Source organism: Oncorhynchus nerka, linkage group LG19 (genome assembly GCF_034236695.1).
Source record: "Oncorhynchus nerka isolate Pitt River linkage group LG19, Oner_Uvic_2.0, whole genome shotgun sequence".
Classification (NCBI taxonomy): domain Eukaryota; kingdom Metazoa; phylum Chordata; class Actinopteri; order Salmoniformes; family Salmonidae; genus Oncorhynchus; species Oncorhynchus nerka.
In genome coordinates this window covers 18470748-18542836 of record NC_088414.1, presented here as the reverse complement: position 1 = coordinate 18542836, position 72089 = coordinate 18470748, and the positions used below count along the sequence as shown (strand labels likewise).

The 72089-nt window shown below is 44.0% G+C and overlaps 1 protein-coding gene across 2 annotated transcripts; it reads left to right on the top strand.

Annotated features, from left to right (window-relative positions):
• The first annotated feature begins 15983 nt into the window (after window positions 1-15983).
• Window positions 15984-67362, top strand: LOC115101135 (ephrin-A5-like). 2 transcript variants are annotated; one of them, XM_029620374.2, is made up of 5 exons: window positions 15984-17081; window positions 57413-57705; window positions 62581-62646; window positions 62782-62862; window positions 63164-67362. In XM_029620374.2, exons 1-5 carry the CDS (start codon window positions 16957-16959, stop codon window positions 63286-63288), a joined length of 690 nt encoding a protein of 229 aa, XP_029476234.1. In that variant the 5' UTR covers window positions 15984-16956; the 3' UTR covers window positions 63289-67362. The 2 variants fall into 2 exon arrangements, with proteins under 2 accessions (XP_029476234.1, XP_029476233.1); XM_029620373.2 differs by having other exon boundaries at window positions 62581-62652.
• Window positions 67363-72089: the final 4727 nt, after the last annotated feature.

Here is a 72089-nt window from a genome sequence, read left to right as displayed (position 1 = left end):
CAGCAAGGGCGGTTTGTTGCTCCAGAGCCTTTCCGTTCACCTTCCCACTCCTGGGCCAGACTACACTCAATCATATGACCCACTGAAGAGATGAGTCTTCAGTAAAGACTTAAAGGTTGAGACCGAGTTTGCGTCTCTGACATGGGTAGGCAGACCATTCCAGACAAATGGAGCTCTATAGGAGAAAGCCCTGCCTCCAACTGTTTGCTTAGAAATTCTAGGGACAATTAGGAGGCCTGCATCTTGTGACCGTAGCGTACGTGTAGGTATGTACGGCAGGACCAAATCAGAGAGATAGGTAGGAGCAACCCTATGTAATGCTTTGTAGGTTAGCAGTAAAACCTTGAAATCCGCCCTTGCCTTAACAGGAAGCCAGTGTAGGGAGGCTAGCACTGGAGTAATATGATCAAATATTTTGGTTCTAGTCAGGATTCTAGCAGCCGTATTTAGCACTAACTGAAGTTTATTTAGTGCTTTATCTGGGAAGCCTGAAAGTAAAGCATTGCAGTAGTCTAACCTAGAAGTAACAAAAGCATGGTTTCTTTTTTCTGCATCATTTTTGGACAGAAAGTTTCTGATTTTTGCAATATTTACGTAGATGGAAAAAAGCTGTCTTTGAAACAGTCTTGATATGTTCGTCAAAAGAGAGATCAGAGTCCAGAGTAACGCAGAGATCCTTCAAAGTTTTATTTGAGACGACTGTACAACCATCAAGATTAATTGTCAGATTCAACAGAAGATCTCTTTGTTTCTTGGGACCTAGAACAAGCATCTCTGTTTTGTCCGAGTTTAAAAGTAGAACGTTTGCAGCCATCCACTTCCTCATGTCTGAAACACAGGTTTCTTGGGGCTTCACCATGTTTCATTGAAATGTACAGCTGTGTGTCATCCTCTGAACTCACCTCTGCTCTGAACACACCCCTTTCACCTCCTCCTACCCGCCGACAGTATAACTCAGAGGCCGACTGTGTGGTCTGAGTCAATGTAGCAGAATTAAATACCTACAACATGAATTATGTGGGTGCTAGATTGACTGAGTTCACACAGTCTGCTCTACTGGCCGCTGGGGTTGATGTTTAGAAGGAGTAAGCCAGTGAGTGTTGCAGATGGTGTGAGTGTTCAGCCCATGTGAGCTAGTTGACAGGTGAGCGCTAGGTTCTCAATTCACCCCTCCTCAAATCTTCTCCTCACCTCCTTCTCAAACCCACTGGAGAAGAAGGTCAGAGGGGAGGGTCCTTGTACCTTCTCCAATACAGCTGCGAGACAATAGAGGTGAGGAGATGGGATTCGAAGAATCACGTAAAGAAAAAGTGCGACAAAGCTCTAGTAGCCATCGTGTGGTGATTTCACCTGCCCCAACACCTGAAGTACTGTTATCCTAGCCGAACCAAGATCATTGGTTTTTGTAGGATAATGGACGCTGCTCTGTGGGTATAAAGTGATGTTGTGGACAGGAGCTGCATCCCAGGTCCGCCACACAGGGATTGTTACACCCACACCAATGATCAAGGACACCAGCTGCAGCTACAAATCGGTGCAATATCATCAGACAAAATGTGTGTGACATCCAAATAAAACAGACAGACAGGGAATGACTAAAATACACAATACTTGATTCAAATGATCAACACTTCATTTCATATCATACAAAGAACGCATATGTAAATGGTTAGAGGGTTACTAAAACATCCATACTCCAAAACAAGATTTGAATAGTTGAATGAATAGTGTCTTATACAAATAATAAGCAGAATGTCAGGTGTTGTGGCTGGGCTGGAACAGAAACCTGCACACCCAGCAGCTAGATCTCTAGGAGCAAATTTGGCAATGCATGTTCTATGCCTATGCTTTGTTACTTTAACAGTATTTGTCTAGTCCTAAAACCAACTCTAACAGTAAACCCAGAGCATATAACCCATTGGAGATACAGTGCCTTCGGAAAGTACTCAGTCCCCTCGACTTTTCCACATTTTGTTACATTGCATCCTTATTCTCAAATTTATGAGAAAAAAAAAATCCTCAGCAATCTACACATAATACCCCATAATGACAATGCGAAAAAAAAATGTTTTAACATTTTTGCAAATGTATTAACACTAAAAAATAATAGTATGAGATTTAAGTATTCATACCCTTTGCTATGAGACTCAAAATTGAGCTCAGGTGCATCCTGGTTCCATTGATCATCCTTGAGATGTTTCTACAACTTAATTGAAATCAAATCAAATCAAATTTTATTTGTCACATACACATGGTTAGCAGATGTTAATGCGAGTGTAGCGAAATGCTTGTGCTTCTAGTTCCGACAATGCAGTGATAACCAACAAGTAATCTAACTAACAATTCCAAAACTACTGTCTTATACACAGTGTAAGGGGATAAGGAATATGTACATTGGAGTCCACTTGTGGGAAATTCAATTGATTGTATATGATTTGAAAAGGCACACACCTGTCTATATAAGGTCCCACTGTTGACAGTGCATGTCAGAGAAAAAAACAAGCCATGAGGTAGAAGAAATTGTCCGTAGAGCTTAGAGACAGGATTGTGTCGAGGCACAGATTTGGAGAAGGGTACCAAAAAATGTATGAAGCCTGAATGGCAAATGTCGCGTCTGGAGAAAACCTGGCACCATCCCTATGGTGAAGCATGGTGGTGGTCATGCTGTGATGATGTTTGTCAGTGGCTGGGACTGGGAGACTAGTCAGGATCAAAGCAAAGATGAACAGAGCAAAGTATAGAGTGATCCTTGATGAAAACCTGCTCCAGAGGGCTCAGGACCTCAGACTGGGGCGAAGGTTCACCTTCAAACAGGACAACGACCCTAAGCACACAGTCAAGACAAGGAAGGAGTGGCTTTGGGACAAGACTCTGAATGTCCTTGAGTGGCTCATTCAGAGCCCTTACTTGAACCCAATCGAACATCTCTGGAGAAACCTGAAAATAGCTGTGCAGCAACGCTCCCCATTCAACCCGACATAGCTTGAGAGGATATGAAGAGGAGAATGGGAGAAACTTCCCAAATACAGGTGTGCTAAGGTTGTAGCGTCAAGGCTGTAATCTCTGCCAAATGTGCTTCAACAAAGTACTGAGTAAAGGGTCTGAATACTTACACTACCGTTCAAAAGTTTGGGATCACTTAGAAATGTCCTTGTTTTTGAAAGAGAGAGTACACCCAAATGTAATTGTTCTCTTGCACAGTTGTGCACCGTGGCCTCCCACTCCTCTTTCTATTCTGGTTAGAGCCAGTTTGAGCTGTTCTGTGAAGGGAGTAGTACACAGTGTTGTACGATATCTTCAGTTTCTTGGAAATTTCTCGCATGGAATAGCCTTCATTTCTCAGAACAAGAATAGACTGACAAGTTTCAGAAGAAAGTTCTTTGTTTCTGGCCATTTTGAGCCTGTAATCAAACCCACAAATTCTGATGATCCAGATACTCAACTAGTCTAAAGAAGGCCAATTGTATTGCTTATTTAATCAGAACAACAGTTTTCAGCTGTGCTAACATAATTGCAAAAGGGTTTTCTAATGATCAATTAGCCTTTTAAAATGATAAACTTGGATTAGCTAACACAACATGCCATTGGAACACAGGAGTGATGGTTGCTGATAATGGGCCTCTGTACGCCTGTGTAGATATTCCATTAAAACATCTGCCGTTTCCAGCTACAATAGTCATTTACAACATTAACAATGTCTACACTATATTTCTGATCAATTTGATGTTATTTTAATGGACAAAAAATGTGCTTTTCTTTAAAAAATAAGGACATTTCTAAGTGACCCCAAACTTTTGAATGGTAGTGTATGTAAATGTGATATTTCAGTTTACATTTTTTTTTATACATTTGCAAACATTTCTAAAAACCTGTTTTTACTTTGTCATTATGGGATATTGTGTGTAGATTGATGAGAGGAAAAAACAATTGAATACATTTTAGAATAAGGCTGTAACCTAACAAAATGTGGAAAAAGTCAAGGGGTCTGAATACTTTCCAAAGGCACTGTATGTATATATAGTGTATAATGTATAATGTGTATATTTAAGTTGTATCATACAGGGCGCATTTGAAAACGAGACCTAGGTCTCAAATCATCTGTACCCATTCAACATAGCCTAGATTGAAGTTTTTATTACTTCTAAACAAAATAACTTTTTGGGTTCTCATACGCTTACAATTTTTTTTTTTTTTTTTGCTTGAACAGTAGCTAAGATTATATTTGGTTGTGATCTTTGGAAAATAACTATTTTGGATGCAGCATTTGTTAGCTATAATGCTAACACTCACTGATGTAGGCTGTAGCAAAAGCTTGCCAAAGAGCCATTTTACTAGTTGAAGTTGAAGTGTTTTTTTAAAGTATAATGTAGTCAATTTTCGTTGATGACAAACATTATATTAAACAGGACATTCATACGGGCCTAGTAGTAGTGTAAAATGCACTCATAAGCAAATGTACTTAGTGGCTTTTTTTGCTGGTGTTCTATAAGAACTCCCACTTGTTCTGCCACCTACTTGCACTCGACCTCCTGTGGCAATGTTTGCTAAAACAGAAAGGGGTCTATACGTCTTCCCTGTTAAAATACATTTTAAAAACTACGAATTGGTTCAGGCAGCCAAAACAGCGAAATACTCCATCTAAACTTATATCGGTTCTCAATTTCAGTATGGCTCTAGAAACATATAGTTTCACATAGCCTTATAGTGCAAATGCAAAATATACATGTATAGTGTTTTAACCGGTTTTAACACAGTTGCAGCCGACAATATTTTCCAGTGACAACACATTTGAGGCATCCATTTTCCGTTTAAACACAGGTGTTCGGAGATGCACATAGCTAATGAGCACAGGTTTGCCTCTGTCTCCCGTCTGTTTTTCATGAACAAGCACTTTAACATGCAAATATGGCTGTGTGGAAACCCTAACCCTTACTCTTTACCTTTTTGGTAAAGCACACCACCTCTATGTTTACAGAAGAAAGAAAAAAACTCTTTAAAAGAAAAGAACACCTTCCCTGAAGTCAAACATGGAGGAGGTTCAGTGATGTTTTGGGGTTGCTTTGCTGCCTCTGGCACTGGGTTCTTTGAATGTGTGCATGGCATCATGAAATCAGGAGAACATTTTGGAGCACAATGTTGGACCCAGTGTCAGAAAGCTGGGTCTCTGTTCGAAAGTCATGGGTCTTCCAGCAAGACAATGACTCCAAACACACTTCAAAAAGCACCAAGGAATGGTTCTTGACAAAACGCTGGACTGTTCTGAAGTGGCCAGCAATGAGTCCAGATCTAAATCCCATTAAACTTGTGGAGAGATCTGAAAACAGCAGTGGGGAGAAGGCTCCCTTCAAATCTGGGAGAACTGGAGCAGTTTACACCAGAGGTTTGGGACCAACTGCCAGTACAGAGGTGCAGGAAGCTCATCGATGGCTATACAAAGCGTTTGATTGCAGTTATTTTGGCCAAAGGATGTGTTCCAACATATCAAGTCTAGGGTGTCCCTAATTTTGTCAATGCCATTTCTGTTTATTTTCTGATTTAAATGTATTTATTACAGAACAAAGATTTTGTAATATTAACAGTGAAATAAAGAATTGTGGAGATCATAAACTTTGGTCAATTTCAACTTATTTTTAGGGAAAATTGCAAGGGTGATAATATTTTTGACCACGACTGTAATTGAATAATCATTAGCATATCTATATTTCTATTTACAGATGTACATATGATGAACTGTGACCTCCAGGGTTAGAGCATTGTCAAATGTAGACCAGAAAATAACACTGTATGGTTTCAGAGTTGTTATATTTATTTAATGGTGATGAAGGCTGCCACGGAAACGCGACAGTTTGTTCAGACCTCTGCTGCTGAAAAAATACATTCCAACTTATATTTCAGTGAGTGCAGGTTTTTCCTTTCTTCAAGTATATGCCTTTTGAACCCAGCACCCAAAGACTTTTTGTTACTACAAATATTAGGCTGAGCACTCCAATTTTCTATGATTATTCTCAGTTCTCCCACCACAGAACTGAGATGGTTGTTGAGGAGGGATCGGGCCGGGCCAGAGTGACTAGTAACTGTGACCTGGCTCTCACCCTACCTTCATTAAAGTCTCTCTCTAACCCAGGGGAGCAGGTTTCACAGTATCCTGTAAAAGGAAAACATAGCCCTGTAAAAGCACCTTCTCCTGTGTGTGTGTGTGTGTGTGTGTGTGTGTGTGTGTGTGTGTGTGTGTGTGTGTGTGTGTGAGGCCAGTGGGGAGCACAGCTGGAGGAGGAGAGGTGAACCAACCTATTCAGACTGTTGCCGACCCACAGTTTATGAAATGTGTTTACAGTAACGGTCATGTGTGTGTGGTGTGTCACTCTCTCACACTCTCTCACTGCATCATACAGTCATGGGGTGAGTTTCCCCCTACTATGTAAAGCGCTTTGAGTACCTCAGTTGGTAGAAAAGAGCTATATAAATCAATTATTATTAATTTTGTGGGACACAAACCAGGGGTGAAATGGAATTTATTCACTGTGTGTACATTTAGGAGTTCTCCTCCCCAAAACTCTGCCCCATGTGTATATTTTAAGCAGCTCCTCTTGGATTGCCCCTTAATCCCCATTGACTGTTCACCATAGTGAGCGGCTTTAGGATACCCTGGGAGATTAACTAAACAAATACACCACCTTTGAGGGACATAAGCTGTGTTTAAAGAGAGTTAAAGACGTATAAAGGATTTGCCTTTAAAGACATCAAATTCCAAACAACCAATCCCATTTATTGGATGTGCAAAACCAACTAAAACAAGCATGTGGTTGTACCTCGTTAGTGAATGGGAAAGTATGTCAGTTTTGTACCGTCAAAAAAATGAGCTGGCGTACACCCAGAAGAATTTGTTGTGTGGAGGTTCTGACTAACGGCGAAAAAGATTTGTTCATCAGAACATTCTTTTATAAACAAGTCTTAGAAATGATTCATTCTTATGAACAAATCTTTCATGAACAAGTCTTAGAAATTGATATATTTTTGCTACATGTCACAGATGACTAGGAGTGGAAGGTAGGAATCAGGCGCAGAGAGTTCAAGGAAAAATGGCTATTTATTCAGCACAAAATTGTCATGCCCAAACAGGGCGGAAAACACTGACCAACCCAAAACACAGGGCGGAAAACACTGACCAACCCAAAACACAGGGCGGAAAACACTGACCAACCCAAAACACAGGGCGGAAAACACTGACCAACCCAAAACACAGGGCGGAAAACACTGACCAACCCAAAACACAGGGCGGAAAACACTGACCAACCCAAAACACAGGGCGGAAAACACTGACCAACCCAAAACACAGGGCGGAAAACACTGACCAACCCAAAACACAGGGCGGAAAACACTGACCAACCCAAAACACAGGGCGGAAAACACTGACCAACCCAAAACACAGGGCGGAAAACACTGACCAACCCAAAACACAGGGTAACACGGTCCGGAGCACAACACCTCCAACTCAAACCGTGAACACAAAATAGAACAAGTAACAAAAGAACAACCGAATCAGCTACGTCAGGTGCAAAACACACTAAACAGACAATAACTACCCACACCACACAGGTGGGAAAAGGCTACCTAAGTATGGTTCTCAACCAGAGACAATGATAGACAGCTGCCTCTGATTCAGGCCAAACACAGAAATCCAAAACATAGAAAATGAACTTAGAATGTCCACCCTGTAGTGCGTGACACTACAGCTTATTAGCGTGCACCTAATATGTTCCCCCTGTTGATGATGCTCATTATATATTGAGGTTGAACCAACAGATTACATGTAACAAATATGAAATGAAATAGGAAACAATTATGCGAAATTGAATTAACAATAATGTATGTTGATGCTAATATTATGTACAATATTCAATTATGTTTCTATATGATAACAATAGCGTAATATATTTAATATGCCATAAACTATTGTTTTTTAAAAACAGTTTGACTAATTAATTTGAATTAACTTAACTATTATGACACACTCTTCACTATTGTCATTGGTTACACTAATTTCACTGTTGGTCTATATAACCTGGTTCAAGTATTCATGACATCTCCCTGAGGAAGGCACAGTGATGCCGAAACGTTCGTAATACCCATTAAATTGCTGGGAGTTCATACCTGGAGTGTGCGACTTTCTTTATTTTGATAGTTTATAGTTTTGTACCTTACAACATCAAAGAAGCTCATGAATAAGATAAGATAAGTATCGACTTCCAAAGGGCTAGTCTGACCTTTCCATATGGATTATTCAGTGTTTCACTTGGCAGGCTGCTCCATCTCAAGGCTTTAATGAAACTATCCTAAGGCCATACCAGAAGACTCGATCCACAGTCCTATGAGGTCTTCCTCAGTACTGCTGGGACTGCCTAGCCTTAGACTAAAGCACAGGATCCTACACGACCCAGTGCAGTTGCATCAACCATATGCCTCTACATGCAGCTTGTGTAGTTATAAGAACTCTTACACCAAACCATGTAACACATGTGCAGCAACGCTGTATCATTTCCTAACATCAACATATCTTATGCTTTGCAGTGTGCCCTTATATAGGCATTCTCATGACATGTTTCAATACCAATTTCAGGCTCCTTACACATGTTTGACAAGGCGTTTGTTTTCCGATCGTGTTTTAAAGGCCACCCTTTGGCTTCTCATCTTTATTGAAAAGTGCCTGTTTCATTCACACACAAGCGATCGCCCATCCCCACAGGGGATCAGGTGTCCGTTGGAAGTGAAGCCAGACATTCATTTTCCTCCATGTTTTCCCTCCTGTTCTCCCCTAGACCCTGTCAGGCCTGGATCACGACCCCCATGCCGCACACTCCTTTCATTGGACGGGAGACGTGAACGTATGTCCCTTCAACACTAGTGGCCTCAGATCAATTTTACACCGCTTTGAGCTTTCTCATTTTACACATCCAATTCATGACAACTCCCTTTAGTCCTGCTATGAACCCGTACCTACTTCAACTTGAAACTCTTCAGATCAAAGGCCAATGAATAAAAGGAGGCAAAACTCATTTCCAGACCTTTTCATTTAGGGGGTTTAGATGTGTGTTTGAGTATATGATGCATAATTAATGAGTTATTAAAAAGATTAGCAAACACAAAAGCTGCTTCTAAGGCTGGACCATTTTGTGCTTTGTTTGGTTACTGGATCAATCTCTATTCAGTCGTAAGAAGCAGACACAAAAACAACCAAAAGGCCAGACATACTGTACCAAACCAGACGGCTATGGATGAGTAGTGCTTAAGGTGGCCATGTAATACCACTCAATAGAGCACAATTTTAGATTATTTCTTTATCTTAGAACAAAGATTATCTTATCTTGTGTCCTTGAACAAAGCTTATTTCACATAACAAACTATGTGACTGATGAGAGAACAATGTTATCAGTGGACTGAGAGGGCAATATGAACAGATGGATGAGCTGATTGGACATTTTCACATTTTAAGCATTTGGCAGACGCTCTTATCCAAAGCGACTTATAGGAGCAATTAGGCCTAAGTGCCTTGCTCAAGGGCACATCTAGAGATTTTTCACTAAGTCGGTTCTGGGATTTGAACCAATAACCTTTTGGTTAACACTCTTAACCACTAGACTACCTGCCACCCCATTGATTTTGCTATGTGACTGCCTGAGGCTGATTGGCTCTGACCCACTCTGATTCTCCAACAGCGGACACCCACAGATGTGAGTCTTTTCTCCCCATGTAACGACCGCGACTCTGATCCTTGTGTGTGCGTGTGCGCTTCTGTGTGTATGTTTGTATTCCAATGGTCATGTATGCTGTTTCTACAGCGTTGGTATTTGGTATTTATTAGGATCTACATTAGCTATTATAAGAGCAGAAGATACTCTTCCGGGGGCCCACACAAAACATGACATAATACAGAACATTAATAGACAAGAACAGATCAAGGACGGAACTTCAGCTTGCGGAATCAAAATCACCTTGTCTCCTTGCATCTCCTATACTCTCTCGGTCTCTCTTATCTCTCTCTCTCTATTTCTCTCTCGCTATCTCTATCTTGAGGGATAATGGCGCTGGTTGGCTCCTAACCAACTGTGCTATTTTGTGTGTTTTTTCGCATTGTTTGTAACTTATTTTGTACATAATGTTTTGCTACCGTCTCTTATGACCGAAAAGAGCTTCTGGATATCAGGACAGCGATTACTCACCTCAAACTAGATAAATATATATTTTTTAATGAGTCTGACGCAAAGGATATACTGCTTCTCCGAGACCAGGCCCAAATCCCTGTCCTTCGCTTGAAGAAAATACAAAAATACAGGGGGCAGAGATCGGGGTGCCTTGTGAGAATTCATCGGCAAGTGGACAACCCACCTCTATCGTCTGTTCTATTGGCCAACAAACAATCACTGGATAACAAACTGGATGATCTTCGTTGGAGACCATCCCACCAACGGGACATTAAAAATGGTAATATCTTATGTTTCACCGAGTCGTGGCTAAACGACGACACCGATAATATACAGTTGGCTGGGTTTTCCGTGCATCGGCAGGACAAAACAGCTGTCTGGTAAGACGAGGGGTGGGGGTGTGTGTCTATTTGTCAATAACAGCTGGTGCGTGATGTCTAATATTGAGGAAGTCTCTAGGTATTGCTTGCTTGAGATAGAGTACCTCATGTTAAGCTGTAGACCATACTATCCACCGAGGGAGTTTTCATCTATATTTTTCGTAGCTGTCTATTTGCCACCACAAGCTGATGCTGGCACTAAGACCGCTCTCAACGAGATGTATAAGGCCATAAGCAAACAAGTTAATGATCATCTAGAAGCGGCGCTCCTTGTGGCCAGGGACTTTAATGCAGGCAAACTTAAATCAGTTTTACCTAATTTCTACCAGCATGTCACATGTGCAACCAGAGGGAAAAAAACTCTAGACCACCTTCCCTCCACAACAGAGACACATACAAAGCTCTCCCTCCATTTGGAAAATCCAGCCATAATTATATCCTTTTGATTCCTGCTTATAAGCTAAAACTAAAGCAGGAAGTACCAGTGACTCGCGCAATACAGAAGTGGTCAGATGACGTGGATGCTACGCTACAGGACTGTTTTGCTAGCACAGACTGGAATATGTTCCGAGATTCATCCAATGCCACTGTGCGTGATTAGCCCCTTCCTGTACCACCTGTTCACCCACGACTGCTTGGCTACGCACGACTCCAACACCATCATTAAGTTTGCTGATGACACAACAGTGGTCGGCCTGATCACCGACAACAATGAGACGGCCTATAGGGAGGCCTGGCAGTGTGATGTCAGGACACCAACCTCTCCCTCAACGTGAGCAAGACAAAAGAGATGATCGTGGACTACAGGAAAAGGAGGGCCGATTACACCCCCATTCACATCGACAGGGCTGTAGTGGAGCGGGCCGAGAGTTTGAAGTTCCTTGATGTCCACATCACCAACAAACTATCATGGTCCAAACACACCAAGACAGTCGTGAAGAGGGCACGTCAACACATTTTCCCCCTCAGGAGACTGAAAAGATTTGGCATGGGTCCCCAGACCTTCAAAAAGTTATACAGCTGCACCATCGACTGGTTGCATCACAGGCTGGTATGGCAACTCCTCGGCATCCGACCGCAAGGCGCTACAGATGGTAGTGCGTATGGCCCAGTATATCACTGGGGCCAAACTTCCCGCCATCAGGGACCTACATACTAAGCAGTGTCAGAGGAAGGCCCAAACATTTTTCAAGGCTCCAGTCACCCAAGTAATAGACTGTTCTCTCTGCTACCTCACGGCAAGAGGTACCGGAGCGCCAAGTCTAGGTCTAAAAGGCTGCTTAACATCTACTACCCTCAAGCCATAAGACTGCTGAACAATTAATCAAATGGCCAGCCGGACTATTTACACTTTGTTTTCACCCTGCTGCTACTCGCTGTATATTATCTACGCATAGTCACTTTACCCTACCTACAGGTACAAATGACCTTGACTAACCTGTACCCCCGCACCTTGACTCAGTACCGGTACCCCCTGTATAAAGCCTCATTGTTGTTATTTGATTGTGTTACTTTTTATTTCATTTTTTATTTGATTTTATTTAGTAAATATTTTCTTAACTCTATTTCTTGAACTGCATTGTTGGTTAAGGGCTTGTAAGTAAGCATTTCATAGTAAGTTCTACACCTGTTGTATTCGGCGCATGTGACAAAGATCATTTGATTTGATTTGATCTCTCTATCCATCTCTTTCTCTCTCTCTTGTTCTGAACTTATGTTACTCTACCACTTTTCGGCATCTCTCTTTTATTAGGAGCTATCCTTCACCTTAGCTCTGCTATAGTCTTGTATTAGCAAAGTGGCCAGCTGGAATGGGTCACAGTAGACTTTTGGACAGAGGAGTGATGGGGAGAGACAGAGAAATAAACCGCTCCACCGGGTGAGAGATAAACATTTACTTTTCTATGAGTAGTTAGCATTAGCATGACATGCGGTCAAAGAGGATGGAGGGGGGAGAGAAAGAAAGGAAGAGAAAGACATTTCCATTCATCATTCAGTTTCTAGCATAGATCGGCGTCCTTTCTAATGACTCTCCAGGTGTTAGCCAGGCCAGAACAACCAGCAGTAAACCAAACTCAGGATAAAGTACCGCTATGCTGTGTCTTACACCTTTCAAACCCACTAAACTGTGAACAGGTAGTTGACCCTCAGTGAATCCATAACCATTACAGTGGAGGTTATCAGATGTGTAGGGGGAATCGGGTTTCACACACAGCTACAATGTGATTACGGCCGTATTATCCCTTGCTAACGGAATAGGACTCTAGGGGCATTTTGAGTGTGTTATAACACAAACACAGTGCCGGTTTGATGCCAATGGGTCATGAGAAATATCAATAACCCATATAGGAAGAAAAGGTAAAAACAAGCCATTTTCCCATCACTGCCTTTTTCGTGCAATTTCTTGTTCATTTGTGCACGGCAGATCCAATCTAATCCTTCTCCTTCTGTATGTGTGTGTGGTATGTAGCTCATGTGTGGAGGCAGGTAGAGATGATATTTCTTTACGTGTGTGACAGAGGCAGCCGCGCAAGGCCATGAGAAAGAGGGCACATTAGAATGCGGCGCTGTGTATCGCGCCGGCACACACTGCGGCTCCACTGACCCTAATTCATAATGACTCCATTGTCTCTCGTGACATGGATGTATATGGTGCATGAATGAAGTAGGACAGGCGCTTTAGCTGGGGAGATGGTGAGGTAATTAAGGCTCATGGATTTGTCTGCTTGGGTGAGAGACTGGGCCTGTTGGTGACTAGCTCACACACATCACACATAGCCAGACTGGCCACCCAAACAAACACAGTGTGAGACTGAGTTAAACACAACCAAAGGAACATATTACACTAATTGTCCTGTGTGATTATGCTAATGGTTTCTTTTCTACATACAAAACTAGGTTCTCAGATTTCATCAATATAATTGCCTTTTCTATGTGTATTTGTATGCAACGCAGGCTATTTGTTCTGCAAAAATATAGTGTTTACTGTATTACTATAAGCAACAGATGTCTTCGGGATCTCAGCCTTGGAAAGTGTGTCGCTATGTGTAGAGCCAAGTTCAATTCCAAACCACTGGATGGTTGAACTTAATAAGGTACTCAGGAGTTGGCGACTGTTTTTAGCAAATGTTAGGGTTAGGAATGTTGAGATGTTCTGGATCTTGAATGATTCATGTTCTGGTTGAATATCCAGGGTTTAAGGTGAGGTTCCTCCATGGTACTGTTATACTAGGGATTATCTTTGACGCACCAGACCCTCCTGTGTCTAGTACTGCCATTCTGTCTGCTGGATGGTATGTTAGCCTATACTTAAGTAATAATGCCCAAAAAGCCAGTGTTTGGAGGATATATCCTCCAAAAACCATCTTCGAGGGCATTATCACTTAAGTATAGGCTAACAAATCTAGGGTTGCTACCCAAGCCGGCTGGTCGTTCGTTCTATCGGTTCGGTTGCCGGAGATGCTACCCAGTTGTTCAGTCTTTTTGTTCTGTATCTGTGGAAGCGACTCAGTCGTTCGTTCTAAATGTTCCATTAACATACTGGCTGGCAACGTTCTCACCCCTTGCTAGCTAGCTAGCCAACGACGGCTAATTTACAGGCAGGTCAAACCGTGCAGCCAGCATAACAACAGTAGCTGCATTTGCTTAAGCTGTTTTCTAGTGACATTTATTTGTATACATCCATAACAATGAGCTAATTAGGCGCGATTTCGCCTGCCATTGAAAGTGTGCTCTCTCGTCAGGACACTGTTGTTCAAAGGAGCTAGCCAACAACATAACTAACACAATCACTTCAAACTGAATCTAGAAAAACTGCAAACTAGCTGCACTTTATTTCGTTTTACCTTTTTTAAATTGACATTTACTTGTCAATCCATAAAAATGATGCCAGCTGATTCACGATTTCGACTGGCTGAGAAACGCTGCCTGTCTGTCTCGGTCCGATTCCCGGCACGCTCATTACTATGGGACAGCTGGAGATCTAATTTGAATATTGAAACAATGTTGCAAATGTCAGAGAGACAGACAGCAAGGTTCATACAAATCTCTGCTGTTGAAAACTAAATGTAAGTCAAAAAGAAATCTGAGATAATGTCTAGATGCTTTTCTAGTGGACATCAAGTTTATAATTTACTGTGCTGTGCTGATTAGACAGTGGATTGCGCAGTCAGATGGAACAGAGTAAAACAGTCATTTTAACGTCATAGATTTAGCCGGTGGTAATTTGTAGATTATAAATTGGGTGGGTCGAGCCCTGAATGCTGATTGGTTGACAGCAGTGGTATATCAGACCGTATACCACGGGTATAACAAAGCATTCATTTTTACTGCTCTAATTACGTTGGTAACCAGTTTATAATAGCAATAATGCATCTCAGGGGTTTGTGGTATATGGCCAATATACCACGGCTAAGGGCTGTGTCCAGGCACTCTGCGAAGCGTATACCACACCCCATCATGCCTTATTGCTTAAATTGACACTGGCAGGAATGTGATTTTACCCAATCAGCATTCAGGATTAGATCTACCCATTGTAAAATACACAATAAATACCTTAACAATTGGCCCTACTACATGCCTATGATGTTAATCCTAAAATAATCACATTGATTACAAATATAGAAAACATAACACAATACCTGATATTGAATCGAATTACTTTATTTTAAAGATCCTACCTTCCAATAAGCGATTATCCTGTTCTCCACTGTGGGGCGCCAAGAAACATTGGAAGGCTACTGCGTTAAGCATGGTATGAGCAAAAACCGATACGGCGCATCAGTCTGTAGCCAAGCCTACAAATCAGCAAACCCTGCAAGACAGGGTAGAACAGTAAGCAATTGCCTTTGCCCGATGTTTGAATGTTGAATACATTGACAAAAAGTAGGAAGCAATGCAGAGTGCCACACACATGTCACTTTATTCACATGTTTAACTGAACTGTTCATTCTACACACTGGTATATCGAAATGGAATTGAACACAGGAGCTAAATGTGTAGTAAATGAACTATTTGATCTCAAGGGATGATAGAAATTACAGTAGCGGGCAATACGACTCAGTGGTTAGTTGCAAGCATAGGTTTCCACAATGCTGTATAATGAAAAACATGGTTCGTTTCAAAATACGTTATGTGTGCGTAAAGACAGCATCAACCTGGGTGAAAGGTGTAAACCTGTGACCGACCTGCGGAGATGGTATCAGATCTTTATCATCTCGTTTAGGGTCCATGGCCCTCGTGCCCAGTATGTCTACTTTGTGAAATAAATTATCTGTCGCTTGAGGAAGCACTGAAGCAGATACACCTCCTCAGGAGGAGGGATGTTGTTTTTGTAAGCGAAACGCCCATCATTCAAAATGCAAACCAATGAGACTGTGCGAGAGACTGAAACTGTACCCGCGCTGGCACAGTGGGGAACATGCATGGCCGAGCGAGAGCTGCTCTGACATGGGTTGATTTCTTCATGCTGAACTACACGACTTTCCACCGCTCCTGCTTATATTTGCCTCATTTCAAGCGACACTTAGAAATATTTGTGTCCATGCTAAGGATTTTATGAACTCGTTTTTTTTGCCACGGCACATTTGAACGACTCCGGTTCAAGGAAAGAGCTGCTCCTAGTTCTTCAGCGGTTGTTCAGCCGTGACAATACAGCGACAGCGCCGACGACACGGACACACAGCCGCGCGAGTAAAGGAAGATTTGGCACTGTCTGTAGCCGGCTGGTTCCGTGGAGTTAATTATTATTCAAATGTTCTATAAACATTTCAGAGCATATTTATGCATGGACCACGCTGTTATTAACTTGAAAATCAACAATTCAACGCTGCGTAGGCCTATGGTTACAGAAACTATTGGTGCCCAAAGAAGAGTTGATCCGAGAGAATAATTATTCATTTGTGTAGGCTGTGGTAGACCGACTACAGGAAAAAACTATTATAAAGCTAAAAATTCATGTTTATAATATATGTGACATCCCACATCTTCTGCGGTCGAAGAGGATGCTCTTGTTGCCATGAATACACGACAAAAACAATGACTGAAATAGTGTCTTTTAAACGGATCCTCAACTAATTAATAATCAAGACATTTACCCACCAATTGCAATCATTTTTATTCCACAAACTGGCATTGCTTTTTTTTACTGAATGAAAAAACAACTTTTTTTACAAATGTCAATTCAAGCCTCAGCACAATAACTGCCTCGTGAAATAATCCAATCAATGCGTTATACTCGAGCAGTCAACTAAGACATAAGGCAATTATAATTTAAAAGCCTTCAGATGTGAATCTAATTTCACTCGGTTCATTTGAAGAATTCTACCGCGCCAGACGCTGCATCGAGAGGGACCTTGACGTGTCCAAGTTCGGGAGCCATGCCGCAGATGGAAATGATCCTATGCGTTTCGCTGGTGTTATGGACGTGTGTCTACGGCCAAGAGCCGGTCTCCAAGGTGGTGTCCGACCGCTATGCGGTCTACTGGAACCGGACCAACCCCAGGTGAGTCTCGTGCGTAACCGCAATGTGTGTCAGGGATGGGCCACGGTCACAAACTTCATGCGGGATCAACTTAATTGATGACATTGGTTGGAGGTGGATGGCCCGTAGACCATATGACATTTGTTACAATGTGAATTTTAAATATTCTGCCCTACTATACTGACCATGATTCACTTGTGTATTAGCCTAAATATACATTTTATTGATGCACATTGGCAATCATTTACAAAGACGAACGTGTATGTTGCGTGACATATATCTTATCTCATCAATAAGTTTGTTATATCCTATACTGTAAATACACCAGAATGATTATTAATATTATCCTGGTTCTGCTGGATGCTTCCACAGATCTGTTGCCGCGAAAGGCTTTCATTTTAGGCTTATAATTTAACTAATGGAAAATGATGTGGCTTATCTCTCGAATGAGGGAAATCGGGTGTTAGTTTGATCATTTAAAATATTCTGTGTGTGAGTCGGATTCTTAACGCGTTCACTTTGACTGATTCGACAGTAGGACAATTATTCTGTAGCAGCAATAGCTATTGATTTCTGTTCGAATTGGCTACGAATGTATCCAAGTGTCTGTTCAACACATCTAAAATGTTGCCTTGAATAAGATTCAATATTATCAGCCAGTTTTCTTTGGAAAAATGATAAGGCGTTTGCATATGACGCACAACAAAAACCCACAACACTTGTGCCTTCTTATAACATGTTAAAAGGCTTTCCTCATGGTTGTACAATAAAATACAAGAAATATTCAGTTAGGTTTCCACCTGCCATTTGTATTTTATTGTAATTGCTCAAAGTTGCCAATTAGTGTGGTCACAAGGGTAAAGCAATGGCTGTAATTACCCACTGTAATGGAATGGTCAGATGTGACTGCTATTTGACAGAGATGCTAATTGTGCAATACTATTCTCAGGTAGCCTACAGCTTTTAGTTGACTCCCCAGGTGACTAACTGTTATTCACACTGGATGGCCTGATTCTCAGAAAATAGTTTGTAGTTTGAGTGTACCACTTCGTGTCATGCATAACATATCACCTTTGTACCTTATCAGGTTTTTCCTGACATTGACAGTTTCGGGATGACTCCTCAACATTTATGCTTAGGGAGAAGAAACTGGTCCGTTGGGGTGATTTTGCTTTGCACGGAATCAACAGATGATGCTGTACTTGTTTGTCTTTTTGTGGTAACCCTGAGGCAAAGTGTGTGCAATGAGCTAGTTAGGAGAAGAAAGAGAACGGGTGAGATATTAACGCAAATGGCATCAAAGGCAAGGCTCTCTGCCTCTCTACCTCTTTTCCTGGAACAGATAACATCTTTGATGCACTCCCATAGTGGCATCAGCTCATTCCAACAGCTCCTGCCAAACCAAAAAAAACAAAAAGCTTTCCAGCTTCCCAAGTCCTGCTCCTCCAAAGCCATGCCCCCCGTCCCGGCTACCCTGCCACCCAACCACATGCTGGGGCAGACAACGAGGTGAACACAGAGGGGTATTTCAGCAGTGCCCAGGCCCAGTGTGGTGCATGCTCCTGTGAGAGACACACACATGCTGAGGTCACACACTCTGTGGTAATCAAGCAGGCACTGGGTTAACCATCACATGGCAGCACAGAGGGGACTGTAGTCAGGGTTAAGCCCAGGGCAGAGCCTGCCTCTCCTCTGAGGCTCTGTGACGGCCATGCAACGGCACCCTGCCTGGGTTTTGTCTGAGGAGAATAGGGCTCCTCAAGTCAATAAATGACTAACTCTAAATTGACTCTCCTTTTCTCATTCAGGGGCCTAATCCAAACCCAACCCACTGTATAATGTAACCATGCACCACGCTAAGACTCAGGGGCCCCTGACCCTGCCGTTTAATATAACCATGCTCTGTGTTAGACCTTGGGCCCGTGGCCCCTGTTGGGTAATGTAACTATACTCAGCCATCAGAGCCCGAAGCCTGCTGGGGTATAGTCACAACTTCCAGATGAGGCTTTTTTTCTGACCACAGTAGAAAAACGGCACCCAACGCGGCAGCCCTGCAGTCCTGCAGTCCATACTCAGCCATTCATGAAATCCCCTACAGGGACTCTGAAATTGAAATGGGAAGTGACTCGTGAAAAATGTAAATGGTGAAGACATTTTCTATTGTTTAAAACTCATGTAGGTTGATGGTGTCATGTTTGTTGCGCGCTTAATAAACGTTGCTCCTATTTCCCTCCCAATATCTCTCAAGAAAAACCTCTCAACATTCTGATGCACTTTGTTGATACACTCCAACAGTGGGAATCAAAAGCAGTGGAACAGTAGTGTAACCATGATAAGGATTCAGTCATGCTGGGAGGTGCAAATGACTCAATCAGTGACAGTGAGGCGCTCAAGTCATTATAATCACCTTCATTAAAAAAATAATGAAGTGCTTGTTGAGGAGACATAACATTTCTGAGCTACAATGGATATAGGGTCATTCCATTTGATTTCAATCCACTTTTGACCGCATCCCCTTTGATTTGAATGAAACGTTCAGTGCTTGCCCATGGTGAAAGTGTTATGAAAGTGACTTTTTGGAGATACAGATTCTCAAAGTTGACAGATTTTGCATACCCCACCATGCCACAAGACATCACTGGAAAAGATTGAAGGTTCAGTTTAATACCATTTAACAGTTTACAAACAGGGTTGTCAAACAATGTAATAAATTATTGAATTAAAAATAATCTGAAGTGCATGCATTGTGCCCGCCATCAGTTGAGACTCAGCATACTCTTGAATACAGGGCGGGTGTCATTTCATTCATAGAAATAGAATTCATAGAATGGACCTGTCCCTTCAGACCACTGATGGCGGGCACAACACAATTACCTCAGATTATGTCAAATAGGGTCTAAACTACATGTGCGAAAATGAAAAAAAAAATCATTGTTGACCGCGTTTTCAGATAACTGACGTTAAAGGATAAAAAAAAGTTGTAAATATATATATATATAATCACAAAATTATGGAATAGTTTGACAACTGTTTTTGTAAGCATTTAAATGCTATCAAACTCAACCATTTATCTTTTCCAGTGATTAAGACATGGATGTCTCATGGTATGGTGGGGTATGCAAAATGGGTCAACTTTGGGCACCTATATCTCCTGAATGTTTTGGCATTCAGGTTCAAAAAGTCACTTGATGGCCACTTCTACTATGGGAAAATATGTATGGAAAGTTTCATTCAAATCAAAAGGGGTGCAGTCAAAAAGGGATTGAAATAAAATGGAATAACCCTCCCTATATTATAATAAGTCCGAGTGTTTTGTTTGACTTGTTAGTGACACATTTTAAGAGAGCATAATTTTTAAGTGCCCGTCTTATAGGAATGTGCTATATTGGTAGTAATTAGCTATAGAAATTGCTCGGCCACAAAATAAAATGTCTTGTAAAGATTGGAGGAGAAGGGCTATCTTTGGATGGCTGTTGGTTAACATACATGCGTGAATGTTGTGTAAACACGGTGGAGGGGCTAGTCATGCATTTTCTTCACTAATACTGTGTTAATACATGTGTAATTAAAAACACAATTTGTAAGTAAAGTTAACGATTAGATTATTGCCCATTGATGAGTTAGCATTAGAGAAATCCCCACCGGCCTGTATTTAGTTTGATAGTTGCTTAATTAAAACCGCCAGGCTCCATATGGGACACATGCAACCATTGCTGTGGCAAGGTGTTTATTTGTTGCTAATAGGTGGGATCAGTGGAGAATCATTCCTGAGTCCCTAATCTTCCTGCTGTTTGTGTCTCCGATGCCATGGAAACTGATACTCTTCCTCATCAAAGAGGCTCATTGGGTGGGACTAACGACCTGACAGCTGGGGAGAGGGATTTCAGCATTCTACAAGAGCACTGTCACCCTAGGGACTGCAGTTTAAGCTTCGTTAATGCCCCTCAAATCTTTCTACAACAGATGTGACATATTTATCAAAGACAATCAAACTACTTTTTCATCTGTCTTCCAGTTCCACTACTTTGGTATACTTTGATTTGGTTCTGCAGTCCTTGTGAGGACACCTAAGAAATGTGAAAATGACTCAGTGGCTTCTCTTTCCACCTCATAACATCCTTGCCCTTACAGACACAGATAGTTCTCCTCTCAGCGAAATGACCTTGGCTGTTTGCTTTCTCTATTCTGGTAACATTTTTAATCTCCACTTAAGAAACAATACACCACTTTCCAGTTTGTGACAAGTTGATGTTGTGATAGTTTCCCAGTGGCATTGTGAGTTTGCTCCGTTTGCATTTTTCAGCGTGTTTACCTTTGTTTTCCCCATCAGCCTTTTCCCGGCTCCCTGCTGCTGGGTTCCGCTTGGATACAAAACGGAAACAAAAAGCAGCCACGTCCAAAGATTGACTGGGTCTCAGGACCGCAACCCTCTCCCAGCCCCAGCCCAGACCGCGTGAAAGGACACTATTGTTCCTATCGTACTCAGCGGCCCCATAGCCGTCTTCTAACTATGCATGCTCTTAAAGCGAGACAGGCATATAGGGAGAGTTGGAGGAGAGGGGAGTGGGAGAGAGAAAGGTAGTTGTGGCAAGGCTCTTGTGAGGGAGAGTACGTAAGGAGGCGAAGGGGAAGGGGCACACAACGGGAGCAAGACACAGTCCACAGGGGTAACAGAAGCTTCCGGAGATGGGACACAGGGTTACCCGGGAAATAGTGGCCATGCCATGGGCCCCGTGCATGAGGTCAAAACCGGTATTTCCACACCTGCCCTTACTTAGCCTGTGGATGGAGCCGCATGTTGCAGCCATCTTCTCAGGGAACTCTTGGCGTCAGAGAGTGAGGTTATTTGTCCTGGCCCTCAAAGAAGGGGAAAATAGTCCTGTGGAGAAAGCAGTCTGTCCCACTGCTCTGTGACCCTGCACACAGAGAAAGGTGCCTTGGCCCTGTCAGTCTCTTCAAACTAACAAGGCTGCCACTGCTTGACTAACGGGGACTAAAAAGAGGAGGGTGTTTTAAGTGGGTGTCTTGTTGGTGAACATTTATTGTGTTAACTGTGTGTAAGTAGGGATTTCTCTGTTACCTTACAGGAATATTCAATATTCAGAGCACCACACAATTAATCCCTTTTTGGATAGAAAGTCTTTGCCATGCTCTTTCTGTTAAACTTTGTGCAGATCACATTCTCAGCAACTTCCGTAAACTTGTTTTCAGTCAATTTTCCGATCGGTGGTATAGCTCGGCAAGTCGGCATCCGCCATTTAATATGCGTGGGCCAGTCAGTGGATTAGAGCCAACCCTCCAGCCCCTAATCTCCAAGTCTCACTTCAGCGCTCCCAAGGTTCATTTTTCTGCTGTTTCTTAAGGTTTAAGTCTCGGCGGGGCTTTTTGTGTGCTGTTTAAATGTGAGTGGTGAAATGGCGTCCACTGTGTCTTTGTAGGCACCAGTGAGGGTATTTGCAGAGAGGCTCTAAGGGGCTTAAGAGGTCAGCCTCCCTTTGTGTGGAGACACAAAACACTTCCTGTGGGACCCTTCACCCCGCTCTGTTCTTCCCCCAGAAAGCCAGGGCCTGCCTGACCATTCACATTAATCAGGCACAGCCCCTAATGACTGCAGTAAAGCCTCTGGAACTGCCGCTTGAAGGCCCTAAAGAGTCCCTAAAGTCTCCTGACAGACAGTGTAGTGGTGTGCGGGGAAGGCTTCTGTATTGACGGCCTCTGTGCAGTAGAGTGGTGAGTGGCTATCCGAGCTTCCTTTTACAGTACGCTTTAGCAGAACAAGCCCACAATGAAAGAGGACTATGTACAGTAGGCCAAGGCCAAGGTAATGAAAATGGATGCCACAAACAGAATCCACCAAGAAAGTGTAGGGTCTGAACAGTTTCTCCTGCGGTGAGCTGCAGTAGCGTTGCGTTATCTACTGCACGCCTCCTATTGCAGAACGTTCTCCCCGAGGAAAGGAAGTCAAGGACGCATTTTGCACTGCAGACTTTAAATGGATCAAGTAAATGGAGAGAACAAATTGTCTCAGTGCAAATCAGGGGAGAGATGGGGAGAGAGAGAGAGAGTCAGAACGAGAACCGGAAGGATCTCTTTTCCCTCTGTCGACCATAGCTGAGCTCTCTGCAGCTGGAGGGCTAGAGCAAGGGTGTCAAACTCATTTCGCCCAGGGCTGCGTTCGGTCTTCAATGTGTTATACTTTACCACCGTCAAAAATATATGTCAAAAATAGTCCTCTATTCATCGTTTTTGGAACTTTTGATGCTCCCTGACTGTCGTTCATTTGAGTGATTATTAGCGATCTGGCAATAACTGTATGGAACTGTATGTATGTAGGTCCATTATCACTTCTAATGGGCCTACATTTTCTACTACCTCGTGGGCTCGATCTGGCCCGCGGGCCGAATGTTTGACACCCCTGGCCTAAAGCCTGGTTATTTACAGAGGATTGGCTCGTCCTCTGTCTTTAGTAATTAGTCATGATTGCTGTTCGCAGTGCTCAGTCTGAGATAGCTCCAGAACAGAAGGGTGTGGTCGTGACAGTTTGGCTGTTTTAGTGTTGCTAACTGGAATTCCACCAGTGCTACTCTCTGGTCTATGGCACACAGACCTGGCATGCTTGTGGCTCCCACCAGGCACATTGGCACAGGGTGCTGTGTTTTACAGACCTTAGTATATACTATTCCAAATGAATCCAAATTGTCCGGAAAGTATGCACGATATAAAACAAATGTGATTACAGCCAAGCATCCGTGTAATGCTTCGGGAACTTTATTTGGGTCAATGTGGCTTTTGAAATGAAAGAAAAAGCAAATATCCCTCTCCAAGAGGCAAAGTTTCCTAATTTCATTGGTGACTAACTTTCAAGGTCTTGTTTTTTTGGGGGGGAGGGGATTAAGACATTTTGCTTCTACAGAATTTCTTCTGTGATTGCATCAGACTTACAGACAAACAGGGTAGATGAAGTGTGTAGTATTATTTTTTCACCCCATTGTATTTGCTGATTAGATCAGATTGAATTACTGATACACTCTGAAAACATTTTTTAATGGTTGAATGTACTGTGCTCCTCCTCTTTAATTAATTTGGTTCAAGTGAAGTAAATATTACCTTTGTCTGATGAAACTTTGTTTTATCTGATGAAAGCTCATTATTTTTCATAGCATGTTAAGAGAAGTCTTATATATTGGGTTAGCTTAGTGTACGCAATGATCTTTGGCATAGTTGTGGCGTTTCAGGCACCCGTGGACAGATGAGGTAAAGGGCATCGATAATGTGATTTCTGAGTAAATTTAAAAAAAAGTGACATTTAGATATCTGGGAAGAACAATGTTCTTTTCGTTAACTTGATGTGACTTTGCAGGACCTTTAGTGTGGCTTTCTGGCCCATGGAGACAGAGAGTATGTCCTCCTATTGTCTTTGAGCATGCTCAGTGCTTTGGAACCCATGAAATATTAAAAAGCTGTTTGCGATCTCACAGTAGAGCCTGGACAGCAAACCTTCACACGCAACCAGAAGAAATCCAGGTCAGGACCGCCATGACTTTAATGCAGGGGTCGACATTTTGTCTCACTCCATAATACATACATGTTTTCTCACTCACCCCATGTTTCTTTGATGTTAAGAGACTTCGATGAAATCATATGAGTTTGTCATCACCCCAAGTTTAGCACTGTTGATTGAAATCTCAGACTGCTAGGATTTGTTCTGTCTTCATAGGTGTCTCTCTCTCCTCTTTGCCTGACTCCCAGCTGTGTCTTGTGACGGGGAGGGAAGCAGAGACCGCCATTTTCCTCCAAATTCGACTCCATTTTGTTTTCAAGAAATAAAGTCGGGTTGAGAATCCTGGGAGCCTTACTGAACAGGCTCCGCCCCTTGTTTAATTCAACATGAAGATCCTTAGGAGACAACGAACAGCTTTAGATATGATTAACCAAAGTTTTTTTGATTGTGATTTTAATGCATTTCTCCAAAAGCATGTACAACGTTAGTTTAGACTGAAAACAATGGTAGAAGCAACATAGTCATGGCTTGGCTGTGTTTGTGTCATAGCCATGTTGCGTTTGTGCCCTAGTCTAGCTTAGCATAGCTGTATCTGTGCCTTGGTGTCCGGTACCCTAGCTGAGCCGGCGGCCTGGCACCCGTATCACTCCTCACGGCAACACAGTGGGAACAAGCAGGCAGATGCTCGCAGGGCCCGGGCTGATGATCTCCCTTTATGTCTTGGCTCCGCCAGGTCCCTCAGTTATTCTAGTGCATAATTGATGGCGGAGTTAGAATAGCAGAAGTAATGCGATGAGAGGGTGCAGCCAGGCGGAGCGAGGGATCGCGTGCGTGCGACTGCAAACATTGGAGGGGACGACGAGAGGACATCTGGAGTAACAGGTCCCCGTCCTCTGGTGCGTGGAGCTCGACACAGAATGTCACCCTCCCAGCCAATCACAGCTCAACATCTTCCCACCAATAAGAAGTCTTCGCCGAAGCAGAATACTACGTTCCCCGTGAATCAGACAACCGACCGCAGTTAGCAGTCTGTAGTCTGCAGATGATGTGCTAAGTTTGTCATAGGTTTTATTAGCCTTTTCTCATATTAAATGAAACTGAAATAGAGAATGTGTAGCATTATGCTTTTACATTACATTGATTATAATTGAAGTCATTTGGCATTTTACTGGTCATGTGAATGAGCCTGGATTGTGGTGTTTATGGGTACATTGCGTCAGTCACAAGGCATTGTCTCCACCATCTTTGTTCCTTTATCATGCATTAGATGTAGCAGAGATTGGCTGTGCTGGATATCACACCTAGACAAGTCACTACAAAGAGACACTAATGGCCAAATAACCCTCCGTTGTCTACTAAACAAAGAGGCCTGGTCACAGATAACCTGTCCTGTCCCACTTTGAAGCAGTCGACTACCTTTCTCAACAAAAAACTGCAATAAAAGCTGCAGGACTTCCCCTGAAACCCATCTGAAATACCTGTGTTCCTGGTTACGATGCTGCGATCAGAGCTTGAAACCACTCAGTATCATTCCCAATAGTATTATAGTACTATGGGACAGACAAGAGGGACCAGATGTACTGGATAGATGTGAGACAATAACAACTATATTAGATCATTTTTTTTAATAACGTAGAATTTTTTCAATGGACTAAAATATATCAACGAAAATGCCTTCATTTTCAATTGATAAATGAACGTCTTTTACATTTTTTAAAGAAAACCTTTAGTTGTTAGAAATAGATAACAATTTATTTTCCATCGTTATATCATTTGAATACGACCAACAGTCATCTAATAAAGTGATGATATTTTAGTTGTACTAATTAAAACCTAACATCTATTCCATGGAATCAATCTATCCGACCAAGCAATGTACTGTATATTTATTACTATATATTTGTAAGAATCAAGATTCTCAAGGGATTGTATATTATAGCAGCTTATTAGAGGAGAAAATATTTTTTAGATTTCAGTTATAAACTCTGAGCCATGCTATGATTTGGCCAGTTACAGTATTCCATAATAACTCAATGGGCAGGTCTGTCTGGAGAAAGAAATATTACCGCTCTGCTATAAAGACTTCCTAAGCAGTGAGCACACTCAAGGAACAAGTAAAACATATTTATGAGCAGGACTTTATGATCTTAATGACCAAAGCCCAGGCCCTTTAAGTGCACTTCTGGGCAGAGATGTTTTAGGGCCAGACAAGGAACCAGCCAGGTAGTGATCATACAGAGAGGCACTACTGGTAATATTTACTGGAATTTATTGTTTTGATATGTTCATCCTCACATGGTGGCGAAAACAGTTGTAAATTGTCACATATAATATGCTACTGCAGTATCGGTGTTTTCACTCGCTAGGGCATTTATTTGTAGCCTATGTTTAAGAGCAAAAAATAAATAAAAAATCAAGGCATTCACTAAAGTGAAGCAAAAAATATATATTGGACTGTGCTAGCTATATTTCAACAATTACATTACTCCAAAATTGAAGTACAATATTTTGTTAGAAGACAACGGATTTAGAAAGATATAAAGACAACTTTTAAGCAAATAAATTAAATATCGCCAACTATTTTTTAGATAGATAGATGAGAAAGATTATTTTTTTTAACTAAAAAAATAAACATTTTCATAAGAGTCTTGTGGTGGGTATAAATCAAGTCAAATGTACAATGAACTTCTGACAAAATTGATCAACAACTGGAAAATACAAAATAATTACATTTGAATTGTTTGAAATACAATCAAGTATTTTCATTCTGATCCTCGTGCTGAGTTAGTTATTTGATAAGTTAATAACTTATGTAAAGGAGGCCCTAACCATATTTTATGGAATGAGTAAATAACACAGTCAGGTGAATGGTGCTTTCTAGATATAATGGTTATTTATCTCTCAGTCTAAGAGAAAAGTGCAGTTTTATTTAGGAAGCTGGCATTTCAGTGCTTGGATGGACCTTTGATCCAACCATGGGTGTTTCGTGACGGCTTCCAAATCTGTCACTACTCCTCTGTTTCGCCTATTGGAGCATATCGAATGATTAAAGACTGGGGAAAAAGAGAATTGATTGAAAAAAAGCCTCTGGTCTGTTAGGTTCTGAAGTCTTGTGACTGCTACTTTGGGCAATGCAGAAGTTCTGTTAGTGAGGTCAGTCACACGATACACAGGGGGCCAAGGAAGTACACCGGCTAACACATCACATACGTTTAACAACCACCAACCAAGCTACCATAGTATGACGGAGGCAGGCTCATTGGAAATTTTGCCCAGCAACATGATAGGAAATTAGGTGGGCTGAGCTAATATTGCTGGTTACAATTCTCCTTTTCTATTGGTTAAAAATGTACCATGTGCAACTGGATTTTGCCCCAATTGTTTCTGGAAAACATTGAAATAACTGATAATTCTGATAAAACTTTTAGGTAAACTCAAGGCTTCATTTAATAGATCTATATCATTGTGTTAATCATTTTGTCGTTCAGTTTCAGCTGGCAGTGTGGCTCACAGTGCTTGCCTGTGCTGGTCTAATGATCTCCTGCATTTGGTAGCTTTGTTCCTGTTATTTAAATCCCAGAGTATTTCGAATTACAAATCCTCTAGGCTAGTGTAAGGGATAGGAATTATGCAAATCGAAGCCCAAAGACAATGGAAGCGAGGTGTGATCAGTCAGAAACTCACCAATAAGGATTAAGCCAGAACCTGTGGCAACCAATGAGGCATAGAGCAGCTGCGTTTTCATTGGAGATTGATAACTGATAACCAAAAGTGTGGCAGATACACCATGTGGAAATCGTATTCCATCTGTACCCATGCCTAAAGGGAGGCCATTAATGCACTGTTGGATTTATGCTGTGTGGCAGTGCTAGTTTATTTTGGGGCATATAGCCACTGAAAAGCACAGAGCAATCATTTTAAAACAGTATCCACAACATAGTGTCCATGCCACATAGTAACCACACACGCACGCACGCACGCACGCACACACACACACACACACACACACGGGTGCCTTCCTTTTAGCCCAAGACATCTGAAGTAAATGTGAGAAGGTTATAACCACCCGTCTCTCTGTCTCTCTCTCTCTCTCTCTCTCTCTCTGTTCCTCACTTTCTTTCTCTCTTACCCTTTTTCTTGAGAATGATTTATCTGTATCCCTGTCTCTCCACATCTCTCTCTCTGCTTTCCTTTTTCTGTCTCTCCCTCTCTAACCCCTCACCCTCCTCTCCCTCCCTCCCTGCCCTGGTGTCCAGACGTCTGTCACATATGCTGACTCCCAGTCCTGGGCTGATATCAGATATGAGGAGAGGGACTTCACAGCCTTTCACTCCTCTCCTTCCCCCACCCCTCAACCCTCCACCTCCGACCCAGCTGACTCCCCCATACTGGAACGGCTAAAGTTGACCTCTGATGTCATTTCCTCCCCTCTTGGCGTGACTCCACAGGACTGATACTATGCATCGTATCGTATGGATCTTTAGTAGGCGTTTTCCCAAGTTGTATACTGTACTCTTTCCTCTGCGTCTGTTAATGGATGTGAATGTGTGATTGGATATGACTGCATATAGCAGATGCTTGTTTTTTTTTTTATCAGTATCCGGGCTGTGTGTACAGCTTGATGTGTGGTACCACAGTAAGCAGCAGGGTGTGATGTTCACTGTTTGTGGGCCTCGTATTGTGCTCAGTGCTCATGGCTGTTACAGATGCTCTTCAGATGATTGTGTGGCACGGCATGATTTTAATTTGAAACCACACTCTGGCCCAGACAGACACTCTCATCTAATCTGGTGTGGAAATGAGTCTGCAGGCTGTGTGGAGACAGAGGTCTTAAAACACACACACACACAACTGACAAGCACATCATGCCATGCATTACTTTATCCCCCTGTAAATAAGCGTTTTGACCAGAGTTTGTGATTAATGAATGTCGATAGCCGTGAATAAAGTGCAGTTTAAATGTTAACAGTGTCCTCATCTGTTTGTATTGCCCCACATGTAACACAATTCTCAGATCTGCAGTAGCCACATTATCTCCCCACATCCCTCACATCTTAGATGGAGAAATGCGCTTCAGCGTACCCCGACTCGCGGTCTCTCCCCACCAATGTCTTCCTGCAGCCTTTTGTTACGGTTCAGAATGGAGTTGACGCGTGTGAAAGCGAACGTGTTATCCCCAGCCCAAAGGTTCATTATCCGCTGCTGTTCTCACGGGGAGACAGAAAAATCACTTCTTTGTGAAGAGGAGGAAAGAGCTTCCCTCTGACCTCATGGCTGTGGTGTAATGTCAGGGGGTTGAGGTTGGCTGCTGGGGTGTAGCCACACCCACTGGGCTGATGAACTGTGGAACCCTCCCTGAGCTTGTCTTTCCCACTAGGGGAGAATCTCTGTTGCATACTCCTCAAGTCCTCTCTCCTCACCTCCTTCTCAAAACCAATTGGATGAGAAAGACAGAGGTCCCGCCCCTCTAACCTCCTCCAATGGGTTTTGAGAAGGAGGTGAGGAGAGAGGACGCGAGAAGTATGCAATTGAGATTCTCCCAGGATTACAGACGATAGCCAGGGCCCCTGCTGGAGAGACTTGGCTATGGAAACTTAGAGAACTGACTATGTGCAAGTGCTGCTTTTCACACTGTATCATTTATCATCCCTCTGCGAATTACGTGTCACAAACTGAGACTCTGAATACATCCCGTTCCTCTACAAACTGATCTCAGATTAACCCAGCTCATTATGAGAACTGCTCGTACCCCCTGTACAGCAGAGGACTGTACTGCAGCAGCATGGCTAGCCTTCCTTCCACAGTTCTCCAATTAGAGAGCTCACAAACAGATGACATAATGGCCCAGAAGAGCCTGCTGTCTTTCAGGTGCAAATTGAAACATTGTGTGTTTGCCAGCGAGCTCATCCCAGCTAGCGAACGCTAACACTCTCTCTCTGGCCACATTCCATCCTCCCGCCAAGCCCAGGGACGTCACTCACATCCCAACGCACTGTGATGGTGTTTTAAGAGTAAATATGCAAACTGTGTGATATCCAATAGGCTATCAGATGTAATTATGACACCAGTCTGCTGAAGCATCACACCCCTGGGGCTGGTCAGAGCACTGAGCAGTAGTCCCCCCTTCCCCCATGACAGCTATGTCTTGTTAGCAAGAAATGTGAAAATAGCAGCACTTTTACAGAACTAAACCTCCATGGGAAAAGCTGGTTCTGTGGGGAGAGAACTGTTAATGGATTAAGTGGCTGCTCCTTTTCCCAGTGAGGGGCTGTTTTCCCAGTGTAGGCCCTTACTGTTCATTCACATATGGCCCTCCGTACTGGGGACGCTAATAGGCATGGCTAGCATAGCCACTCAGCTTTTGACCCAGTTCCCTGGCCCTAACTTCCAGCTTTCCCCCTTGCTCTATTCATCTCCGCGGCCCGGCATTCTTGTAAAAAAAAGAAAAGTGTGTTCACTTTGGCGGCCAATGAAAGGAACCGGGGAACACGGGACTTAAATCACTTAATGAGGGGAGACAAGCAGTGCTTTTGTCCAAGTTGTACTTGAGCTGCGTCCAGCCAAAGGCCTCTAACGGGGTCTGACACCTTTTCTCAGTGGCACGGCCTGTATGTTTCAGCACATCACCAAGGGGCTACAATCCCCACTCCAATGTATGTACGTTTACACTGTAAAACATCACAGCATTTATTTGGATTTCTAAGCCATATCACTCTGTTTATTTAGCTGGGACATTCCTTCGTTTTAGGAGCGGCAGCAGGAGTGCATTTCTCGGCAGGAAGGAACCCACAGGAAGTCTGAACCACTGTAAGGGCAGGGCAGGGTCGCTCCCTGTGGGCTTGTGGCCTTGCTGGGGAGTATGAATGATTGGGATCGGAGGCCAGAAAGGCACGTAGCAGAGCCACAACCGCTCCACCCCAGCCCCGTGTGACTTCCAGCCAGTCCCAACTGTTTCACACACGGAAGGAAAACCACTCTCACTCTCCTTTTTCCTCACTTTCTCCTTTTATCACTACTGCCCTCCCCTATCTTCCTCTCACCCTCATTCCGTAGATTCTTCTTCCTCGCCTCTCTCTCTCTCTCTCTCTCTCTCTCTCTCTCTCGTTCAGTCCTGCTTTCTCTCTTTCTTAATCCTCCTTATTCCTCCTTTCATCTTTCTAGTTCAATATTTCACTCCTTCTCTCCATCTCAACCCAATCCCCATCACTCACCCCTTTCTTCTCTCTGAAATCCCGCCATCCTGCTCTGTTAGTTTGTCCATCTCAGAACTAGGACCGATGCTCACAGATGACATTTGTGCAGAGCTTCAGTAACACACACACACAGGCAGATGAGGTGTAAATATCTTCAGCGGGGGGGTGTGTAATTGGAAAGGTTCACTTTAATTATGGAATGTCATTCAAGTTTTTAGCTGCTTGCCAAATCTGGGCCCAACGTGTAAATTAGTTTCCTGATGAGCAAGGGATTTTAAAAGGCCAGTTCTTGCACTGGGGGATGGAAGAGCCGGAATGGCATTACACAAACCATTAACATATCAGCTGTAAACAGTTGTCACTGAAAAGCCGCTGTGTGTGTTTGTTGGTGTGTGTCTGCGTGTGTGTGTGGGTTCTCAACATAAGCTCATCCTAGTCATGGTGCTCAGTAAATGCCACATGATGCTGTTTTTACTAGCCCAGTTTCTTTTGCTTCCCTTTGAAATAACAGCCACCCATTGACAACCAAAACAGGTCAAAAACCCTATTAGGATGCAGAACACCTCCTTAGGCAAATATGGATTTGTCTTTGTGCAAATGTATAAAGAATGAACAGTGTGTAGTTTGCTTTGCGACCCTGCTTTGTATGGGTTTGAATGGCCTGCGACATGGCCCAGTAAACCCTGAGAAACCCGCAACATGAAAGGCTTCGTCTTTACACCAAGGAAATTATCGTGACACCTAATCACAAAAAGAGAGAGGGAAAAAAATCCCACAGGAGCCCACAGCAATCTCCCCGGGTTATCTTGAGGGAGCGTGACCTTTGTGACATTGATAGGATTTCACACACACACACACACACACACACACACACTTTCATTAGCCCTCTGTGGTGTGTATCTCTTGTGCTTGGCTTTGTAGAGGTGGGGGAGATGGATGCCTTTTCTCAGCTTTCTCTCTCTGTTGTCCTCAGTCTTCCTTAATGGTCCTTTAAGAGAGTGAAACTGATGGAAAACTGACCTTAGATCAGTAGCTAACATAAAGCCATCTCCTTGAGCCAAACTTCTCTTTATTATCACCCAGTATTTTATACACCCAATAAAAAACGTATAAAATGTGTTTTGCGTTTACCTTGAAATATTTGCAGACTGGTCAAATTCAGCGAAGCAGCCATTTGAAAAGAGGCATGCCTGTCGGCAGTTGGCTGGATTGGGACCAGTGAAACCAGCCTCCACTCTCTCGCTCTGTGTCTCTTTCTCTCCCCCAGTCAGTCTCTCCATTCCTCTTGACAGGCCTTTCTCATGTCAGGCCAAACATGTGCTTTTCCTTAATGCTGGCGGACTGATAACCCAGGGTACCTAGAGCTGGAGGCTCACAGACAGCTATTTTCCATGAGCAGTAAATAAAATAAACAGTTGGCTATTTTTTTTGGGGGGGGTGTAAGGCCAGATGGATGAGGTGTTTTAAATCAGCGGAGCTCCGAGGCTGAGCAGGGCCCCGCTGAATGTTCTCTGCACCCCTAGTGGACTGACGTTACCTCAGGAGGGAGATGAGAAGAGGAGAGTAGAGGAGAGGAGGATAGGAACTCACCCCATATTTCTATCTACGTGTATATGTCTCTTTCTTGTTCCCAAGATCTTTTCATCTCGATTTTGTCTGCGGAAACAAACACATTCATTATTAGCTGCCCGAATCATCCACAGTGAAAAGAGTCTGAGCTTTCCAAATCCAGACTCCATCCTTTATCAACGTGTCTCTCCATCCAAGCTGTTCACTGTGTGAGTTTCTGATCTAAGATGATCTAAGTCTGATGTGTAATCCCAGCCACCTGGGTGTGTGATGGAACAGTATGAGCTTATCACAACCATCAGCCTCGTCTGGTTAACAGATACAGAAATACAGCTGGGAGGGTGTCACTCAACACACACAGTCTTGTATACACAGATGAGCATGAGTATCTGTGTGTGTGTATATGTGTGCGTGTGTGTGTGTTGGTGAGTGTATGTTTGCCATACTAGTAGAGCATAATTTGGAAATGTTTGTCAGAGTGTATCAGTGTCAGATTTGTAGGTCAGCAGTGATGTCATCAGGCCGTGATCTGCTGACCACTCCCCTTTGGCAGTGGGCCAGGTCCTGAACGTCATTCACGTCATTGGACATGGACAACAAAGGCCCCTCTGGCCCCTCTCTTTGAGAGAATGTCACTCGCCAAACAAAACCAGCAACGCTTGTTCATAACACGCCTGTCAACCCCCAAACAAAACCCAGCATCAGCCTTTCACACTGTGACAGTCATCTCCTCAAACAAGTCCAGCCACCTCTCTCTTCCCCCCTCTCTATGTAGTGTAGTATTTAGGGGGCAGAGTACCACTCACATTAGATCAAAGGGGGTATCAGATACATGGCAGCGGTCCCGACCCTGATACCAGCATCTCCTGTGTAGTGTACGAAGTGGTTATGAAAAGCCCATTGTGCCCCTGCAAGCATGGTGTGGAGATAATTAGTGTGTACACCACCATGTCGGTCCTGGTGTGATCTCCCTGTTGGTCTCTTTACGCCCGGCCTTTTGTGAGTCGTGCGAGAACTGGGAAGAGTCGGGGGCTCTGTGTAGATGTGTAACGGTTTTCTTTAGGTGAAGTAGGGGCGGACCAAAATGCAGCGTGGTTGTTATTCATTGTACTTTAATAAAGAAACTGTACACGAATAAACTAACAAAACAACAAACGTGCGAAAACCTAAAACAGTCCTATCTGGTGCAAAACACAGAGACAGGAACAATCACCCACAAACACACAGTGAAACCCAGGCTACCCAAGTATGATTCTCAATCAGAGACAACTAATGACACCTGCCTCTGATTGAGAACCATACTAGGCCGAAACATAGAAATACCCAAAACCTAGAAAAACAAACATAGACTGCCCACCCAACTCACGCCCTGACCATACTAAATAAATACAAAACAAAGGAAATAAAGGTCAGAACGTGACAAGTTGTGCTATCAGAGACCGAGATCAGCGTTCCTGTCTGTCTCGTCTTCTTCTCACGGCCAGATCAGCGTCTCACAGCCCTCCTGCTTTACAGTCTGGTGGGCCGGTGGCTCCAGGATCGGGTGGCACTGCCCCTGTGTGTGCCAGGGAATCCTTAGGTGTTAGGTTCACTAATGTTGTTGCTTTATGCCCTTAAGAACTGGCCTGGTGCCAGGTTTATTGTTGAATCTCAGAATGAAGGAGGTTGGGGTGTCACGTTCTGACCTTAGTTCCTTTGTTTTGTCTTTGTTTTAGTATGGTCAGGGCGTGAGTTGGGGTGGGCAGTCTATGTTCTTTTTTCTATAATTTGGGATTTCTGTGTTTGGCCTGGTATGGTTCTCAATCAGAGGCAGCTATCAATCGTTGTCCCTGATTGAGAACCATACTTAGGTAACCTGGTTTCACCTTTGAGTTGTGGGTGATTATTTTCTGTTTTGTGTCTGCAGCAGACAGAACTGTTTCGGTTTCATTTCGTTCTCTTTGTTGTTTTATTCTTTAGTGTTCTGAGTTATAATAAATATCATGAACACTTACCACGCTGCGCATTGGTCCTCCGATCCTTCCTACTACTCCTCCTCGTCAGAGGTACTGTAAAACCATTTATACAGAGTCTTCAGAAAGTATTCACACCCTTTGACTTTTTCCACATTTTGTTGTGTTACAGGCGGATTAAAAATGGATTAAATTGAGATGTTTTGTCACTGGCCTACACACAAGACTCCATAATGTTGAAGTGGAATTATGTTTCTATATTTTTTTACAAATTAATTCAAATGAAAAGCTGAAATGTCTTGAGTCAATAAGTATTCAACCTCTTTGTTATGGCAAGCCTAAATAAGTTCAGGAGTAAAAATGTGCATAACAAGTCACATAATAAGTTGCATGGACTCACTCTGTGTGCAATAATAGTGTTTAACATGATTTCGGAATGACTACCTCATCTCTGTACCCCCACACATACAATTATCTGTAAGGTCCCTCAGTCAAGCAGTGAATTTCAAACACAGATTCAACCATAAAGACCAGAGAGGTTTTCCAATGCCTCGCATAGATTGGTAAGCAGACATTGAATATTCCTTTGAGCATGGTGAAGTTATTAATAAAACGTTGGATGGTGTATCAATACACCCAATCAAAGATACAGGCGTTCTTCCTAACTCAGTTGCTGGAGAGGAAGGGAACCTTTCAAGGATTTCACCATGAGGCCAATGGTGACTTTAAAACAGTTACATAGTTTAATGGCTGTGATATGAGAACTGAGGGATCAACATTGTAGTCCACAATACTAACCTAATTGACAGAGTGAAAAGAAGTAAGCCTGTACAGAATACAAATATTCCAAAACATGCATCCTGTTTGCAACAAGGCACTAAAGTAATACTGCAAAGAATGTGGCAGAGCTATTCACTTTTTTTCCTGAACACACAGTGTTATGTTTGAGGCAAATCCAATACAGCACATTACTGAGTATCACTCTCCATATTTTCAAGCATAGTGGTGGCTGCATCATGTTATGGGTGTGCTTGTAATCGTTAAAGACTGGGGAGTTTTTCAGGATAAAAAATTAACTAAATAGAGCAAAGCACATGCAAAATCCTAAAGTAAAACCTGGTTCAGTCTGGGGAGATGAATTCACCTTCAACAGGACAATATAAAAACAAGGCCAAATCTACACTGGAGTTGCTTACCAAGAAGACATAGAATGTTCCTGAGTGGCCGAGTTACAGTTTGGCTTAAATATACTTTGAAATCTATGGTTGTCTAGCAATGATCAACAACCAATTTGACAGAGCTTGAATTCTTTTGAAAATAATAGGAAAATGTTACACAATCCAAAGGTACTCAAGGATATATATATATATATATATATATATATATATATATATATATATATATATATATATATATATATATATAGGCCTTAGTTAGTACAAGCCCAGACCAGGGTCCCATTCCTGCAGTCAAAATACCAAATCCCCCTCTAGTGGCCTCATGGGTGGAACGTTATTAATAGTTTTCATAATTCCATAAACGATAAACATCTTTTTATTTTAAACACTGAAAAATCTGGTGTTTCTATGTTTAACGGTTTTGTTATATTTCAGTCTTCTGTGATGTATATAAAGTGTAATATTGGAATGCAAACTCAAAATGTAATACATTTCAACTCTATATCTGACATGGTACAGGCGTCTTCTTTTTTTTTTAAGCCCATAACCATGTGTGTGAGGTGTATACTTTAGTTTCAAAGTAGATTTGTTTAAGACTACCAAGAAACACTCTGTGTGACCCTGATTTAGCCCACTGCAGTAAAAGGTTAACAGATCAACTTTGACAGATACCGTACTTTGTTCCTTCAGAATTGTGTTTACCTCCGTTTGGGCTGGATAACACCAGATTGTCTCCTCATGTAATGAGCTGATTTGAAATGCCTTTCCCGTTTCAAGACACAATTTATTTTATTGTGGTCTTGGACAAAACAATATGAGGTGTCTTATCATTGCTTTGATGCCTGGTATGGCTGTGTAGACAGTGTGTGTGGAGGTGTGTGTGTTCCCTTTATCAGCACACAGAGATGAGAGGGCCTGACCTTATCATAGGGAGTAACTTTGCCTCCTCCACACACACACACACGCGCGCACGCGGACACACGCACACACACAAGCTGGGCGGCTCATGTGCGTCTTTTGTTACCTTAGATCAGAGGCAACACTCCCAAACAGCTCAATACATCATAGGGTGACGCTCTTTGAGAACACACGATACCTGGCAGTGTGTGGGAAGCCAGCCAGACAGCTGATATTGATAACAGCTGGGCTTCAATACAATGTGGCCAGAGCAGTGGCTTGATTGGTACCGGCATTGACCTGTGGGTTCTAAGATAGTTCTGGTGGTGGGTCGTGTTGTGAGGCAGTTAGACCACTGAATATTAGACTTCTGTCTTTGGTATTCTAGTGCTCTGACCGAGAGTTCTAGGGCACTGAGTTTTTCTCATTCAGTTCCTGTGGTCAGGAAAAACTTAGGACCATATTCCTGGTCAGGGCACTGGCTTATCAAACAGAGGTGTGTGCTATTCTGTGCATGTAAGTTCCCCACCAGTCTCTAACATGTGAGGGCATGTTTTAACATGTGACCCTTTAGCAACATTTTCTCCACTGTCAAACCTAACTACCTTATATGAATGAATAAATAAAGGTGAAATAAATACAGTGCCCAGCAGTCCACTGTCTTCAATCGACCCCGAGAACAATGGCCCATGTGAGTCATTGACCACTCTACTCTACTAATCACATTTTGTCACCAGAAGTCCTTGGAATGCCTCACAGTGTGTGACATCATGTCATTGCTAGCACATTCCTCGGTGTCACCTCAGTTTAATCACCCTGAGATTTACTGTGGCCTGACCTTCTGGGGTTATTATGGGATGTGTGGAATCGATTGTTCAGAGTGCTGCGGGGTCAGGGTCTGGGTTAGGGCTACTGGTCATTTAGGGCTACTGCTATGTGCATATTCTCCATTTAGCTAATGGACCTCTTGCCATAACTACACTCAAACAGTCAGAGAAGAGTTATAGCTCCCATTGTCTTCATGTCTTTTTAAGTGGTGCTATTCCGGTCCTTAAGAGCTGCAGTGTATGCAGGCTTTTGTTTTATCCCAGCACTAAATCACCTGATTCAGCTAATTGTGATTAGACATGGTCTTCAATCTTGAAAACAATTAGTGTTACTATAAATCTGGGCTGGTGTAAAAGTGTGCACACAGTGTGGCCCTTCACAACTGAAATTGCATTTCTTTTTAGCATGCATGTGACTCTTCTACCATTTTGCCCATCTAATACAGGCCAACTGTACATCGCCAGTTTCACAGGTTTAGGGCTCCATGGCTAAGTACAGTAGGCTATGCATAAGGCTAACATCTGTGATGCATTCCGCTCCCATTCACACATGTGGAGGATCCTGTTGTTAGTACAGCAGCAGCTCCATAGCCGATAGCTGACCCTTAACGGTATGGATTAGCAACGCCACGCTGGCTCATACATGAATACGATGTGTTGAGAGGAGCTAACAGGCTGGGCACTGGTGTGTGTGTGTGTGGCAGGTGTGGTGTGAAGCCTCCTGACATACACTCCCATTCACACACATGGTTTATATACTCTGAAATACACACGCACGCAGGCATACACGCACACACTGCACACACACACACATGCGCGCGTGCACCCACACACACACACATGCGCGCGTGCACCCACACACACACACGCAAACACATGATGGTTTCAATCGGACAGATTGTTGGTTATGGATGGGCCGGGGTCCGTGTGCCGGCAAGCGGCCCAGTTATTAGAGGAATGGACAAAGGAGAGGGAGAGAGAGAGAAAGATAGAGATACAGAGAAAGAGAGAGAGAGAGACAGTGAAGAAAAAGTAGCCCTCTCGGGAGCCATCCATTGGGCCTGTTTATTCCATTGGAACGGAATCCTTAAGGAGAAATATGGCCAAGCCTGTACAATAGCATACAGTCCTGCTGCTTTCTAAGCTATGAGAGATAGTATCTTTAGGATTGCTTTGAGCACACCTGTGTGTGTGTGTATGGGAGTAAGTTTCCCATCTGTGTGTGTTCACATGTGAATGTGTGAGTGCGTGAGTGTTTGCAAACTGCAAGTGTGGGTGTGTGGGAAGTGTGTGTCGGGCTAGTCCGTCCCTTCTATCTCTGGGCCATTGTTTAGGAAGTGAATCCACGGCAGACAGGGCAGAGACAGACGATGTGGCTGTGTGTCAATACTTACACTTCACTGTTTGGATAACGGATTACGAGGGATGAGAGGCAGAGATCGACTGAAATGGAATGAGAGCGGAGAGAGGGGGAGAGAGAGAGAGGGAAGGGAGTGTTCACTGCTCACACACACGTAAACCAGTATAGAGGCTCGCTCCCTCTTTCCCCCCCTCCGCTCTCTCTGTTAATAGTTGGTTTTCCAAGCTGAGGGTTATGATAGCATTTGTTCTTCTTGAAACAGCTGCCCTCTGTCTCGGGCACATGAAGAGGTGGAGGCAGGGCTGTGTGTAGGGAGAGTGGGGGGTGAGGGCTCTGGCCTGGCTCTTAACCAGGCCTCTAATCCACCCGGGCATTCCCGCTCAGGGGAAGGTGTCCATTTGGAGAAGGGGGCTGTCAACATATAGAGATCTTCCATCCACCCCTGATCCCTCTCTCCCAGTAAGCCCTGTCGCTCTCTCCTATCCCTCTATTCCAAGCCTCCACAGACCACATTCCCACATTCCTCAGATAAAGCAGTTGGGAGCTGCTCTTCCTCGGGGCTCGGGGCTGATGGAACTGGGCTAAGGGCTGGGGAAGCGTGTGAGTTGAGGTGCGTTCCTAAAGCCCCCACTAAAGCTAAGATAAGGCATATTTCCCTTCCTCATGAGTGCCAGACAAAATTTGTTTCTGATCTGTTCCCTAGACTTGGCCTTGACAGCTCAGGGTATGCTACCGGAACCACTAAGAGACAGAGAAGAGAGAGGAAAGAGAGAGAGATAATACTTTCTTTTGTGGGATATAATGACATGGGTGACAGAATGGCTGTAACATATGGAATAGCATAGCTCACTTTAATATACAATGAACAAAAATGTAAACGCAACATGTAAAGTGTTGGTCCCATGTTTCATGAGCTGATATAAAGGAACCCAGAAATGTTCCCTACGTACAAAAAGCTTATCTCTCAAAAATGTTGGCCACAAATGTGTTTACATCCCTGTTAGTGAGAATTTCTCCTTTGCCAAGATAGTTCATCCATCTGACAAGTGTGGCATATCAAGAAACTGATTAAACAGCATGATCATTACACAGGTGCACCTTGTGCTGGGGACAATTAAAGACCACTCACACAACGCTAAAGATGTCTCAAGTTTTGAAGTAGCGTGCAATTGATTTGCATACTGCAGGAATGTTTATAACAGAGCTGTTGCCAGAGAATTTAATGTTAATTTCTCTATCATAAGCCGCCTCCAATGTTGCTTTGGATATATTTTTTTGTTTGTTTGAATTTTACCCCTTTTTCTCCCCAATTTCATGGTATCCAATTGTTTTAGTAGCTACTATCTTGTCTCATCGCTACAACTCCCGTACGGGCCCGGGAGAGACGAAGGTTGAAAGTCATGCGTCCTCCGATACACAACCCAACCAAGCCGCACTGCTTCTTAACACAGCGCGCATCCTACCCGGAAGCCAGCCGCACCAATGTGTCGGAGGAAACACCGTGCACCTGGCAACCTTGGTTAGCACGCACTGCGCCCGGCCCGCCACAGGAGTCGCTGGTGCGCTGATGAGACAAGGACGTCCCTACCGGCCAAGCCCTCCCTAACCCGGACGACGCTAGGCCAATTGTGCGTCACCCCACGGACCTCCCGGGTCGCGGCCGGTTACGACAGAGCCTGGGCGCGAACCCAGAGTCTCTGATGGCACAGCTGGCGCTGCAGTACAGCGCCCTTAACCACTGCGCCACCCCGGAGGCCCTGCTTTGGAGAATTTTGCAGTACGTCCAACCAGCCTCACAACCGCAGACTATGTGTAACCATGTCCTCACCAGGGTCTTGACCTGACTGCAGTTCTGCATTGCAACCAACTTCAGTGGGTAAATGCTCACCTGCGATGGCCACTGGCACACTGGAGAAGTGTGCGCTTTACGGATGAATCCCGGTTTCAACTGTACCGGGCAGATGGCAGCCAGCGTGTATGCCGTTGTGCGGGCAAGTGGTTAGCTGATGTCAACGCTGTGAACAGAGGCACGGTGGCGGTGGGGTTATGTTATGGGCAGGCATAATCTACCGAAAACAAACACAGTTGCATTTAATCAATGGCAATTTCAATGCGCAGAGATACTATGGTGAGATCTTGAGGTCCATTGTCGTGCCATTCATCCACCGCCATCGCCCCATGTCGCAAGGATATGTACACAATTCCCGGAAGCTGAAAATGTACCAGTTCTTCCAAGGCCTGCATGTCACCTGTCATGTCACCCATTGAGCATGTCTGGGATGCTCTGGATCGACGTGTATGACAGCGTGTTCCCGCCAATATCCAGCAACTTCGCACAGCCATTGAAGAGGAGTGGGACAACATTCCACAGGCCACAATAAACAGCCTGATCAACTCAATTCAAAGGAGATGTGTTGCACTGCACGAGGCAAGTGGTGGTCACGCCAGATACTGAATGGTTTCCACGCCCTTACTTTTTAAAAAAGGTATCTGTGACCAACAGATGCATATCTGTCATGTGAAGTCCATAGATTAGGGCCTATTTGAATTAGGGCCCATTTTCAACCACAGTCCCTGGGCAGGTTTTTACTGATACAGTGTTATTTGAGTTGTTAATTGGATTTGTTCGGACATTTCTTGAATTTAGGTTTGGATTATTTGTGAACTAGTAATAGAAGGTTTTCTGCTCGCCCGCTTCATAACATTAAACTGTGTGACCAATAAACTTGGTTTTGATTAGGACGCCGTCAACTCCATTGCTCTCACTCGTTTATCCATCTCTCCATTCCTTTAAACCTGTATTCCTCTGTCCTCTGACCACACCATGTGTGCCCTTAACAGTGTCCATCTGCAGTGTCATGGCAACCTGAGCCCAAACAGTGACGCCCTGTGTGTTTCAGAAACCACTCGAGGGCGTTTAAGATCTCATTGAATGTAATATCATCCCTGAGTATACTGTAAACTGTCAACACCATCCACTCACCATAGTTATCTCACCACAGTTATCTCACCACAGCCCGACACCTCCCCATAATGTAGCCCCGGCACCGCGGGCGGGAGCCCACGAGTTTGTTTGGGAAATATTCACACCTGGATCTGTTACAGTGAAGCTTTGTTCTTTCTCTTTCCTCTGTCTTCCATCCCTGGGGGGGGGGGGGGGGGTTGGTGATAAAGCCAGAGCCGTGGATAAACCCAGGGTAGAGCAGGCTGGCTTAAACCTGGGCAGAGTATCGACAGCCTCCTGGTCTAATCTACTCTGTGTTATGACAACACACACATATCTAATCCTCATTCCTACGGTAACACTGACCAGCAACCCCGTCCTGACTTTGGTAAACTGTCAGTCAGTTACAGTATAGCCATGGTGTCTCTGGTCTCTGCTTGGGTTTACAGTCACTCTTGGATTGCAGTGGCTGTGGGTGTGGCAGTGCGCGTACCTTTCAGGCATGCGTGTGTATGTTTTTTAAAATTTAAATTGTACCTTTATTTAACCAGGCAAGTCAGTTAAGAACACATTCTTATTTTCAATGACGGCCTGGGAACAGTGGGTTAACTGCCTGTTCAGGGGCAGAACGACAGATTTGTACCTTGTCAGCTCGGGGGTTTGAACTCACAACCTTGCTGACTAGTCCAACGCTCTAACCACTAGGCTACCCTGACGCCCCGTTTAATGTGGACGTGGCAGCGTTTTACCAGTGTGTTAATGAGATGTGGTGCCAGCCTAACGGTGTCTCTTCTTTTCATCTCCGGTGTCAGATCCTGCAGGAGAGAGAGAGAGAGAAATAGGAGAGGGAGATTGTGGCGGTGGGGGGAAAAAGCCTTTCGTGAACTAACACTTGCACGTTACTTTTTCCCAGCTAGCTCTGACTTTGCTGACAGCTACTGTACTTTATTGAGGAAAAATGTACTCACTATGACTGTGATATGTGGTTGTCCCACAAGATGAATGCTCTAGCTGCAAGACGCTCGGGATAAGCGTGTCTGCTAAATGTAAAAATGTAAACAGACAGCTGCATGTTTACTCCAAACAAGGCTCTCATTTACAGGGACATCCATCCCCTTCATAAAGAGGAATCTGGGAGGAAACACCACTCAATGTCTAAATTACAGACGCAACTTGGACACAAATATTCATCAGCATAGCTCAGGATACAGTGGATATACTGTACAGTTGGGGCTCCCAGACTGGTGGCCTGCTGAACACATTTGGCCTACGGTGGATTTATTTGGGTGGCAAAAAAACATTAGCGTTGGACATAAAAGACTGCAAAAACACCAGGAAATCAGCTCCAAGTGATTTTAATTTATTATTCCCACTCATAGTATTCCCACGCATAATAGAGAGACGTGATTGTGCAAAGGCTTATATAGGATCAGTCTCGCTCGCTCTTTCTTTCTTGTTTTCTATCTCTTTGCCTCTGCAATCGCATATGTAATATTTGAATCAAGTCCATTGTCACGTTTTTGGGATGATTAGTTGTTTTGGGTCTCTTCATTTTGCAACGTCTGTCAACGTTTCTTCCCCAACCTCTACCTCCCTATCTGTCTCTCCCTTTCTCCACTCCCTCGTGGTCTCCCTCTCTTCCAGACTGATATTGGGCAGAGTGGACACAGCTGTTTTGTAACCCTTCACCAGGGTCTCTCTTTGCTCCTGGAATCCCCTAAACCCCTCTCCATTCCGCCTTTATTTGTACCAAGCTCTGCTGAGAAAACAAGCCCATCCATAGAATCCCTACACACACACACACACACACGCAGACACACGCACGCAGACACACACACACTGACACACTGACACACACACACACACGCAGACACACGCACGCAGACACACGCACACACACACAGACACACACACAGACACACGCACACAGACACACACACACAGACACACGCACACACAAACACACACACACACACACACACAGACACACACACACACACACACAGACACACGCACACACAAACACACACACAGACACACAGGATTCAATAAGGACTGCCTCAATCAATGAGACACATAATGGCTTCAGAGACTGACAGAGAGACAAAGAGAGCAAAAAGAAGGATGGGGGTAAAAGGAATTGAGAGGAATGTAGATGTAAGGAACAGACTGAGTGAGACAGGGAAATGGATGTAGGTAGAAGAAAGGGATAATAAAAAGAGAAGGAAGAAGAGTTGAGGCAATGTTACAAGAGAGAAGAGACAGAGAAGGGACACAGAGGCAGATGTTCATGTGTTTTAGAAGGTGAGAAAGGGGTGAGGAGGGATAAGGTAAAATCCCACTACTGTGGTCATTTGCACTCTCTTCACGTTCTGCCTGCCTGCCTGAGTGGAGAGCCTTACTCCAGATCTGTTAGGAGTTGGAAAGGGCACTGTTATTCTTCCAATTAAGCCCCAAACCAAACATGCCGTCTCAGTTTCAGCGCCTGCGTCCGTCTCTGTCCCCCCATCCAACCATCTGTCTTAATTCTGACAGCTTCGGCCCTGGACAGGAAGACACAGGTATGTAGGAAGATGCACCAGAGGCCTGTATGCTGTATACACACTGCCAGATGGGCCCAAATCGGGATTCATTTGGTGTAGGATTCACAGAACTGTGTATATAGCTAAAGAGTCCGACTGTCTTTGCCTGCAGGGTGTGTGTGTCCGACCAGTGTGTATAGGTAACTGCCAAAATAAAGGAAACACCAACATAAAATATTTTCATAGGGCTTTGGGCCACGTGCCGCCAAAACAGCTTCAATGCGCCTTTGCATAGACTCTACAAGTGTCTGAAACTCTGTTAGAGGGATGTGAAACCATTCTTCCACGAGAAATTCAATAATTTGGTGTTATGTTGATAGTGATGGAAAACGCTGTCTCAGGTGCAGCTCCAGAATCAATTGGGTTGAGATCTGCTGCCTGACACACACACACACACACACACACACACACACACACACACACACACACACACACATTTGTATACATGACTCTAAGCATGATGGGATGTTAATTGCTTAATTAACTCAGAAAACCACACCTGTGTGGAAGCACCTGCTATCAATGTACTTGGTATCCCTTATTTACTCAAGTGTTTCCTTCATTTTGGCAGTTACCTGTATATGTGTGTGAGTGTACTGGGAGGGGCTGAGGCTGCTATATAGGGTCCCCTCCTGTGTGTCCTCAAGGCAAGAGTTCTCAGCCGACGCCCCCCTCATGCTAACAGGCCTGTGAGAGGCTCTTCACACAACTCCAACACGCTCGAGGGCCAGAATTGCCTTGTGACAAGTGTGGAGGGACAAGAGCCAGCAGGCACAGAAGAATGCAACGCAGACTCCACTTTGTGTGTGGTTGTGTGTGTGTCCGTCTCTTTCTGAGTGTGGTGTTTAAATGGAATTGTACTGACTGATTGTTTGGTTTGCAGTACTGCTTGTTTGCGTTCAGCAGACTGGTCCCTCATCATTTACTCTGTATGACAAATTCTCTATTCCTCATTGTTGTGTGTGTGTGTGTGGTATCACTCCTGACCTGGGTGGGATCACTGAGGGAATTATGGGGATTAGTGTCTTTACCGGTGGTGAGAAAAGGCAACATCATCAGTCTACCTGTGACAGCCCTGACACAGTCCCAGGGTATGGTCTGCTGGCGTAGTAAAACTATAACCATACCTCAGGGGTCCCCAACTGGTGGCCCCGGGCCGAAATTGGCCTGCTGGTGAGTAATCCCTCCTGTGTATAGAGTGGACCAGCAGAGTCTATTCTACCTGGCAGATCATCACTCACTGCTGTCTGAGAGAGAGGAGCTTTGTGAGGGAGGATTATGCTGGGTTAGGGTTACTAACAGGGTTAGGCTGGATTAGACATTAATGATGACCTCTTGACCTGTGGCTGTAGAGTCCGTTCTTCTTCTGGGGTATCAAATGTACAAAACTGCTATAGCTTTGAGCCAGAGATCTTCATGGTCAGGTCACATGATCAGGAAAAACTCATTGGCCTTCAAATGAGATATTGGGGTCTATTGATTGATCTTCCTCTTTTGAAACGATCATTATAGATGACACAGTAGCCACCCTTTGACACACCCTATGCATCAGTATAACATACTTGGGTGTTGTTATAAGGATGAACACACTACCTACGACGTGTTGAGCACTTTAAGTGTGCACTGTGTGTTCCTGTGTGTTCCTGTGTGTGCAATGGGTGCCGTGTGTGTTCAGCCATGTGTTTTTAATGTGTATGTTGACTGACGTGGGTTCACAGTGTTTTTAAACCCTACCCACTCCCCCTTCCACACACACACACGCATGTGAACACACTCTATTTCATTGGTGGTCATGGATACTGTACGTTGATCTTTGAGACCCTTGTTCTGAAGCTTTCTGCTACAGTTTTTAACACAATTGACGGCCTACCTTGTGCCCCTGAAAGGAAGGATAGATGTCTTTGCTAATAAAGTGTCAGCTTTACACGGAAACACGCAAACCTAAAATATACTCCTTCGCCCTCTCTGACTCACAGAACAATCCAAGGGACACTCCAAGGCCCTTCTCTCCTGGATGAAACATGTCTCTTTTCAAACCACAAATCGATGGCTAGAGTTTAAAGGCTTGTTTTATTTTCAGTCAAATTTACCTCAACCAAAATTGGACTTTTTTGTCCAGTGGGTTCCATGAGTTTATCTGTGTTAGTCTATATTCCAGTATGTGAAGAACATATAGAGCATGAAGAACATATATAATATATAGAACATGAAGAACATATAGAAGATGAAGAACATATAGAACATGAAGAACAAATAGAATATGCAGAACATATAGAACATGAAGAACATATGGAACATGCAGAACAAATAGAACATATAGAACATGAGGAACATGAAGAACAAATAGAACATATAGACTATGCAGAACATATAGAACATGAAGAACATATAGAATATGCAGAACATGAAGAACACATGGAAAATGCAGAACAAATATAACTTATATAACATGCAGAACATATAGAACATACAGAATATGCAGAACATATAGAACATGCGGAACATGTGGAACATATAGAACACGCAGAACATATAGAACATGCAGAACATATAGAACATGCAGAACATAAAGAACATATAGAACATGAAGAACAAATAGAACATATAGAACATGCAGAACATATAGAACATGCAGAACATAAAGAACATATAGAACATGAAGAACAAATAGAACATATAGAATATGCAGAACATATAGAACATGAGGAACATATAGAATATGCAGAACATATAGAACTTGAGGAACATATAGAACATGAGGAACATGTACAACATGCAGAACATATGGAACATATAGAACATGCAGAACATGGGGTACAAGTAGAACATGAGGAACATATAGAATATGCAGAACGTATAGAACATGCAGGACATATAGAAAATATAGAACATGCAGAACATATAGAACATGCAGAACATATAGAACATGCGGAACATACAGGACATGCAGAACATATATAACATATAGAACATGCAGAACATGTAGAACATATAGAATATGCAGAACATGGGGTACAAGTAGAACATGTAGAACATATAGAACATGCAGAACATATAGATCAAGCAGAACATAAAGAACATGCAGAACATATAGAACATGCAGAACATATAGAACATTAAGAACATATAGAACATGAGGAACATATAGAACATGCAGAACATATAGAACATGCAGAACATATACAACATGAGGAACATATACAACATGCAGAACAAATGGAACATATAGAACATTACATTTACATTTAAGTCATTTAGCAGACGCTCTTATCCAGAGCGACTTACAAATTGGTGCGTTCACCATATAGAACATGCAGAACATGGGGTACAAGTAGAACATATAGAACATGCAGAACCTATAGAACATGCAGAACATATAGAATAGGAGGAACATATAGAACATATATTCCTCTGGCAGACATATCAGTGTGGATGACGGATCATCACCTCAAGCTGAACCTCGGCAAGACGGAGCTGCTCTTCCTCCCGGGGAAGGACTGCCCGTTCCATGATCTCGCCATCACGGTTGACAACTCCATTGTGTCCTCGTCCCAGAGCGCTAAGAACCTTGGCGTGATCCTGGACAACACCCTGTCGTTCTCAAATAACATCAAGGCGGTGGCCCGTTCCTGTAGGTTCATGCTCTACAACATCCGCAGAGTACGACCCTGCCTCACACAGGAAGCGGCGCAGGTCCTAATCCAGGCACTTGTCATCTCCCGTCTGGATTACTGCAACTCGCTGTTGGCTGGGCTCCCTGCCTGTGCCATTAAACCCCTACAACTCATCCAGAACGCCGCAGCCCGTCTGGTGTTCAACCTTCCCAAGTTCTCTCACGTCACCCCGCTCCTCCGCTCTCTCCACTGGCTTCCAGCTGAAGCTCGCATCCGCTACAAGACCATGGTGCTTGCCTACGGAGCTGTGAGGGGAACGGCACCTCACTACCTCCAGGCTCTGATCAGGCCCTACACCCAAACAAGGGCACTGCGTTCATCCACCTCTGGCCTGCTCGCCTCCCTACCACTGAGGAAGTACAGTTCCCGCTCAGCCCAGTCAAAACTGTTCGCTGCTCTGGCCCCCCAATGGTGGAACAAACTCCCTCACGACGCCAGGACAGCGGAGTCAATCACCACCTTCCGGAGACACCTGAAACCCCACCTCTTTAAGGAATACCTAGGATAGGATAAAGTAATCCTTCTCCCCCTCCCCCCCCCTTAAAAGACCTAGATGCACTATTGTAAAGTGGCTGTTCCACTGGATGTCATAAGGTGAAAGCACCAATTTGTAAGTCGCTCTGGATAAGAGCGTCTGCTAAATGACTTAAATGTAAATGTAATATAGAATGTGCAGAACATATAGAATATGCAGAACATATAGAACATGCAGCATATATAGAACATACAGAACATATAGAACATGCAGAACATATAGAACATGCAGAACATATAGAACATGAGGAACATATGGAACATGCAGAACATATGGAACATGGGGTACAAATAGAACATGTAGGACATATAGAACATGCAGGACATATAGAACATGCAGAACTTGAGGAACATATAGAACATGCAGGACATTTAGAACATATAGAATATGCAGAACATGAAGAACATATAGAACATGCAGCACATATAGAACATGAAGAACATATAGAACATGCAGAACATATAGAACATTCAGGACATATAGAACATGCAGAACATATAGAATATGCAGAACATGAAGAACATATAGAACATGCAGAACATATAGAATATGGAGAACATATAGAACATGCAGAACATATAGAACATGCAGAACTTGAGGAACATATAGAACATGCAGGACATTTAGAACATATAGAATATGCAGAACATATAGAACATGAAGAACATATAGAACATGCAGAACATATAGAACATTCAGGACATATAGAACATGCAGAACATATAGAATATGCAGAACATATAGAATATGCAGAACATATAGAACATGCAGCACATATAGAATATATAGAACATGCAGAACATATAGAACATGCAGGACATTTAGAACATGCAGAACATATAGAACATGAATAACATATAGAACAATCAGAACATATAGAAGGCACGAATGGTAATGTGTAGAGATGATGACATACAGGCTTTATGCATTTACTGTTTCAGGATCACTATGGTTACTGGGCAGTTAGGGTTTTAAGATGGTGTAGAGGTTAGCCAATAGCCATGACAGTGAGCGCCTGCAGCAGTGTTCTGTTCTGTAGGGCTGTAAGTGAGCTGACAGTAAGGGTTAAGATGGCTGCAGCCTCCCTGCTCCTCTCTCCACATGGGGTAGATGAGGGACTAGCATGCCTGTCATTCACAAGGGGGGTGTATTTATGTACACACCACTGTGCTCCAGGCCTGCTGGAACTGCACATCTCTCTTTCCTCTTCTGTCTCTCTCTCACCTGCCCCTATTTTTCTCTTCTCTTTCTCTCTCTTGTCTCTCTCCCTCTCACACACTTGTTCTTCTCTCCTTTCTCCTTCCTCTATCTCTCTCTGCCTCACGCTTTATCACTAACTCGCCTATCTCTCTCTCGTTTTCCCTCCCTCTCTCTCTGAGGCAAGGACACTTAGTGACTGTGCAGAAGTGAGAGGAGAGGAAAGGTGGCGTTTGCACAGCAGGGTAGTATCTCCACTCCAATAACAATCACATCAAGTGGTGTGGTAAATGAGGTGGCCCATGGTTCAGTGTCTGGGGCTAATCACTACAGTCGGTTCACTAAAACCCAGTGATAATGATTCAGCACACAGCCCTCCTTCTGAAACTGGCAGCAGTACATAGCCAAAAAGCCTGCCCCCCCCCCCCCCACACACACACACACACACACAAATAAATGCACTCACGCATGCACATTCACACGTACACATAGCCTACACATTTTCACACAGCCTTTTGTGTGGATGGGATTGGTATAGACGGAACCATGCCCAGATGAAAGGAAGGCTCTTTAACCTGAACATGTGCTCAGCTCTGCCGTCCATAACGATACTGAGATGAGATCCAAACTGCTGGGTCAGGCTTAATAACACACATACACTGATCAAACACTGAGTGGATGGATGGTCTGAGGGAGACAGAGCATCTGTCTTACTCTACGTCTCTATTCCTTTGGCGTCGTACCTCAGACAGAGAAGTGTCTGACTCAATGTTCTTTGGGATGGAAACTGGCCTGTCATGAGGTGATCTATCAAAAGAACCTCTCTTGCTCTGTTATTACCTACTCTATCACCAGAAAGACACTGTACATCCCTGGACAAATATATAAACAGCCAGTGACATGTGGCTTGTATTACCCCTTAGACAGCTGGCCCAGGATCAGATTTGTTTCTTTTCTTTTAATGGTTAGTGTTAGGGCTGGGATTGGGAGAGCTGATCTGGAATCCGTTTTGAAGGACAGAGAGGAGGAGGATGAGTCAGTGTTGGCTTCAGTGAGGCCTGAGCAGGTGCTGTAGGGGCATGTGACCAGCTGGTAAAGGGAATGTCTGGGCTGGTCCCCATGACATCGGGGGTGGGCTGCTTTTATCTGGGCTGGTCCATCCATGACATCGGGGGTGGGCTGCTTTTGTCTGCTGGATCTTGGCCTGTGATTCAGGACCGGCTTTTGTTCCTGCTGTCCTTTGGCCTTGATCTCAGAACAATATGAGCTGCATCGCTAAACTTTCTGTGTGTGAGCGTTTGGCTATGACACTCTTTAATGGGACCACGGTGTGAATATTAGCTGTGGGTTGCCGTTTTATATAAATGTTCAATTTGGATATAAAACTTGCCCTTTGAAAAGTCACAATGGCTGAGTTTGAGATGATGTCCTCCTGGATAAGATGATGTCCTCCTGGAGTGGTAAGGGTGAAGAAAGGTGGGTTATGGGGCCTAGAGGGGTGCGATTGAGGGGGGCAGGTGTTGTGACTTGGCGCTGGCATGCCTGGCACTCTGAGGGGCGCTCTATGTTTAGCCCTTACATGATTTTACATGTGCTGTTTTTTCTGGGCCTGTTGCTGTTTGTTGACAGAACAGAATGGTTCCCCCTCAGTGGCGGCCGGACCACCCCCTCTTACACTCTAACAGGCATCTACCGACCCCTCTCTGGTTCTACGTTACCCATGTTACATCTGACCTGAGCACATCCCTCTTTCCTTCCCTCTCCTATTCCCAATTTGCTCCTTCTTCCCCCTTTTCTCATCCCTCCTTTTCACCCTCTTTTTCGCCTTGCTTCTCTCTTTTCTGTTCTCCTCGTCTTTCGCCTTTCCGACTTTTCCCAACCTTGAACACAACAAATATCCAACAGCGTCATTTAGTTTTTTTTACCATCTTCCAACAGAACACTATTACTCAACTTAGTCAATGTTACCCCACAGTGATATGGGTAAGACCTCACTAGTGGATGACTGGTGGTGTGTGTGAACGCTGTGGAGCCTTGTCATGGGTGGGTGATTGAGTCCAGACGTTGTATTTTTCTTCTCTCACCACTATACAGGGTTGGTTTGGCCCAGGGCAGGGCGGGTTGGAGTTCCCTGGGGTGCAGTAAAGTGATAGGGTGGCGCGGGGGTTTCAAATCCCCCGGAGTGACGGGTCAAATGTCAAAACTCCAGCCCGGTGAGGGGGATCAGGGTCATGTTAGTCAAACACGGACTAAGGTAGACCCTTCCTGTATAACTCACAGATGCTTATACCATTACTTTGTGTCTGTGTATGTATGTATTAATTTGTGTGTGTGTGTGTGTTTGTGTTTAATGAGAGGGCTGGGCCACTCTGTTTGCTCTAAGCCTCATGGATCCACCATTTTAAACTTCCCCTTCCGTCCCTTAGCAGCCCCGCCACCTACACAGCAGCTCCTAAGATGGACGACCCTGGAGTCATCCCCGTCACCGGGCTCAGACATTGGCCAAATACTGAGGCCCTAGATGAATAATGGTCTGTCAGTGACCTCTCACCCCTGGCCAGGCTCTTATGTGTCAGATTGATATCCTCCTGAGTGGAATGTCTGATAGTGATAGGGAGCATCTAGCCATCTAGACAGGCAATCTATTTGGGATCCAAGCTCATGCTCCATCATTGATGTTTCTGTTTTCTGTAGATCTAGGCGTCTGTTTCTATGATCTAGGGCTATATGTTACACCTGTTCTGTCCAAGGTGTTGAGTGTGCCATATTTAGTAGGGTTATTTTAACAAGGCTTGGGGTTCTCCAGTTAAGTGGCTTCTGAGCTAGGCGGAGAACACCCTGAGATCTCTCTGTGTGTGTGTGTGTGTGTATCCTTGAATTTGAGCACCCTGTGCGTGTAAAAGAGGTAGAGCACAGCTCTGTCATAAGTCAGTGTGATGGCAACCTGTGTGAGGGTCTGCCTCGAGACCAGGGGTTTATGGTATGAGCTGTCAGCCCCTGGGGTTAAGCACTGAGTGAGTGATGGAGCCCTGCTGTGTCTTTGTGTGTGTGTGTGTGTGTGTGTGTGTGTGTGTGTGTGTGTGTGTGTGTGTGTGTGCCTGTTGTGTATGTGTGTGTTGAGTGACACTCACTCCATGCTGCCTATTTGACCCTTTGACCACCAGAATAGCATCATCATTCATTAACCTGTCCTGTACTGTGACTTAACTTCTGATGTCATTCAGGGAAAACAGCTTAGTATTACTGTAAACTTCTCTTTCTGTTTTTGTTTCTCTCCTTAGCACTCTAGTTCTCACTCTCCTACTCTATATTCTGTCTATATTCTCTCTCTGTTGCTCTCATTGTAATATTCCTGCCATGTAGGACCTACCTCCCACAAACAGCAATGGGTTTACAATCTAAAATCCAGTTACTCTCGCCCTTGTCTGACAAGCTCAGACAAAACCTTTTGTTCCCAGGGAAATTGACCACAAAGAAAAGAGAGAAGTGTATTTTTTTAAATAGTTTCTATTTTCTCATCCATTTTTGCTGTCAACACCCAGTCTGCCCCTTTCTCTCTCTGTGTGTGTGTGTGTGTGTGTGTGTGTGTGTGTGTGTGTGTGTGTGTGTGTGTGTGTGTGTGTGTGTGTGTTTGTCTGCACAGATGTGCGTGATCACTGATCAGTGGAGGTAATGATGTCTGAACCATGGCTGGTGGTGGGGTTGGTGGCACAGGTTCCCAGTGCTATGAATGATCGGCCGGGTGGATGGGGGTCAGGTCCTCCTGCCCTGAGGGAGAGGGGGAACACCAGGCAGAGGGAAAGATAGACTCCATATGCTGACATCAGAGCCCAGGGTCAAATGACCAGATGTATTAGCCTCTACCCTGTGGGGCCACAGTAGTGAAATGACCTACCTAAAGAGCTCCTCCTAGAGGTCAAGGATATGAACTACATACCGTGTGGGGTGTGTGCTTGTGCGAGTGTGTAGAACACACAACAAATGTCAGGAGAATAGATATCAAGGAAATATTTTAAAACCCAAGCACAGAGACTGTGGTCTGTAATACACATTGCTTTAAGCTATGATTGTTGACTCATAGGTTGTCAATGGAAAACAATGTAATTATGTGAGAGACAGTGCAGTTGAACCTTGAAATGTTTGCTCCCATGACCATTTAGTTTGTATTTAGACAGTTGTTATAGTCCCATTATGTGGTTCGGGACAGGTCAGCAGTTTCATGTGGTCTGGGCAGGGAAAGTGTCTCCTCTTTTCTCCCATTGTTATAAAACCATTGGAATCTGACCTTGCTCTGACCCCACTGTAATCATGTGTTGTAGAAAACACCAGGAAGGCTTTCTCTCTCTCTCCCTCCTCCTCTCCTCCTCTGAACCAGGGTGTAAACCATTCATTACCCGTGCTTGGTCACCTGAGCGAAAGAGAGCGGGAGAAAGAGGAGCAAAGATAGGATTAGAGGAGTAAAAAGAAGGATTATCGTTATGAGTGTGCTTTGTTAAGAGTACTTGCCCCTGAATCAGACATGAGCCTGTCTAAGTGGCTGTGAGTAATTCAGCCAATCAAGCGTAATTAATCCCAAACACGACAGTGCTAGGATTTGGGTGTCTTATTTTTTAAAACTCTTATTGGCTTTACATTGAACAACTGAATTAACAAATGAAGGTGTTGATTTCTTAATCACGTTGTCGTCAGTTTTAAAGCCTGCGTTATTTACTTCCTGCTACATTTATGTTCGTTGTAAGAGACTTTGAACGTAACCAACATTGTTTTTTGTGCAAAACTCCCAAAAGGACTCTGAGAAAACGCCCATGTCCCAGTTGAGCTCTGTCTGTGCGTTGTGAAGCATTACTCTAGCCTGAAGACATTCACAAAAAGATTGAAAACTCACACTCGAGGTGCTAATGAGCTTCAGACTGAGACATATGTCTCGGCATTATGGTTCAAGAATATGGCTCAGTGTGGATCGATATTGGGCACTAATCACTCACAAGGAAGGCTCTCTCAGTGTATCTGTGGTGAGCATACTCTCCAGGAGGGCCAGAGTAATCCTCTCTGCTGTCCCTGTTAGCTCATCTGACGTAAATCTTCCGCTCGTCATGTTCAGAAAAGTGACCACTCCTCACCTCTCGGTCAGACGAACATCGAGCCGAACTCTCTTCTCTAATCCGTGTTAATCTTTATGGCAGGTCTCAGGCCAGATTTGAGTGACAGTTAGGTGAGAGCATCTACATGTACACACAGGTTGACTTGAAAGGTAGCATTAAAAGCTTAAGGAGATGGACAGACCATGCTGGCTATCCCACAGTGCCTCTGGCTGAGGAAGTGATACTTACTGGTGGCTTTCTGTGGTTTGGTTGCCCTCTGTCAGTTATGGTATCAGTGAAAGCCTCTGAAACTGAGGCTGATTGAAGCCCTGCTGTGTCTGCCTGGAGCCACAGCACTCAGCTGGAGCATGAGAAAAGTGGAGAGAAAACAAGGCTTTGGTTTCATGTTTGACCAGGCTATAACTAGAGAGAAAACAAGGCTTTGGTTTTGTGTTTGACCAGACTATAACTTGAGAGAAAAATTATGAGAATCACACACATTGACACACTCTCACACATAATATAGGACACACACACACACACACACACACACACACACACACACACACACACACCAAACCCAGTAGTACAGTCACTAATCCTGCAGCACATTTGCAATCCGTATAATGACAACCTGATACCCCCAGCAGGTCCCAACCAACACACACCACCCTTTATACAGGGTGGCAGGGTAGCCTAGTGGTTATTTTTTTTATTTAACCAGGCAAGTCAGTTAAGAACAAATTCTTATTTTCAATGACGGCCTGGGAACAGTGGGTTAACTGCCTGTTCAGGGGCAGAACGACAGATTTGTACCTTGTCAGCTCGGGGGGTTGAACTTGCAACCTTCCGGTTACTAGTCCAACGCTCTAACCACTAGGCTACCCTGCCGCCCCGTTATAGCGTTGGACTATTAACCGAAAGGTTGCAAGTTCAAATCCCTGAGCTGATAAGGTACAAATCTGTCGTTCTGCCCCTGAACAAGGCAGTCAACCCACGGTTCCTAGGCTGTCATTGAAAATAAGAATTTGTTCTTAACTGACTTGCCTAGTTAAATAAAGGTAAAATACATTTGAAAAATATGCCTCTTAAAGCCTGGAAATGTACGTGTCAGTGAGAACAGCTGCACTGCCGTCCAACGCAGGCTCCTCTCTCACCTGACCCTGAATCAGTTCTGAGTGTACCTTTCCCACCTGGAAAGGTTGTTAGGTGGGTGTAACATCTGCTCCTTGGCCTGTGTGTCTCAGTCCTTACTTGAGAAACCTCCCACAGAGCCAGAGTGAGTTCACCCGTATGGGATCATCAGTGCTCAGCATGCACAGGCGCGGTCTCCAAGCCTGTTCCCCCCGGCCCCAGTGTGTCAATGAACAGAGGTGGAGTATTGAAGACATCCGCAGTATGTCAGTGATACCGAGCTCGGGCCATTAGCGACTCTTGAGACGTGCCGGCCATCCTATCCCAATCTGGCTCCACTAAAAGCATCAGAAATGCAACCGTATATGGCGCCTATGGGAATTTGTGTTTCCCATCACTCCACAGGAATGAATACCTGGCATACCTGGCAGTCTGAAGTGTCTCTGTCTTTCACAACACATCTGGTTGCATTTTCTCTAGTTTAGGGCTTTAGTTCACAAACATTTAGTGTATCTTATGTTATTCCCCTTTTCCAAGTCATCACCGACCTGACATGACACACTAGGTGAGAGCTACATAATGAAGCTCTTGCGTATACTTTACCTATCCAACAGTGTGAGATCAGTGATGACATCAAGACCGGTAGAGTCATGGAAATGTGTGATAGTAGCAATACTATTAGACCTTGTAGTCTTGAAGACTCATAACCCTTCTGCTTTCCTTCCCAGGTTCTACCGGGGTGACTACCACATCGACGTGTGTATAAACGACTACCTGGACGTCTTCTGTCCCCACTACTTGGACTCTGTCCCAGAGGAGCGGACAGAGCACTACGTCCTCTACATGGTCAACTACGACGGCTACAGCTCCTGTGACCACACGGCCAAGGGCTTCAAACGCTGGGAGTGTAACAGGCCCCACTCCCCAAACGGACCCCTGAAGTTCTCCGAGAAGTTCCAGCTCTTCACCCCCTTCTCTCTGGGCTTCGAGTTCCGCCCTGGCAGAGAGTACTACTACATCTGTGAGTAATGGTAATCTTTATGGTAATTTAGCACATGCTTATAGTCAAATAAGCTTAAAGTTAACAAAAGCATTCAGTATAAAGTACGGGAATCAAACCCACAACTCTGCTGGTGCAAGCGCCATGCCCCAACAAATTGAGTTATCAGGGCCATGTATGCCTGAATACCACTCATTTACATATCATAGAAAAACACAGTTGGCACCACAGTACAGGAATACAGGAATGCTTTGCTTAAAGGCAGAGAGAGAGAGCTGCCACAGTCTTCCTGCATGGCATGGGCATTTATGATATCAGTGAAGAGTTATTATGTTGTGGGCTCTGGCTACTATGGAAAAACACAACATACTTAGACGATTCAAGGGTGTGATGTGAGGCCAAGCATTTTGAGGTCCAAGCATGGAACTGACTGCTGGGGGGGGGGAAACAATAGCAAAGTAGAACTGTGTTTTGTTAGTCCTGGAAAAGAGGTTCATAACCCAACATTTGCCAGAGGGAAAACATCTCCATTCTCATGGTCTCCATATGAAGAGACTTTGTTACAAACTCGCCAGGCTCAACTTTCTGCTGCTCGTGAGAAGGCCTCTGGAACACAAGCATCTGAAGCCATGTTTTTACAAGTCGAATCGGAGCCCTACAAGGCAGAGATCTGAGACTAAATAAGAGATCGCACCGGGCGGCCTGCTAGGCTACAGTATTTCTGATTCCTCTTACAGAGATGGCTTCACTTAGGCCTACTCCTCAGTAGCCTCAGCCTCGGCCTCAGCTGCACGCCTCAGACCCCAGTCATGTGATTTAGGAGAAAGCTGCCTGACGAATCGGCAGTCCTTAAAGGCACATGATATGATGACCTGCCCAATCTCCTAGGATGTTATTCTACTGGATTGGATAGATTGAATAAAGGATGGTGTGGGGCAGGTTATGGACTTTACGTTAGGATGTCTCTCAGTCTCTGTTTAATGTGCTAATAGGAGAGCCAAGATGGAGTCAAAATAGCCATCAAGTATATATTGCCATACTGGCTTTTACAGTGAAACTGGGGGAGAGAGAATGAGAAAGAGAGACTGGCCACATGGCCTGAAGGCATTTCCTTCCTTGCCCCAGAATTATTATTCAACAGTTAAAGATTCACTCAGAAAAGAGGCTGTTTTTCACCAAGAACACGTCACCTGCGAGGAGGATGAAATAACAAAAAGGCGTGTACGTAATCACACCCCGGGGAACATACCGAGGTGTACACTAATCTGCTCCAACGTCCCTCTATGCAGTTCCAGAAAAGCTGGATATCTCACAATAAACCATGTGATATCAGTTTCAGTATCACATTGCATGTGTCTGATCTGTCAAGTATGACTAAAGAGTTACATTGTCAGATGATACTAGCACATGTTGTAACACTACTGGACAATAGAGCTGAGAACTTAGAGCAAGTAAGTCAAGTGTTTGGGGGTTGACATGTGCCGGTGACAACGACTCAGCGCAGAGGACAGACAGACAACCCTTTGTCCCCCCCCGTGGATAGTTAACCCCCCAGGCGACGAGAGGAAAGGAACGGGTGCGGTGGGACATGGGGTGGGTTAAATCAAATGGCTGACACCTGCGGTTGGCCCTGGGTCTGTCCGTCCGTCTGGCAGACAGATGTCTGCAGGAAGCTATCAGGGGGATCAGAAGGGGTGTCCTGGGGGGGGGGGGGGGGGGGTCAAAGTTCAGCATGTCCTGATGGCTGGATGTGAACCCGGGCTTCTCCCAGGCTACAGCTGCATGTTTTTCTAAAATAGCCAATGGGGAAGTGTGATCCAAATCTCAGGGGATAGAAATCCAATTATCTGGGGAGACAGTGGAGAGTCTGTCTCTCTCTGTGTGACTAGGGCTGACTGTATGCTGTAAAGCTTCAAAAGCCCAGGTCCTACTCCGTACACAGTCTGAAGATCTACATAGATAATGAGATAAACCCTGTTCAACAGTGTGTTTGTTCCACTGTCTAGGGTTTTGCTTTGTTCCGACAGATACAAACTGATCACAAGGGAATCATCTGATCCCATCGTATTTATATCAGATCTCCAATTCATCTCCGGTCTATACCCCAGACTTAAGTTACACGGCATATGAGCCCCTAGCTTGTGTCTGGTCATGTGTGTGTGTGTGTGTGTCTGGTGGTGTGTGTGTCTGCGTGTGTGTGTCTGGTGGTGTGTGTGTGTGTGTGTTCGGGAGTGTCTGCATGTGTATAGTGTGCGTGGACGTGTGAGAAGTTTATGGGATGGTGTGTGTTCACGAGAGGATGCTAATCTCCTCCACTCGGCCGCATGGCATGACTAACCTGGGATCTAGTGTCGCAGCGCGTGAGACGGGGTCGTAGAAAAGCAGCTCACGGCTGTGTGGGGTATTGTGGAGTCCAGGCTCTGTCTCTGTCTGTCTGATTGACTGACTGGGAATAGAAAGGGAGCTAGTACAGTCTGGCCTGAGTGCCTGCCACTGTAGGGGTGTGAGGTAAGTTACACGATACTCGCTGACACAGACAGAAGAGCCATGATTGACGCCACACTGCCAATATAACTCTCCACATCAAGTTCTAAAGACAATTTTTATCATATTTCATAGCCACGCTAAGTGCTTTAAAATCGTAACCTCAGTCTTCAGTCATGGAAATACTGACATGGCTCGTTTTTATCAGGAATTGACTGCCAGTATCATTCACGGGGAAGAAGAGTGTATCAAGATAGATGATAGGCTATAGGACACTCTATAGACAAACTGTATTGCTCTCTCTCTATCTCAAACACACACACACACACACGCACACACACACGCACACGCACATGCACACACACCCACACACAAACAGCATGATGGTGCCCTGAGGGGTGGGGGTTTATGTCTAGATTAAGAGCAGCTTGAGGCCCCAGGCAGGCCAGGAAATGACAGGGTCAGAACATAGGGGCCCATAGAGTTGGGGGTTGCTGGGTGGGAGAATAAGAGAGGCATTCTATAGAGGGGAAGAATACAGTCACGGTCAGGGTCTGTCAAACTAGCAACAAGAACAAGATCTCAGTCACAACCTACTTTCAGAATAGAAGTGAGATAGGGACTTCAGAACTATTGCTTCTCAAGACATCACACAATGTGAAACACCCGCAGTCTAGTTTGTCACTTTGGTGACTACGTCCTAGGTGACATTGTCTAGTTGTTGACAGGTCAGAAGGTGAAGCGGCCTGAGTTGAAGTGACCTGCCACCATAGGGATTTAGTGAAGCAGCTGTCATATTTCAGTTATCCAGAGTAGACGTCTGTGTTTCAGTGTTGTGCTACTTTACTGCTAATAGAACCCAGTGGCAGGTGTTGACGGCCTCTGCAGCCAATCAAATCATTCATAGCAGATGGTGATGTTACTCTGAGCCAATCAAATTCTGTGTTGCAGATGTGGACAGCATTTGGAGCCAATAGAAGTTTGAGTAGCAGGTGCAGACAGTTCTTTCAGCCAATAGACGTTTGAGTAGCCGGTGTGGATGTCTTTTGAAAGCCAATCAAAATTGAAGGGGGCAGGTGTTTGTGTTGTTTAAAGCTAATGGAAGTCTATGTCGCAGATGTTGCCCTCACTCAGTAGCCAATTGAAATGTGTTTCAGGTGTTGATCAACATTGCTAATTCGTAAAAGTGGCCTACACTATGCTACATTCATCACAAGTTGCATCCTTTCAGAACCTAGAATAATAGTGAAGACATCAATATGAAATAACATAACGGAATCATGTAGTAACCAAAAACATGTTAAACAAATCAAAATATATTTTATATTTGAGATTCTTCAAATAGCCACCCTTTGCATTGATGACAGTTTTGCACGCTCTTGAAATTCTCTCAACCAGCTTCACCTATAATGCTTTTCCAACAGTCTTGAAGGAGTTCCCACATCTGCTGAGCACTTGTTGACTGTTTTTCCTTCACTCTGCTGTCAAACTCATCCCAAACCATCTCAATTGGTTTGAGGTCGGGGGATTGTGGTGGCCAAGTCATCTGATGCAGCAATCCATCACTCTCCTTATTGGTAAAATACCCCTTACACAGCCTGGAGGTATGTTGAGTCATTGTCCTGTTGAAAACAAATGATAGTCCCACTAAGCGCGAACTAGATGGGATGGAGTATCGCTGCAGAATGCTGTGGTAGCCATGCTGGTTAAGTGTGCCTTGAATTCTAAATAAATTATAGACAGTGTCACCAGAAAAGCACCCCAACACCATAACACCTCCCCCATGCCTTATGGTGGGAACCACACATGCGGAGATCATCCGTTCACCCACACCACATCTCACAAAGATGTCCATTGCTCATATTTCTTGGCCCAAACAAGTTTCATCTTATTATTGGTGTCCTTTAGTAGTGGTTTCTTTGCTTATTTGAGCTGTTGCCCTAATATGGACTTGGCCTTTTACCAAATAGGGCTACCATGTCACAACACAACTGATTGGCTCAAACGTAATAAGAAGGAAATAAATTCCATTTGAACTTTTAACAAGGCCCACCTGTTAATTCAAATGCATTCCAGGTGACTACATCATGAAGCTGGTTGAGAGAATGCCAAGAGTGTGCAAAGCTGTCATCAAGGCAATGGGTGGCTATTTTAAGAATATCAAATATAAAATATATTTTGATGTTTAACACTTTTTTGGTTACTACATGATTCCATATATGCTATTTCATCGTTTTGATGTCTTCGCTATTATTCTACAATGTAGAAAATAGTAACAATAAAGAAAAATCCTTGAATGAGTCGGTGTTCTAAAACAGTAGTGTGTGTCTGTACAGAATAGCTCTCAGGTCTTTGCTGTTAGCGTTGAAGTACGTAAGCATTGTTCTTAACATATCTGAAATGTTTTCACAGCTTCCACCATTGCTGACAATGGAAGGAGAAGTTGCCTACGACTGAAGGTGTTCGTCAGACCAGCAAGTAAATGTATTTCTGAAAGAACATGCCATTCTCTATTCTTTCAATCTGTGGACAACTTTTATTGCATTATGTGATAGTCTGATATCAATCTTGGGCTCGCTATGAATGTTCACATCCCAACTCCTTTTGTTGCAGACAATTGTGTGAAAACTGTCAGTGTTCACGATCGGGTCTTTGACGTCAATGAGAGAGTGGACAATTCCCTAGAACCAAGAGGTTTGTTTGACTCTATAAAGTGTGTGTATGTGTCTTTGGGTGTGTGCCTGCCTGCCTGCCTGTGCGTGCGTTTATCCAGGAATGACAAATTGTATTTCCTGAAACAGAATCCCGAAGAGGCTCTTATTTTCCCATTCTTCCAATGGTCCAATATGTCAGTCACATAGACAATTTATGGAATGTCAAAGCCACTACTTAATTTCACACATTCATGTTTCAGTCTTGCATGTGAATGATGTCTCTTCTCCAATGATTCTTATCTCCTTTCCTCTCTCCTCCATCTTTTCCTCCCTTCATCTAGATGACACCAGCCACGAGTCAGCTGAGCCATCCCGAGGTGACGTCAACTCCGTGGGCCGGGTTCAGACCGCCGGCCTGCTGGTGACCTCCTCCCTGCTTCTCCTGGCGGCCATCTTGTCTTCATAGCGCCCAGCCTGAGGGTTTTAGACAGAGCGGAGTGGACCGCCCTGACTGGACCACAGGCCCCCCACAACCCCCAAGGAGCACTTTTTAACAGACAGTCTCTCTCAGTGCAAGGGAGAGGAGAGACTTATAAGTGGAAGTCCTTTTTATAAACGTTGCTTTGGGGAGTTAAGATGCCAAAAGCCTTTTTGTCATTTTACTTTCCTGTGAATTTTGATATTTGAAGGCCATGGTATGCTGTTGAATTAGCTCTCCCCACGCCCTCTCACACACTAACACACACACACACATGCTCACATCTCTCTCTCTCTCTCTCTCTCTCTCTCTCTCTCTCTCTCTCTCTCTCTCTCTCTCTCTCTCTCTCTCTCTCTCTCTCTCTCTCTCTCTCTCTCTCTCTCTCTCTCTCTCTCTCTCTCTCTCTCTCTCTCTCTCTCTCTCTCTCTCTCTCTCTCTCTCTCTCTCTCTCTCTCTCCTCTGTAGCCACACCAAACATTTTGCAAGATTAAACTACGGAACAAAAACATTTTCCAAACCCCCAAATGACTTTGATTGAGAATATGATGAAGTCGTGTGGCAAATGACAATTGATCGTTTGAAGAAGGCTTGTGACTGATCAGATCAGCCAATCAAATGAGGCCAAGGTATACTGGCCAATAAAATGAGGACAAGGCATGCTGGCCAATCAACGGTGAAACAAGGATCCAAAGCCATGGTTGTAGCTTGGAGAAATCCTGTTGCCAAGCGGAGGGTTGTCTGTTGTTTTCTTTCCTTTGAAGAGTCCATTAGAAGTTCCTCTCAGGTGATGGGGGTCGGATTCAATGACTCAGAGACTGGGAGAGGATGTTTGAGATTAACCGGAGAAAATAAGCCCCCATGTTTAGTACTTTCTGTCCTTTTAGGGGGAATTAGTGATTGATTAATGTATTTTTGAAATAAATCACATAATTCAAGTTTAGCAGCCAACACGGGTGTATATTTGCGAGGAGCGTGGGAGCTGATATGGTATTTTGTCAGGCAAATGTATTTTCCTATTTATTCTTGAGTCCTCGTGCTCTGTCCCTTTTCTGATGACTATCCTGGTTCTGTCACTGTAACTACAGCAGAGAGAAGCCCAAAACATCCCACCACGAAAAAGCATCAGTCTCTCTTTTTGTTTAAGACAGGTATGCTTATATTTCATTACTCGTACACATTAAATATCTGGGCTTGGACTCAAAATGTAATTGAATTGGATTGTTTTTATCCAGCTGAGTTCAGGGAAGAGGACAGAGACACCCTACACCCTTGTTGTATCAGGGTGTAGGAATGTGAGTTATAACTGTGATCTTCTCTGTAACAGTAAACACAAACTATATGCGTACTAACAAGTCAGCCCATATTACAATCCACTACTTCATTTGGAAACATTGTCATAACCTTTACCAAACTACATTTACATTTATAAACACAAGGTACAGGGATGACACCATTCTGTAGCTAACACGATTAGTTTCAATTGTGTTTTTAGTAGTATTCTTGGGTTCTGCCAGGCAAACAGCACACACTTGCATTGATATTGATATTGATAGGTTAGCGACTATGCAGTGATGATCCACCCACACGTCCCCGCAGTTCTCCTAACTTTGCAGGAAGGTTGTGGTAACGTTGTGGACATAAGGTTCCTCTATAGCAGCTGCAGCTCTGGTATGATTTAGCCGTGTCTTTGATGTCGTGTGGAGCAGCGTCCTTGCAGACCACATGCTGGGTGGCCATGCGTTGGTTATTTCTGGAATGGAAAAAGAAAAGACCACCAGGAGAGAGAGGGAGAGAGTTGTCCTGTTCAGTCTCTGGATAGGTTGACTAGCAGGGGCGAGAGAGGTGTCCTGTTCAGTCTCTGGATAGGTTCACTAGCAGGGGAGAGAGAGGTGTCCTGTTCAGTCTCTGGATAGGTTCACTAGCAGGGGAGAGAGAGGTGTCCTGTTCAGTCTCTGGATAGGTTCACTAGCAGGGGCTAGAGAGGTGTCCTGTTCAGTCTCTGGATAGGTTCACTAGCAGGGGCTAGAGAGGTGTCCTGTTCAGACTCTGAATAGGTTCACTAGCAGAGGCGAGAGAGGTGTCCTGTTCAGCCTCTGGATAGGTTCACTAGCAGGGGCTAGAGAGGTGTCCTGTTCAGACTCTGAATAGGTTCACTAGCAGGGGCTAGAGAGGTGTCCTGTTCAGTCTCTGGATAGGTTCACTAGCAGGGGCGAGAGAGGTTTCCTGTTCAGTCTCTGGATAGGTTCACTAGCAGAGGCGAGAGAGGTGTCCTGTTCAGCCTCTGGATAGGTTCCCTAGCAGGGGCGAGAGAGGTGTCCTGTTCAGTCTCTGGATAGGTTCACTAGTAGGGGCGAGAGAGGTGTCCTGTAAAGACTCTGGATAGGTTCACTAGCAGGGGCGAGAGAGGTGTCCTGTTCAGTCACTGGATAGGTTCACTAGTAGGGGCGAGAGAGGTGTCCTGTTCAGTCTCTGGATAGGTTCACTAGCAGGTGAGAGAGAGGTGTCCTGTTCAGTCTCTGGATAGGTTCACTAGTAGGGGCGAGAGAGGTGTCCTGTTCAGACTCTGGATAGGTTCACTAGCAGGTGCGAGAGAGGTGTCCTGTTCAGTCTCTGGATAGGTTCACTAGTAGGGGCGAGAGAGGTGTCCTGTTCAGTCTCTGGATAGGTTCACTAGCAGGGGCGAGAGAGGTGTCCTGTTCAGTCTCTGGATAGGTTCACTAGCAGGGGAGAGAGAGGTGTCCTGTTCAGCCCAGTGGACCGGAGTGAGTGATGAGGTGAGAGAGAGGCCCCAGCTGAGATCAATAGAAATCGGCTTCTCAAACCCAGGAACACTCGGTAAATATTTCCCTCAGTCCCTTCACTTACTTATACACAGTCTATTTAGTGTACTGACACTCACTCACCTCCTTTGTAAAGGGTCGAATGGACTATCAGTGAGAAATACATTTAGCCTCTGCCTCTGTAGGCTGCCATTGTGGGATTCAGTTTGACCAAATCTGTAGATAGGAAAAGTAAAAATTCATTGTCACCGACATTCACTTCGGGGACCATTGGGAAATACGGATCACCTTGTCTTATGGGTACTGTGTATCCAGCCGTAGGCTAATAGAACGTACAGTGTTAGAGCAGTGATTCTCACACTTCTTTGAAGGGCAACCAGAGTTAAGGGAGACATTGTTAATGTTGTTAGTGAGAAAAATGTAAATGTTTGATATAAAAAAAAAACGGTTGATTTCATTTCTAAATGTCTTTTTGTATGAGAAACATGATCAATGTTACAGTCTATATCTGTCAATTCTGAATCCACCGTGCAGTTAGCATTATGTGTAAGCGTCTCAAATATCAACTGTGCAGTGTGTGTGTGTGTGCGCATGTGTGTGTGTGTGTGTGTGGAGGTTGAAGTTAAGGTCTCTGCTATTGGAAGTGCACTATATCCATCCATGCCCATTCCAAGAACCAGACCACACTCCTATCGCTCTCCACTTTTGACCAGACCTTTACTTAGTAGTATTTTCATCTGGAATGTGGTTTAGGTGCCTGATGTTTTGAGTTCTTGTACCTGCTTAGTTTGTCCTTGGTCTCTCCAATGGTTTCAGATAAAGCTTCAGTAGTCAGTAGCACCATGTTGTTGTACCTGAATTCAGGAGATGGAATGTCATTTTTTTTGTAAAGCTTGTTGAGTGCTGGTTTTCTGTGCATATCACAATGTCCTAAATCAGTTAACTGTAATTTTCTATTCAACCGTTGATGTAGAGTATTAGATGCAGTTTTGTTACAGGGTGAACAGTGAGTCTGATTGGAGGAGCTCTTCACCTGAATTCGGTACCTGTTACTGTCCCCTGGCCTCTGTCCCTGTCCTCTTGTCCCAGACCTATTGTCCTCACCTCCCCAGACTGTTGTAACTCCTCCCTCTCTTCCTGGTCTAACTCGCTTCACCAGATTTTTCTGCAAATGTATTTCATACGAAGGCCATTATTTGTAAATACACGTGTTGGAGCAGCTATGACTAACTACAACAAAAAAAAATGATTTAATAAAAGTTGTTTGTCATTGTCTCTCAAATTTGTAATGTCTTTTCTTTTTTACGTAAATTGAACTGCTTTGTCTAATGGGGCAGCAGGTGGCCTCGTGGTTAGCGTGTAGGGCCAGTAACAGAAAGGTTGCTGGATCGAATCCCTGAGCGGACAAGGTAAAAGTCTGTTGTTCTGCCCCTGAACAAGGCAGTTAACCCGCTGTTCCCCAGTAGGCTGTCATTGTAAATAAGAATTTGTTCTTAACTGACTTGTCTAGTTAAATAAAGGTTAAATAGTGGATGGAAAATTAAATAGAGACAAGCTACTGCTCTTTGACAAAAATGGAAGATAACTGTCAATAAGCAGTACGTGTTAGGCATCCAAAGTTGTTTATTTACACTCCTTACTGCTGAACAGCTGTCATTCTATTATCTGAAGTTAAATCCCAAATAGAAAAACTACACAACTTCAAACAATCATACTTGAACCTGCAATGTGTTGAGTGATTTCTTAGGATCTCTGCCAAAAGCTGCTAGGCTTCTCTCTCATTATCCTTTCTCTCTGTGTGTCTATCCCTCTCTCTCCCTCTCTTTCTCGGTCCTCCCTCTCTCTTTCCTCTCTTTCTCTGACCTTCCTCTCTTTCCACTCTCCCTCTCTTTCTCTCTCACTCTCTATGTCCTCTTTCTCTCACTCTCTCTCACCTCTTTCTTTCTCTCACCTCTTTCGCTCTCTCACTCTCTCTCACCTCTTTCAGCAATGTAGTGCGCTGCCAACCCACGGCTCTCTGCGTCCTCCCCCAACAGGACAGGTAGCCTACTCTCATCAGAGAGGTCTTTGAAACCTTGAATAAGAGTTTCAAATTCGGGGAAATGACACTCTCTAATTGTTTTACATATATTTTTTAAAATTTTTGTCAGGAAATGGAGCTCCGTCTCAGGTTCTGCTGTTGTGCAGTGGTTGTACAGCCTTTCCTCTGCATGGTCAAATATTTAGCCACAGTGTGCTGTCGATTTAGGGCCAGATAGCACTGCATTTTGCTTTGTGTTAGTGCTTGTGTTTCCCAATAAGCAATATAGTTTTGCGTTGACGGTGTTGTAATTGTTCTCTCTCTCTCTCTCTCTCTCTCTCTCTCTCTCATGGGAGCAGACAGTGATTTTGACACCGAAGCCCTTGCCAAACAGCAGTGTAATTACAATGTAAGGGAGAGCTTTAGAGGCCTTATCAGACATTTATGTTACAACCTCACAGAGACCCTGGGAACCAAACAACAACTAAAGGTCAAGAACAGAGTTCTCATTCAAGAGAGAATCACTATAACAATCATGTGTTTTATCTTCAACAACAAGACACAGTTGAGCCACTCTTTACAGGATTGGTGGAGAAAAAGAGCTGGGTCTCATTCAAGGCAGACGACCTGTGATTCTGCTTGCATTCTTTGACCTTCCTTCCTCTCCTTATTCAGTGACACCTAAACCCACCGCCACTCTACGTCATAGTCCTGAGGGGACCACACACACTGCTATTCTCAACCACCAACTGCTAACTGAAAGACAGACAGAATATAATTTACTTTTAGTAAACCATGAATGAGCGTTATCCTCTCTCAGGAATGTCTGTACCGTGCGTACAGGAACCTCGGAAAAGCCCAGTATTGCGTCGCGGGGAGGGGGGGGGGGGTTACCTTGAAAGAGAATCAGGTGAAGTTTAATCACCTTCCATTTCCATACACTCATGTTGAGATGATTAAGATGGTTAAATCCACAGCCTTGTTCTCTTTAATGGGATTAGGCAGAGAGATTTATGTCTGGCTGTTCTGTGGATCAACTTCTGACAATGAAGCACCGGTGATTAATACGAAGGATATGTTTCCACCCCTGGGAGTGTGTGGTACATGCCTCATTTTACATGATCTGTGTTAGATTGGATTACTATGAATGTGTCATTAAATATGAACCACCTCGCAGACAGACAGGGAGAGAGAAATATAAGCGGGGGGTTAAATAGATGAGAGGAGGTATGGCTGGATCATCTTCCTTTGAAATGTAAGCCTAGAAGCTGTTTTCTGTCTGTTTCTCCATCTGTGGTGAGTCTCACCCAGCAGATGCATTAGCGGGAGGTATGAGCGCATCACGTTCATTAACTCAGTCGCAAGGAAAAACCTGCCACCTTGAGAAATGTCAACAACAGGAAGCGTACTGTGTGTTTAGTCTGGCAGATAACTGTGGGACACCATGATATTATAGCCTTGTTGGGGCTACACACCCAGCAATGGAAGGTCAGCTGCTTAAGACTAGAGATCTGCATCCTGCATAGATGAAGGAGAGAATTATGTTCTCAATGGTTAGGAGCTGGATGTTCTGACTGAAGTACGTCGTCTGAGGGATCCACACACAGTGTGCCCTGAGGGCAAAATGGGATTTGATGATCAAATTCAAACTTTGTTTGTGAAACATAATTAGCGGAGTGGTATGGTTTACATTTGACGTGTTCTAATTCCTGATCCTGTTTTTCTCCTTTGCAATCACTGTCACACCTCACGCAGCGACTTCATTTGATCTCACCGGGGAAGCTTTTAATATCTGCTTTGATTCAAACTTTCTGTCCTCTTCATTTTGGCTGATGGTTTGAGCAGATGGGTTTCTCGCTGACTGACACAGGAAGAAGAATGGTCCAGGAATGAGATGGGGTATTAGCACCCAAAAGACGGCATCATCTCGTCCAAAGACGCGACTTTTGCCAAGTGATAGGAAATTCTCATGATGAGAAAGCCTCTTTTAAAATCATCATGAGAAATCCTACCGCCGCACTGTACTGAACTTGGCTAGGGACAACTTTACTGGACGTCAGATAATAGACCTCACAATGGCTCAGTGGCCAATTTTAGGCCCTATTACTGAAATGAAGCCCTATTCAGTTTTATATAGGCCATCTGTAACTCTACTCAAAACTCTCTAAATAAGATGGAGTGGAGTTGAGAGTATTCGTCCCTCTCTCTCGTCTCTCTATGGCAGAGATGGCCTCGAGCTGAAAGGGGTTTCTGAGGAGAGAGATGGAGCCAGAGGAAACGGAGAATATGGCTCTCAGATTGACGAGTTCTAAATCTATAATCCAGACGGACAACATGTAGGTCTGGACAAGAAAAATGATTGACCAAGCGAAGACTGGCCTCTATGTCTGATCAATGAGCATTGCTGCCAGTTTCTCACTTTGAAGAAAAATGGATGATTCTCCTATACCCATTTCAGACAGAATATGTGGTATATTACCTGTAAAAAAAGGCAATGTTTGTATGAGCCCCTTTCAAACAGCCCCTTATTTACCACTTTCTTGCAGGTACATTATACCCCTTTTATACATATCAGTGGGAGACTGGCGAATTGGGAGGGGTGGTGGCAGGGGGGTCTTGTTAATCCACGGGGGCTGTTTGCATTTCAAATTAGGGAGGTGTTGAACAATAATAGTGTTAATGAATTTACCTGCAAACAAGCAGAAAACAATTCACACAGACCTGATACCTGTATTTTGGTTACAGGGTCTGTACAAATGCAGGAATCATGACTAGGCCTTTAGGTGGGGATTCCCATGTTGTTGTTTTTTTACCCCTTACACCTTTCAGATATACAACAGAGTAGGCCAAATGAGGCAGCCATGGTAAATTAGTGGGATTTCAGTCTGTGTGTAAAATGGATACTAGTATGGTGCATACCTGTGACAAGGCATTACTTCAGGTGTGCAAAAGTTTTTTTATTCCAGGAAGTTCTCACTTGAACAGGAGAGGTATCTGTTTTACATTGTCAAAGTCATCCTACAATGCGATAGGTCCTGAGGAGTTGCTGTTCCGGACTGATTCTACTTTTGCGTTGAATTGTGAGATAATAACATAACAAGAACAACAAACAATATGCTTTACACAAGCCGGGGCATGTGGGATAGTAGAGTCCTCCTGGCTACAGCAGCAGGTGTTCCCAGCAGCCTCGGGCTCCGAGGAGCCACCTGACCCACTACACAGTCACACACACACACGTCCCAGGAGCCAGCTCTCAGAGAGGACAGGACAGCTCGACGACACACTCGTTCACTGAAGTAACAGCCACAGTCTCTGCTCTTTGTATAAAGGTACGAATTGTACAGAATTAGTAAAAGGTAAATGGGCCAGTCAGTGGCATGCGTCAGACAGAGTTTGACTACGGGAGCCTGTCTGCAGTGTTTGTGTCTGTGTGAGAAAAGAGACTAATAGAAGGCTCTTATCTAGAGCAGCTTACAGCACTACATTGCGGGTACCTTTTTATATTGCTCCCGCATGCGAATCAAACTCACAGCTCTGACGTTGCAAGCGCCATGCTCTACCAACTGAGCCACACAGGAAGACTAGACCGTAAGTGTAATTAGATGACAGATTATAAGGTCTTGTTACGGGGTAAATATTATGTCTATATCACTCGCAATGATAATATGCCGGGGTCGCACGCGCGCACACACAGATACACACACAGATACACACACAGATACACACACACGCTTTGCATTCCTTCCTCTATGTGCAAGAATTCGAGTGACCTCCCGGTGTTTGACATTCCTTCCTTTTATAGGCCTGTTCTTTGTTAATTAGGGTAAATTATTTTATTGTTCGGGTAATTAGCTTGGCTTTACAGTTTGGTGACACTTGCCTAGAAGTGGCAGAGGAGTTTTCATATGAGCTGGGGTTGAGACTGGGGATCAGTAGGGTTTCGTGGCTAGCAGACAGATGCTATAGGGTTTGATGGATGACATTACTCA

Excerpts from the sequence above, each read along its gene's own strand:
- LOC115101135 (XM_029620373.2), top strand. The coding sequence starts at position 16,957 with ATGCCGCAGATGGAAATGATCCTATGCGTTTCGCTGGTGTTATGGACG. Across the intron at positions 57,706-62,580 it reads CAGAGAGTACTACTACATCT|CTTCCACCATTGCTGACAAT; the intron begins GTGAGTAATGGT and ends ATGTTTTCACAG. Across the intron at positions 62,653-62,781 it reads CGTCAGACCAGCAAGTAAAT|ACAATTGTGTGAAAACTGTC; the intron begins GTATTTCTGAAA and ends CTTTTGTTGCAG.